Source organism: Spodoptera frugiperda, chromosome 20 (assembly GCF_023101765.2).
Source record: "Spodoptera frugiperda isolate SF20-4 chromosome 20, AGI-APGP_CSIRO_Sfru_2.0, whole genome shotgun sequence".
In the NCBI taxonomy this organism is placed as follows: Eukaryota; Metazoa; Arthropoda; class Insecta; order Lepidoptera; family Noctuidae; genus Spodoptera; species Spodoptera frugiperda.
Window position 1 is genome coordinate 14196335 of NC_064231.1, and position 72089 is coordinate 14268423.

Genomic DNA, 72089 nt, shown 5'->3' on the forward strand with positions numbered 1-72089 from the left:
TACACACACCACAATAACTGCTACAACACAGTTTTTAATAAAAAATACAGAACGAAATACGTGTAATCACCTCCCAATAACCTCACAACGCCTTTCATTGCATTATTGCTACAATGTATTTATCTATCGTTGACAATGGCTCGAGTCAAGTTCTGTTGACCCTATACTGCAAAGGACAAGTATCAAGAATGTAGGTACCTACGCATTGCTAATACTCGATAGCCTTGGAGAACAAACTAAGCGATAAACAATGAGATTTTACTCCAACAACCAATAAATTTCATTGCTAAGTTATGAGTACGGCTGACACTGAGTAGGCACTGAGTACAGTGAGCTCCGTGAGCCTGAATTTGACTGTGCAATATATTATAATGATAATGCTATATGACTCGGCCGTCTAACAATGAACAATATTTTAATAGCGGTCAATACAAAAAGCTGTATAATCCTCGTCTCACTAAATAGGTATACTTAATCAATGAGAGTCTAAGCATTAAGTCCCCCACGCCGTCGATACGTATCGAATCGGAATGACGTCTCATTCGTCCGATTTATTAACGCGTACAGACTACGAGTAGTGCGCGCAGCCGACCACCCGTAACCAAATAATATTTCGTACGAAGCCGCCACCAAAACTGCAGCGCGAACTGTATGTGCGGAGAACGTTCGTAGCATGTGGCGTTACGAAGTCTCGTAGTCGGCGTAGTCTGTACGTAGCGTGACGCAACATTTTGCATGGCGTTCGATTCCCGGGCGGCTATAAATCATGTCGTCCGACAAGCGAACAAAGCTGGGTAACGCGCCGTGTCTTTGTGGATTTTGAGCGATTTCGGTTTATAATCATTTTTCATCCCGTTACGCCGCCCGTCCCGAATTTAACGCTGATCACCGGAATATACGAGCTTTGTTACCACTGTACTCCGCTCACTTCGCTTCTGTCTGTCCTACTCCTTGTCGGGATCAAGTGATAATGTATCTTTATATATTTACTAAATATCTGGCATGTTTTATCAAATCATTGCTTTCTTGATAACAATACAATCAGACCTGCCGAGTAGGTAAATAAATATATATCTTCTAGTTTACAGCAGCGATCGGTCGGCGCAGCGCCCAGTTCCCATCGATGCTGGGACGTGGAGCATGTCTCCAATTAATCATAATAGCGGTTTTTATGTGAATGTAATGAGGCAATAAATTTTTGTCAATTGTTCTGAGCGCGGCCGGTGAGTACGCCGCGCGGCTAGCGTGCGCCGCGCCGCCTTGACCAGCCTCGCGGATCGCGTGTCACTAATTACTTAAATCCCAAGGTTCATATGAGAGATTCGACATCAATATGGGCGTGTTACTTAGTGTACGAGGCTTCTTCACTTTGTAGACGAATCTCAGAGGATGCTGCTACACCGCTACACCGCTACGAGCTCTACGTACCGGCTACGTACTAACATTTGGATGGTCCCAACTTTGTACTATTGTTGTTTTTATTTTATAATTAAGATGCTAAATAGGTGCAAATACATATAATTTAAATTGAATCAAAGTAAACAATATGACTTTCAGCAACTTCGAGTATCATCTGCCACCAACAGTGGATTACGGCACATAGTATTTATATTGTCACGAATAATACCTAATGCGACATCTGCTGTGGAACACAGACACTATCTAACGAACAATGAAAACCAACGTGCCAGGGAACGGTTGCAGACGCACAAATACCTGCGATGCGATGATTTTATAAAATTATTCAAATGTTTCACTTGCGTAATGTGCTCTATGAGAATTTATTCAAATTAGTGTACTTGTAGTAAACCTGTTCTCAACATGAAGGGTGCATCTGTGCTCCCCTCGCGCATTGTGTCGGTCAGCCTCCGGCCTGCTGCACCGTGCACCCCGCCTCGCTAGTCCCACGACTAGCGTGAATAGCTTTACGAAAACTTACCCAACCATACTGACCACACGGAGTGATATTTGAGTATTCGTTAGAAATCATAAAATGAAACAAATACCAAAGTTCGAGAAGTCAGTAACTCGACCGGCAGAACTCGTAGCCAGCGACCAATATCTACTCAATTAATTTACATAAACGGAAAGTTTATTTAAAACCCACCTCTGTTCTAATGTGGAGTTGTGTTGACAAAAAATGTATAAAACTTGGCACAAGCGGCGGCGATAACAATTTATGTGCCGTTACGATCATATGCAAAATTCGTCCTTGGACCGTTCGCCATCAGCGATGCGTAATTAATTTAAATATATTCACGGTGGCTTCACTTTCCGACTATTCATATGATTTTACAAACGTATAGAGCTGCCACGGCCTGCGCGCAGCAGCACGTGGCACCCGGCGCAGGTGTGCAGGTGCTGTACTGCTGCAGGTACCAGACTACTCGCAAAAACGTGCGATACCACACGTAGCTTCGCATTGATTTCAAGTGTTGCTAATTAATTCTTATAAAACAAAACTAAATACTTATTGGACGCTATTTTCTATTTCTATCAACGACAAATAATTTAAATTTTTAATTTCTGCACGTCAACGCCTCCAGTGTACGTACTTACCTATACATACCTGTACATGTCGCAGTCAAAATTAACAATCCAGATATTATCTATTCCGTCTCGTTGCTTCGTATTATCATACTATTATATCATTTACAAACAATGGACAATTATATTTTTATAAACTTGTTATAATTTGAGTATTAATTACCGCTTGCCACAATATACAGACACTGTACTACCGTAGTATGACGAGTAGTAAATACCTTAGAAGTTATGTGAAAACGTGAATTGTTTAGTTGATCCACAACACAACACATAGGTATCTAGTGTCACACACAGTATTGTTGTTGGGAACTTTCCCCCACAGAACGACTCGACACATCATCGGACTAGTAACGATGTGCAAAATTACCTACTAAATAAGAATACCTACTAAATACTCACTGATTGCTACTGATTACTTAATTTACGTCATATAACTGCTATACATAGAGAAATGTCCTATGTAACAAGAATAAAGTTTACATCTATTCATCGAGATACCGAATTGTAGAACCAGTTTCAGATACAAATAATAAAACTGCGTACATATTGTAGACCTTATACCTTACAGGTTTGGTAGAGATTATGTCACCTACACACACATACGAAAATAAACCTAATTTGTTAACTCGTGTAGCTAACTGTAGAATGCAGGCAACACTCGCACATTCTATGGTAATCCCGCATGACGACACCGAGTGCTGCACAGTGCACACCTAACACATGCAAATCATTGATTGATAAACAAATAATGGCATTAAATGTTTTATTGCGCATTGTCAGCGGCGCGGGAGTCGCTGACCGCTCGCTGCCTCAGATTTGAATGTATAATGTTTTTTATTGTTTCGCCTCCATTGTATAATATCGGTGCTAGTACTACCACAGTACTACAGTACTCCAGTACTGCGCCACCTCGTTGTCGTCTCATTTGCGGTGACCGCTTGACCAAACGTAAGTTTAGTGCCGATAATAGCGGTAGAGATGTCTTACGTATTTGCTCAAAAATTCAATTTTAGTTTTTGATTTCATTCATATTCATAATTGAACTTGACGAATATATTTTTACATTCCCTTTAAAGTTAAACAGAGATGCACATAGAAGGTGTAAGTCCTGATTTTCGTCATTATTATAATTTAAACAGAAAACTATTGTAGACATGAATCATTAACCGCAAGTAAAAAAATTAGGAACATAAGTTAGGCCTTATTAAGTTGGTCGCAAAAGACAGTCTCAAGTGTTGGACAAGTGGTATTCAATAGATTCAAATTAAACGCTTCGGTGATGATAAATGACTGACATTTGCACAACTGTTGGGTATTTTGTTGGAGCGGAGCGAGTACGGCGGCCATACTTGATGTACATCTTAATGATATAATGTGAACAATACATGTTTTGACAAGTGGACCTCATACGGTAGGCATTCGTGATTTGCCAATATTATATGATCGTCCTTGAAACGCGGAAACACTACATAGTTCTTAAAAATATAACTCGCTTTGTGTTGCAAATAAGATTTCATCACATTAGTTGAGAATGGAACACAAAGTACGACCAGTTACTAATATCTGTATTAATATCTCGTGGTTTGGGTGAATTTGAGGTGCTAATAATGTTTTGGCTTATCTTCCGGATCGGACACATAGCAGTAAAGTACAAAGTGTATCTAACGGCCTCGTCCTCCCACACCATCCACTAATGCCGCGCTGGGAAACAGGTTGCTGGTTACTGGGTACTGGTTACTGGTGCTGTTGCTCAACCGAACCACTCGATAGCTGAGGCTACAGCCTGTCTAATAGTGTCTGAGTCTATCGCAACAGCTACAAACAACTTCATGTTCAGTACAATTGTATTTGACGGCGATTGAAACTGGATTCTTCTGCCTCATGCGTGTTCTGATTTTGTTTTTGTTTCTTGGCCTTAAGTACTATAGGTATCAGCAGTAAATTTGAAAGTCTTGTAGATTATATGTATTACGAAAAACATGTAGCGAATATTGTAGAATTACAATTTAAATAACACTAATTGGGAATTGAACCCAACAGCTCAGTGAGTGCGGTTCCATTTACAAAGCCGCGGTGACAGTAATTTAGATTATGTTTGTTTTTTGGTTCGTTCTTAAAGAATAGTTCATCAGCTGTGGTTGGAGGGCAGCCGCGGTGCGTGGGGCGCTAATGAGATTACCAGCTAACTGGATTGTCAGCACCCCAGCACGGCAGCGAGGGTCGCTCCGACCCACCACACGCGCGAGCTACTTACCTTCCACACTGATTTGTTGCACGCTTGTCACTCATTATAAATTGTATTATTTTAATATTGACTTAACATTGCGGCTCTGTACAAACAGTGACATCATTTTGTACTACAATTAAAGTCTGAAGACTGCCGGTCAACTCTTGCTGCAGAAACAAATTAAAGAATATTTAGGAAATTACCTAAATTACTGATGATTTTACTTATTTTATTTTATTTTATTTTACACTTTCGGAAAACTTACAGCTAACAACTTAAGATAATTAAAAAACAATAACTTAATGATGGCCAATTATAAGCTTTCACAAATACTATTGATGATTGCAAGCGTCGTGTAGTCTTCACGACTGTCACAAAAGCGTGATCCCTTGTAACTGATACGTCACCTGACACCATCCATCAATCGTGGCCATCGTTCACGTAGGCCCGCATGTCGCCGGCAGCATACTCCACATTTCCAACAAGCTGCAATGCACCCGCCTCGCAACATAGCGCAGCGACTGCCGACTGCCGAGCTACATACGGGACACACTTTATTGCCGTACACATCTACTATGTACTTTTAAGATTTGACTTTTAATCCAAGGTAGAGTAATGATTTAGTGGGATTTTCAGTTTTCAGGAATTCTCGACAATACCAATACAAGACTTCATATCATTAGGTTGAAGGCATAATTTCTCTTACTACCATGACTTTCATGTAACATATTACATTTTACGTACAGCTAGATACATTACATTATTTTTTTATAAATCTCTAGTCAAAGTTTGTTTAATTGTGTGGTTTGAAGTTGACTATATAATGAATGTATGAAGTAAGGGTGCTCACTGCTTACTGTAACGAGTCACATAACTACGAGTAGGTATCCGAGTGCACATCGCGGGAGAGCTGCAAGTGATTCGATTACAAACGTCACTGCACTCGCCGCGAAATGTTCATCATTATATCATTTATCATAATACGGTTGTCTGTTTGTCCATGCGAACACATCGCACCAATATATTTTAATTATGTGTTGCTATGAATAAATAAACACATTAAACCATTTCATTGGTTATGTATTCAATATGCAGTAATCGATATAATTACCTACCTATTAGCTTTATGTAATGATATATTATACATTATAAATATCAATAGCAATATTATTTGTTGCGTTGACTGAAAAACCATTTTATTCATCATACTTCGAGTGAAAATCTGTAACTGAAATAAAACGAACATTTCAATTAGATTCACATAAAATTTTACTTGTGCATATATGTATAAAGCACGTATATTACACAAACATGTACGGACAGTTTTGTCAGGTCATAACATATTGATAAGTAATAAAAGTAATGTATGTAGTAATTAATAAAGCAAATTGTAATATTTTCATCTGGGCAATAAAGCACATCAACGAGATGCGATTTGTCATGAACAATAGTTTTGTTCCACGCGAGCACACACAAATACACGCAATAAACATGCAGCGCTAACTGTGTGTGCGTTACCGTGCGTTACCGTGCATTACTGTGCGTTACTGTGCATGGGCCATTGTGTGCGCGGCGCGGGGCTGATCAATCAGCCGGCAACTATGTGCTTAGCGACAAATGATGCATTTTGTTCACCACAATCATGTTGTGGTTCCAGCCATTAATGACTTCTAATGTCCACAATGTGCATTGTTAGCGCAGTCGACGTTATTTACTAGCTCCTGGTACATGCTACATCCAAACTGTCTAAGTATATTGTAATATTATAATTATGTTACCTATACCCTTTCTCAGTATATATTATTGTTAGATGATTTGCTCAAACTCCTGTAGTTTTTATGTTTGACTAAGTTGTATGGATTTAGTTTTAGTTTTATACAACTGCCCACATAACCACAGACATAAAACAATCCAAGAAGAAAACTAAATACACTCAGACATTGCAAATTTCAGCTCTCGACAGTGCCAATTGGGTTCAATTCACTTTATACCCGTTTCGTATTCGGCCGTATTAGACGTGTTTTTATATTTTGGAGTATGGTAACATCTGCTTTTATTTACGTTGTGGCTGGAAACAGCAGCACAATAGGTGCGGCGAATCGGACGACTCCACAATGGGCCCGCGGCCGCGAGGGGGCGCCACGCACACACAACACATTTTTTTATAGACGAATTGCAATTGACCTATTTGTAAGAGTTGTAATATTTTCTTCATAAAATCATACGTAACATCAATGGGTAAGCCTATTAGCAAATAATAACCTGAGAACGGTCACATTCTTGATTTTGACTAATCTTATTAACAGCTTTTACTTGACTGTAAAGAAACAAATTGACGTTTACCAGATATTGTTTGCAAGAATGATAATACCCAGCATGTTTAAGTAAATACAGATTCTACAACTTCAGTGCCGCCCTTTTGAATAACGTGCAATCACTTCTGTAAATACATGATTGTCTAATGACTCTAGTGTATCTAACTTGTTCATGTTATAACAAGAAGCTATAAATTTTTATTTGATCTGTGTTCGGGTTAATGACCAGCGATTGAACTTTAGAACACATTTAGCATAACTATGTAGGGCGAAATTATTCAACAGTAGGACGTTACATCGATACAAAGTCGAAGCAACATACCGCGTCATGTCGCCACCCCAAACAAGACTTAATAGAACAATTAAAATGCACGTGCTCACCGCAGTTACGATTTAACCGCACTCGACTCGACGAGTCAACCCGCGACCGCGACATATGGCAGCCGCCCGCTGCCGCGCCGCGACGCCCTCCGCGCGACAAATTACTGTTTAAGAGATTGCCATCAATGCGAGAAGTACAAACTGTCCAATCCATTAGCAACAAATGTCGTTATTTAGCGAGGTCCGCGAGTGCACCGCGCGCCCGCCGCCGACACCAGCGCGCGCCGCTGACTTACGGCGCGCGCTAATCGAAGATCATTATCAACCGCGATTCAATCAAAAACATGATTAAAAACGATTTAGTGCATCATATCTCATCCCATACATTCACTTTCGCGACGCACCTCGCTGTTTATTGGGCAGCTTCTTTAATACCAGTGTGTCAATCGTATTCTAAACTCGAAATTAGTAGCTCGTCTTCATTAGGCGCGTAGCGTTATATGTTCGCATGTAAACAGTATCGGCAAGCTAGCGATCCTCATCCAATATTCTCGAAAATTAAAAAAATCTGGTGGGTCTATCGTGTTCAGAGGAAACATAAATCATTGTATACCAATCCTTTACAAACTATGATGTCAAATTGATAATGAATAGCGTCTTTACTGTGACAGCGATTTGTCGTAAGATCATGGAGCAGATCAAATGAAACTAAATGAACATACCTCAAGGGAACACTCGGGTTTTTTATTATGTTGACTAAAAAACACAATACACGCATTGTAAAGCCAAATACGATAAGGGCCAACAATCGCACAATTCTTCGGCCGCGCTTCCAATGCATTAACATAATATGATATCGGCGCGGCGCAGATGCGACATTGACGCGTCTGCCGCAAGACTTTTACTTTTCTCGTCTCGTTCAACTTTCACCTCGAGAATAATGTGATTTACATGTTTTTCGTGTGTTCGTCTGCGCGGCACACGTGTCTACTAGAGATGCGATGCGATCGTCGCGTTGGATCGATCTTCCTGCGCGATTGTGTAGCGCGACAATGCGACACAAAGCGCGTGGGCGCAGCGCATTGTGGCGTCGCTAAATGCGCTCACGCACGCTCTTGAGGGCTCCTTTGTCCATTGTCTGCCCGCCTGAGGGTGGCACTGTGACACATTTATTTTAGGCCAGTTTTTTACGGCACCCATTGTATTGGAAATTAGACATCGGCGCAGAGTTCACGAAACACGATATTATCTCAGCCCTCTGTCTCGCGCATCCTCCGACGATTTCTCCCGCAGCCATTGTATCTCCAGTTTCAACGGATATCTCTAAACGTTCATAACCTGCGCATTATCAAACAAACGAGAAGAATCATGCGTTATTGAAATAAAAAAACTGGTTAGCTTTCCGTTTCTATGAGAGTGAATCGAAAATTCGTTAGACGCAGCGAGCGGTTGGGGAGGTAGGACTAGTCGATCGGATAATTGATCAAAGATGGACCGTTACTGTAGATGAACGGGTACTCGCCATCAGCTGATTATACGGATTCCTTTCATCTGGTCGTGATGAATGGGCCGCGAGTGTCGTTATGAAAGGGCCGCGGCCAGCGCTAGAGATCACATAAAGAAGTTTGGGGCTGGTTTTATAGTTTGTGACCGTTTTATCGATGGCCGGGAGACGCAGCATCCGGTTTTGTGCATTAATCTGGACAATGTAGTTCTATGTGATGTCCGTTTGGTCACAAACTAGTTTGGGTCGCGTTTCCCTAGGCGCGGTCTAACGCGCCCTCCGCGCGGTGCATAGTAATCGAATTCTTTTCATTATAAACATCTTTGCTATTGAAATGTCAAGTTTTACATGTAACGGCATCCAAATCAACTGTTTATTCTGTTATTTTCCCACGAATTATTAACCACCTCGGTACATAGCGACTGTACCAACTGTAAGTGTGCAGCTGATCGCCCACTGCCGCCCGCCCGGTGATCAGATCGCGATGGGTGCTAACATTGCTTTATTAATCAACTAACTTGTTGATCGAGGTAACGCTCGAGTAAACACAAGTACTACTGATTACCAAGAGCTTCGAAGTCCAAGAAGTTTTGGGTTTGTCGCTTTTAGAACTTGACTTCATACTTGCCAATCCTTTGATGATAACAAAACAACAATGCGCAACGTGCGTGAGTACATCCCTGTCAACAGTGTAGGCAGGTACCAGTAACTCTGCCGGTGCCTAGTTGTGAAGCTGCTAATGGCACGTTTACGACGCGCAATAAATTATACTTTCTATAATTTGGTTCCATATCTCACTTAATCGGTGTAAGTACGAGATCGATTTCTACGCGTCGAGGTGTATTTTTAAAGCATTCGAATATAAACTAGGAGGCACGCCATAAACTAAATAATTTACATAAAACGACTAACGGATCTCACGAGAACCGGTCGCGAGCATATTAATGTTTGTGATATATTAGAAAATCGGCAACACTACTACATCGATACTCGTATTTTTTTAACTTCTCTTTTTCTAATTTATAATTTTTAAAATATATTTAAGTAAACCACAACTTTCGATAACTGGAAATGTAATAACCAGCTATAATTTAAGAAACGTACTCCGGATTCTAGATAAACTCGAGGTATTTATTTGACACTTTGAGTGAATAAAAAGCGATGTCTTCAAACTGTTATTAATATTCTGCATTTACATTTTATACCTTACCATACATAATTAACATCGTTGTACCATATTATTTCTGTATTGATTATCAGTTATGTTAAAGTTTTAGTAGTTACTGCTGAGATGTCATGAGATGGATAATTATTAGACATGCATTTACATGGATATTGTGATGTCGTATTGTCCGTAACAATATGATAGTGCAGCAGCATGCAGCGCGGTGTCTGCGCGAGAGTTCTCAGGATTCCGTTAGCGGTTCACATGGCGAGCATCCCTTTCGCGGGAGTCAAGTGATGCGCCCCACAATGGACCAGCTGCCGACCCCTGCCGACCAGGTGACACTACGCACCGCCTGCCAAACAAAACACAATCCTATGCTTTCTACACAAGTCACATTATTACACCATCAACATACGGAATTGAAGACACACAAGATAGTTGTAAAATGTTGTAATTTAAACTTTATACCGTTTGCCTCAGTGTTGCTTTTGGAAGAAAACAAAATTGATGTTGAGATGATTGCAATAGATAACAAAGTGTTCAGTGATCTGTGACTAGTTCGACAAATAAAAATAATAACTTGAACTATAAACATTCGGTGAAATAATGAGTCGACGGATAACACAAATATTTCTCCAGAAGTATTTTATAAATATTGCGTACATAAGATAATTAGACAATATCAAGAATAAATGAATGGTAAAGCAGGCAGGCGGTCACTCGTCAGTGACAATATCAGGGCTGGAGACGCTGCACTATACAATTGCAAAAATGTTAATTTATGCAAAGGGGAAGTGGAAGCAAAAACTACAAATAAAGCTTATGCACCTGTGTGCGCATGCGCCGGCTCGCAGTGGAGCAGGTATCTCGTCACTCTTACACATTAATTATACAAAGTTTACAAAGCGGCACGCGCTTGCGCACAAGGGACGGTTAGCGCACATCTCTCACACGTTCGCCAACATTTGCATAGACCTTAGCCCACACTACAACACAGGCAGTACCGGCAGTACCGGCGGCCGGGCGAGTTGCCGGGGCTGAGGCAGGACTCCCAATTAGCCGACGTGACTGGATTGTTCCACGGGATGACAAATTCACAAAAAGTGTTCTGTTCCCTAATAACTGTTCATCGACACGTAAACACGGGCTTCCCTATTTGCAAGTGAATGGGGAGCGCGATCGAGGATTTTACTCAAAAAATAATACACCTGAACAAAAGCTAATTATACTTTGATAAAAGCTGGGCCCACAATGGGTGGCGTCGGAACAATCGCGGCCGGGAGGGCGGCACCTAGCGACGTGTTAATTAGCGGATTTTCTCACCTTTTGACAATGATTATTTTTTATAGTAACGTGAGTGTTGATTTTTTGTTGTTTTTTTCTTACTTCGAACAACGAACTTTTAAACGGCAGTTGGGTATTGAAACCTCAACATAAAAATATAATTGGGATTATTATACAGTATTTCAGTTCAAAACCATTAACGCAGCTTTTAAACTAGAAAAAAAACCTGCTTCTATTCTGAAGTCAGTTAAAAATCACTTTCATCTTAATTTATGAGGTAAGTAGCGATACAACAACAAGTCCAATGTGCCCACCATGTACACATGCTAGTAGTACCATAATATATACTATATAAAACTTCAGTAAATTACATCAAGAGTCTGCTGGTCAACAGTTCGCCGGCAACAGTGTAGGGAGGCGGTGGGAGGGAGTGTCCAGCGATACTGCTCGCAAACAACAAACAATCAGGGTCGAGGGTCGCTGTCGCAAGCACTGCTCCGACCTCCACCTCTGCACCTCATTGTTCCCTCAGTTCCCTCACACTACGCACGGCAAACTCACGTTACAAACGGACCCATCGTACTGATCAACCATCACCTTCGCGCATACTAGCAACAGCTAGGAAAAGGCATCAAACAGATGCAAAGAAAACAGTAATGTGTTGTTGTACAATGTGGTGCGAGTTCGAGCGCGTGCTGAGGCAGCAGTCGCCGGGTGACACCGTCACCTCTGCCCTCCGACCCGACCCTGCGAACTGTACCGACTACTACGGGGACTGCAAAAATACTTTTAAAAGCAAAAAATTGTATACAATTCGTACTAAATCGCAACGGTCTGTTGATGCTATTGTGTTATTTGTTTAATCAAATCTTGAGTTTATATTTCCCAGACATCGCGGCTGCTGAATTTTAAAAGACGGGATCTCGAACATTTTTTAAAATTATCATCACCAATTAAAGCAAAAAGACTTTTCCCACAACAATAAATGATTTCAATAAACGAATGACATGAACACATCACAATCAAAATGCATTCGTACAAACATTTAGCCGGAGGAGTATTCGTTTATCAACAAAGCACACATTGATTGGACAACTATTGGTGAAATAGTTTTAAAGCTGTGCCCTTATTCGATTGGTATTACCTTGGCCCGAACTAGTGACATGTCGACAATAACGCCACCGAGGTACAGCAGACAAAACTAAACAAAAATTAAAACCGGATTTCCAAAATCCCGTTCTGTCGCTTCGGCAAGAGGTTCTGTTTTCGATTTCTATTCTGATTGTTTGTTTTTTGGATCCATTGTTGGGTCGGCTGGGGCTGCGACACGCGTACCCATTTTTGCAGTCTATTCCATTGTGTTAGCGAGAGGAATGACGTTTGATGGACACACAAGAGTGATGCGCCCTGACACCGCCGGTCAGCGCCAGTCGCGCGACACACTGAGGAGGAGGTCGCATGTTGACAAAAAGGAAGAATGGAGGATATGATCTCCAGTGTTGGAAGGTCTCCTTCAGACAGCTCGGTGTGAGCAGACGAGCTCTCCGCCGAGCCCCGCCAGGCGAGCCCCGCCAGGCGAGCACCCCGGGCTACGCAACGGGATTCCTGTTATCGCATTGGATCCCGTCATCATGATCTAAATTACTTTTTGTGTGGTGTAAAAGGAATGAAACATTTCGTCGGTCAACCATCGCTCCGAGCAACATTCGACCAATTTTATATCCAAAGGTCTCGTGCACCCTTTCTTACCTGAATCTCAGGATGTCGTTCGTAGTCATGTTCGTACATAAGAAACATACTAACATTCTGTCGTAGCTGGGTACTGAAGTACTAAACTAATTACTTAAAACATTGACATTATAAATGTCTATTAGATTTCAATTGAAATTTAAAAAAATCGTGCTTAGTTTTGTTGAATTTTTTGCACATTTCCATCATGTCGTCTCTACTCATCTCTACTGTTTCATCTGTAGATCTCTCTGTTATAAATAACTTGACTAGTCAGTAACGGATGTCGCAGGTTTGATATAAGCTGTCGACTTAGTTCCGTTAGTATCCAATGACTCGATGTGTTTCGCAAAAAGCGTTCGCTCCTGCGCGTCCGGCGCGCCAATTATGCCCTGCGCACGCGCCTCCAAAAAAACATCCGCCGACCATCTCAACCATTTTTTAAAAGGCCCAACTTAAATAATAATGCAGTAACACGCGAGAGTATTCGCAAAATGCGATCCGGGATTTTCGTTTCCAAATTCCACCGGCTCCGGGGTTGTCGTCGTTTTTTACCGCTACTATTGTCTGTTTATCTTTAGATTTGTGTTCTGCTGTTCTCCGAGCTTTGTCGGTCCGGCTCCGACTCTGTCTGACGCTTTCAGGTTTCCGTCCACTGGTTACACTGCTGTTTAGATGTACCTTTTAATCTGGTCGGTTAATTGGTTACTATCCTATATCATCCGCAGCCCTGTCAGAGTGGTCCGTGTTCGCTCCAGTCACCGTAAAGGAATGCAAAATCAACTGTCTGCGTTGCACGGCCGTCGTCGTCTCGAGAGGGCCTTTAATGCCTGCGTATAGCTATAATGAAGTGCCCAAAGTTTTTGTGTGCGCGCACGATTAGTCCCTCCCGGCGATGTGGTCGCGTACACCGACCCTATCATTACCAAAAACGGTTCTAATAATATAATAGTCTGTCACATCCCTTGAAAGGGTCGACTTTTAAAGGACAATTTACTTAATAGGCAATCGAATGAATAATCTAGTTGTTACGAAAATTTAAAGCTTTTTTCCTAACAGATATCATTTTATTAGTTCCGATCCGAGCCACCAATTTAATTTGAACTCACTTTGTGGCTAAAAACGACAATGTTACGTATACGTCTTACGTGTACCTATCATTTTTAAAAACTCTACTTTTATAATCTAAAATAGTGAATATGAGACCGGTTCAGAGATACCTGCCACCAGGATTCAACAAATCGTCAACAGTTTTATTATCCGCAATCCTGAGATGGATACGACAGATTGCCTGCACTTAAACGTTTATTTATTGCGCTAGAGTTAAATTATGAGTTTATAGATTCAGTAGCGAATACAAGACTGTAAATCATGGTTAGTATCTAGCATTAGCCATAGGTATGACGCGAGAGTGCGTTATAGATACCTGTGCGTGGAGTGGTGCGGAGGGTGTCGAGGCCGGCGCGGCGGGGCCCGGCCGGCCGGCAAATAGCACATTTATATTGTTCATTACGGGGCCCCGAGGTGAGAGATGTTGCCGCTGTCGCCGCGCCGGGGGGCCGCGCCAGGGCTGGCCCGCCACCACCGCCACTCGCATCTGGGAATATGTGATGGAATTCAATAGAAAACAGAATATTTTGTCTTATGTCCAAAGATACTCTACATACAACATTTTCAAAATTTAATGCTAAAATGCAGCTCTGCAGTGACAATCACTTTAATGAAAATAACCTGTATGACCGAAGAATTTGGGTGTTAGGTAAATCTTGCATATTGGCATGTTCCAGCGCACCATCGGGCAGCCCTGGTGGTGCTCATGCCAGGGGGGGTCCAGTGCGCGCACGTCCGATCGCGTTGATTTGTGCGCGGACTCCCGCCGACAGTATTTGTACAGGGCACGCGTGGGACTCGCCGCGCCGCACCGCGCCGCGCCGCGACACGCGACACCGCGCGACATGCGGCGACCACAACACAGCCATCACGTCCAGCCTCAATACAACCGAGTATTGCTCTATAATGTTAGTCATACATGTCTGCATCAACACTACGGCAACTTGTCACATTCTCCCACGGGAGGAGAGCTCTACGAATTAAAACCAAAACCGAGCTTAAAAAATCCCTTAAATAGTGGAATACTTTGCAGCACGATTATTGAATGTTTTAAATTCCAGCAATCGATCGTGTAGGTTACACTTACAGCATTACGATTATCGATTTCGAAATTCCTAGTAATGACCTCCGCTTGGTATACATATATTAGGTACCTACGATGTTTAACAATATGTTTCATTCCTGTTACAATCCCAATGAGCAAGATCTAGAAAGTGAGAATTAATAGTACTTTGGGAGATTAAAAGATTAATGATTGTAAGTAATAATGTTAAGTTTACATATTTTATGCAACTTAGTTGTGTCTTATGGCACGAAGCACAGGAGATGAACCTAATGATGCTTCAACGAGTTCAGCGAAATTAGGATTTCTAGAAATAACTAGATGTGTTTGTGCGAAAGTGAGAAACAACTTTGAATGTTAGGAGGTGTTACATTAATGAGTGGCCAGCAGCTCAGTAGCAGACAATGATCGGTAGGAATTTGAATGCGGGTGACGGCGGCGCGGGCGGCGACCAGCGCGATACGTGAGTGAAAACATGGGCCCTGATCTCACCTGAGTTTCATTTGGTATATCTTTGTCGACGTATTTTCCAATCTAAACGAGCCGAAATTAGAAGGCTAAGACAACTTTGAAACCGGTCAACATAAAATTGGAAACCAACTGTAGTCTCCGAGTTGCGCAAGAGTCGATCGACCAGTTTGGCGCGGGCTCGCCGGCGCGTGGGATCTATGGGTCTGCACGGCGCGGCCGCGGCTCCAAATGTCGCGCGCGCGCACCTAGCGCGGCTACTTACGACGTTTCGCACCGGCGCCGACGCAGGCGACACCCAAATTATTTAGTCTGCCACTTTATTGCCTCGGATTAAGAATCTCGCTGACATGAACAGTTACACGAGACGCATTTATTGAGCCGATACTAAAACAAAACTGCGCGCTCATGTTTCCACGAATTACTTTAATTTACTGCATCCGAGGGCTTTCAAAAGTGCAAATGGTATCTGTCACTAGTATCAATATTTTGTCTATTTGTCTCGGGTTCGATTTCCAGGCCAAGCGAAACAAGTTTCGAATTGTGCAAACAAATCTAACGTCCTCGATTATCGACACACCGCGCGCTGTGATTACGCCAGCTTTTATAAATTTCGTCAATCCTACAACGACAGGTCCGCCGGTGCTGTTAGATTACCTGATGATACAAATGGAATTTTACGTTTCAAAAAATAGTTGAGTACTGGCTAGACAATCTGTCCGCGCTGGAGTCGACATCGCTCGTGTTATCTCGGGATATCTTCATGTGGACGAGTGCTGAGTCCCGGCCGCTGCGTGACGACTGGTGACGACTGGTGACGCACAGCGTTATGTGACAATCAATCACCTATCGCTCGCCGCAACATCACATTTCTAAAGCCAATTAAGGACTGATATTGAAACATGCTCCAATACAACTTGTAACGAATAGGGACTGAGTATCGAATCAATGTGCGGTGTATCACTGTTTAAAACTCTAAAGGTAGGTAATTCCTTAATAATCATCCCGAATCAAATTCGCATCTATACATATAATCATTGAAAATCTATCACATAGAAGCATCAGTACAAAAAAGGCCATAAATAAAATTTACTTTATTTAGTTGTAATAAAATTTGAAAATTAATATAAATTAGTAATTTCACCCTTGGTATAATCGCCGAGTGAATACAGTAAGGGTACGCTGGCTCGGTGGACATGTGGAGCGGCAGTCAGCTCGTGTGTACCTGGCCGGCTATAAGTGTTCCGGATAAACGGCGTGACCACAATTACGGTTTTATATTCCGGCCATGAAAGGGTGGCCGTCGCCGTCGCCGCGATATTGATGGCGCGTATTTCGTGGGTTAAGAACTAGAGTAGCGTAAGGGCAAAATGACAACTTCTCAGGAGAGCCGAAAAACAACTCAAATTTACCTACCGTCAACTTGTAGGTCTTTTGTGGCAAAATCTATAGTATCTGTATATCTGGTTTTTACTTAAAATAAAGCTTTATTTATTGGCTACAGATTACTGTAAATTTATGGTAAAAAATTAAATTAAAAAAATATATATACATATATTTTTCTAAAACTGGTTGACATACGTCATAATAACGGACTGCATTACTTTAATTATTTAGTGCCATAGTAGCGTAACCCACCCTTACGTTTTTTGGCACGGAGAAAAATTACAGAAGCGTACAAAACAAGGACCCATAAGCAGTAACGGCTCCTTACGTTTATTTGGCACGAAAAAATTAAGGCTACAAAATCATAATTCGGTGTCCTATTCGCTCATAAGTCGAGTTACAATCGTTGTGCTCATAACTTTATTGACAAAATAATGTCAAGATTATTGTAAGTAGAAATACTTCCTTTTAGCAATAAACAAACTTGTTTAATTTTTATGCGTTATTATTGTACTAAGCAATCTACACACTACATCGTTCCAGTTTTTCGGCACATACAAATATGGGGATTGAAAAAGCGAATGGTGAAAAAAAAAAATTTTTGAGTTTTTGCCCTTACGCTACTCTAGTTCTTAACCCACGATTTATCATAGACAATTTAGGAACACCTGCTGTTACCTCGGATGAGCGGTATATGTCAAATTAATATGGATCCGAGCCGAGGGTTTATAGTTTGTTAGCTTTTGACTCGGCTAATGTTTTATTTGTTCTACTCGGGACCGACTGATGCCTCCAAATAGGTTCCTGGCCCTTTTTGTTTTCATTCGTATTTTTTATTTTTTATGGTTGGGAAAAGTAATCGATTCCCATTGTTTGCTAATTGTTGGGTTCGAAATAATGCTTTGTCGATGATTACCTCAGCTTTCAGTAGTCAGTAGACAGACAATGTTTGCAACACTAAAACGTTTAAGCACAATATAAGAATTTCAAGCAAATTCTAGATGACGTATCGCTTAAAATGAAATTATGGAAACATATTCTTGTTGAGTTTGTGGCTGCAGTTGATGACTTCCGAAGATGTAACTCTACTTAAATAACTATGTTAAGGTAAACAATATGAAATCATTACCTACATGTCCAGCAGTATCGGGTCCAGTGATTGTGTGACGATGATGCCCTTGTGAGCTGGTGTAGTTGGTGGAAAAATGTAAAAGCCGGTCACAGGTAGAGCAGCCTTACCCCGCGCCCTCGACCCTGCGCCTTACACTAGTCCAGTCCACACCCTGCGCTGCTCCTGTGCATCATTGTAAAATAGACATGGACTATCAGTCACTAGGACTGTGATTAATATAACCTCGTCGTTAAGCAGTGCCCTGGCAGCGCTGACACTGGCAGCTGCGCGGGCGCAGGTGACCGCGCACCTTACTGCTACCAGCCAGTGGACTTTGTTGCAGTACCGTATTGCACCAGCCTTAATATTGTAACTCCATTAATATTAGAACACCGTTAATACGTAAATAACGAGCACGGTTCGAAGAAATATTAAGTAGTAGTGAATTGATTTTTACGAATTTCTCAGCGAAAGTCCAGAATTTGGGATTACACTACACCTGTGCACGGCAACAAACTCGCTTCATTATTACATGAGACTGGCAACTGACAGAACACATAAACATAAATTAGTAAGCACAATAAAACTACATTCATAATGATAGAGACGGTGTGAAAAAATTGAACATCAGTGAATATAGAATTTATGTCTTACAGTTGCATTTGATAGTAAGCAGTAATGCATTGCAAGCAGCTTGGAAGGCTGCACGGCCATACGTTGAGCGAGACCGGAACAATAATTTAGATGTCAACAGCAACAAATTACCGGCGCGTAAGCTGCACCCGCCACGCGGGGGCGCCACTGTCGCGCCGTGGACAGGAAGTATCACACTCCACTTCCGGCTCCATTACTTATTATTGGCGACTGCTTCCGAAGGTCCAGTGCGCAGTAAGCTCTTCCTCTACGACAACGTATGTGCGCACGATTCGTCTCACACGGCCTTACACATATTTTCCTATAGAGACATGTTACTACGCACTGCAGTGCGCACTGAAAGCCTAACTGTAGCACGGAACTGAAACATCGCTGTATCGGTGCGCTGGTCGTGTACCAGTGCGTTATCTAGCCGCGTGAGCCAGTGACATGTTCAGTGTTTAACGTTATCGGCTGAAGTACCACATCCTGGTTGTAACTAAACGGCTATAAACAAAGTGTGGCGCGAAGGACATGTCGCATGTCGTCAAATTTAAGGGCCATGACTGTTACGCATTATCGCGATCGCACGCGCATGCGCAGGCGGCCCCGCACCTGCCGACTGTCGCCACAATGATGTAATGCCTTTATTCAATTTTATGCCTTTTTGTTATTGATATCGTCATCCCTTTGTATTTGTGTACAGGGAACTCGTTACGGCATTGTTGAGGAGCAGGTCATGAATACACAGCGCACGTCCTAATTATGGTCGAAAAGTAACTAGTTGTTAATTAGCTGGCGTGCAGTACAGCAGCGCCAGTGTCGGCGCAATCAAGTTGTGTGTAAACTATATCTGCTACATTATATTTCAGAATAAAATAAAGCCAAAGTTCACAATAAAATTAGGAACAAGAACAACCCTTTCATACGGAAAGTGATTGTAGGTCGAATATCAACATAATAATGTTTCACAAAACACAAAGAAGTTAATACAAAGTTCTGTGAAGCGGCTGTAATGGCGGAGGTGGCATTATGTCCGTAATGTGGCACGAACATGAAACAAAGCGGCGGAGGACTGACCTCCATACATCACACCTTCCACTACCGCCACCTACCATCATAACTCGAACTTATCCTTCGAAACACATTAGTTACTTACTTTTTTACTCTGTAAACAATCAGTTATCAAGAACAACTTGTAGAAGTTATTACTGGTCAGATTATCTAGTAGATACTTACCTAATTCCAAACTAACAAGTCGTCAGCAGAACGGAGACAGCGAGGCTGGCAGGTGCAGCATCACAGCACCATACTGCAGGCTGCTTGTCTGATAAGGATTGAACCTGCCTGCTTTTGGTGGTATATGAAGATGGCTAATAGGTTTTTAACGTCAAATAACTACTCGTCGACTCTAATAAGAACGTCAATGTTCCGGAAAATATTATAACTATGTACATAACCGTAGGAATGTTACAATGACTCTTTCAAGTATACCTGACGTTTTCATTCTTACAATGACATAGTGTGGGCCTCATGCGACTAGTGCTAGTAGGTAGGGGCCCAGGTTCAGTAGACGCCGGCTCGCAATTAGTAGCGGTCAGTGTAACGCCGCGATATGGCGACAAGTAATTAACGTTCGTGTGCAACACGCATTACTTCCACCAATATTTCTACACAGGTACATTATGTACTAGTGCTACAGCCACATGCTGCTGCAATGGTGGACAATCAAACCTTGCAACGACTACACAGATGGTAATCAAAACTACACATCATGTGAATAATCAACTACAGCCAAACAGTAACATAGCTGCAGACTAACTGGCGGAAAAAATGTGTTTAAAGTGGTGTACGAGATGAAAAGTTATGTTCAACGATTTCATTATCTCATTTCCATTTACGTACGGAGATAGAATTTATTATGATTTATAGAAAAGTACCGGCGCAGTGACGGTAATTCAGAGTCGAGGAAATTGTTTGAAAGCTGTTGTCGAAGGAAGTGTAAGAGGAAGCTCGACCAGCTGCGACCGGCGGTACCTCGGAACACAATATTTCTTACAGACATAACTACTACACAGTGAAACTCTACTGCGGAGGAAATTGAATACCGAGCCACTCGAGTCAATGTGCCCGCTTGTCTGTAGTTAGTGCTGTATCTATCACTGTAATGTGAGTGATAACCACTTACACTGCGAATATTGATCACGGAATTAATCGATTGTGTGTGTGATTGATATACCACAAGTGTTGAATTTATTAATTACTTTAATACCCGACTGCAACCACATCGGTGTCAGCAAGCACACCAACCAGCCGTGACCGTCCTCACGCATCCACATCATTCATTACACACATATTTAAAACTAAATGCTAATTTGAATGCATTTCATTCAAATAGCAATACATAATCGAACGGGTAAAGAGCTACCACTCAAGTTGATATAGGTAATTTATATCATAAGACTACGGACAATTTGATGCATCGCAATCGATTTGCGACTGCAGCTAATCCAATTACCGTCAGTGAGGTACAGCAGACGTAGCAGCTACTACAAGAGGCGCCCCGTGCTGCGGCCGCGGCCCGTGGCGGCGCGGCGCGAGGAAGTCGGGCGACGCAACTAGTTTATTTGCATCCACTAACAATGTCATTATGTTAATCATACCGCGACCGACTCAATCGATACCGAGAGTGAATCGAGAGCGACGTATGATCGGTTATTGCCTATCAGATTTTGTACCGCGGCGGCACTCGCCGGTAATAGCTCGTGTAGTATTAAAGTAATGGTTTATATTAATTGGCGCCCGCGCCGCCCGGTAGCCGCTATGCTAATACTTGATCGTCATTATTGTGTAGTTTGTGGCCTGTGCTGTGCTGTATTTGTTTAGAATGCCGGACTAATGGAATTTGCTTTATTGTACTAGATAAACATGTAGGTGACACTTATATTATATGTACTTAGTCCATTCAACATCATATGAGACGGATAGGCAAATCACTTGCTTAAATAAAATACTCAAGTTGAAGAATCTAATAAGAAGCGAGTCCCGGAGTCGGAAGTTTGAATAGACATTGCATTGGTGATTGAGTAACGAGTGGAGTGACTGAGGCTGTCAGCGGAGGAGGGCGGGAGTGCGCAGTGCAGCGCGACACAGCGTCTAGACGGACAATTGCAGGATGCGGCTGCTGGCTGCCGGCCACCACACATCAATCACAATAACACCAACTCGCGGTAATTGGGAGCCCGACTGCACTGGCCACTGTAACTACTGCGAGTATTATAACGTCATACTCCTAGCCCTCCTAGGACAAACGTGTGCTGAGTAAATTATTATTTAATTTAATTCCGTCTATTTAAAGTAGTATAGAACTTTTTAAGTGTTTATATTTCCAACTTAGGTGTCGTAGTGTGTGTGACACTGTGACTGCGACCTCCAGCCGCTGTACTGCCGGCCGCTGATTGACCAGCTCTTGGTACATTACTTAACACTCCACTACAGGTGGGCAGTCAGTATCTATGTACATTTTATTTACAATGACATACAGCCCAAAATATACCACTAAAAGAGAGGAAAGTTTAGAAAAAGTTTCAAGTCTTTATAGGTATAGGTATTAGTATGGGACGGACTTAACCGGAGTCTGTGTCATAATCTAAAACTAACTAGCGTACTATGAGACTCATTATGATGAAATGTGTAATAAATATTATCTATATTCTTACTCGTATAGTGAAGTATAATCATAATATACCAAAACTGAACACGCGCTGAAGTACGAACTAAATGTTTTGATTATAATAAGTACTACGATTACATTACATAATATATAAATACAAAATAATTATAATGACGCACCAAACTATTCTAATCACAATCTAATTATTACCCATCTGTAAGAGTTAATATTTACAGAAGCTGCATATTCATGACTCTGTTTATTTATTTATAAAGTGAGTAACTCTTAAGAATAATTTTCAGATTTTTCAGTACATAAATAAACACAAACAGTCTTGTTTCAATTTTCAAAAATATGTGCTTTAAAACACAGTAGGTATGACGTCACTATCAGCCGACTATTGACATGAGCCCGCAGTCGCCGCAGATATAGTGTAAACAGTTTGGGAATGTCCAGTGCACTGTAAGAAACTGCAACTCGCTGCAAGTGAGTGTAACGTTCAGTGTATGACGTACGTGTGTGGAGGCAGCGATGTTGTGTGAGATATGTATTTCAGCGGTGATTGGTCGGGGGCGGGCGCGCGGCGGCGGCGGGGTGGCGGCTCCATCTAGCGACGCCCGCGGGAACCACGGCCATCTGTTGTAATGGCTCCCGAGCTATGATACGTCGCCGGCCGCGGCGCGCCGGGTTTGTCCCAACTTGTTGTTTGTACACAGTAACTGCACACCACGGCCAATCTGTTACACCTCAATTATCACAGCCAATGTCTTTTCGACGATAATTTCGCCTATTGCGGTAAAGTCATAATCTGAAAACGTTAGGAACTCTATATCTTTAACTCTACCCTCTCTCAATATTTTTGAATGAAATTGATGTTATTACAGAATATGAGCGACAGGCTGTTAAAGTTTCTGATAAATATCACACAGCTACAAATACTCAACGTGTCTACGACTTAAGTATTTAGGATTCATAGTTTAATAGAGAATTGGAGATGCTGCAAATATCTTACTTGCTGAGAAATTATTTTCAGATAAAATTACGAACTAAATAAAAGTTGTTTACTCAACCAATGATGGTATCAACCGAGTTACTTCACGACCATCGAAAACAGTATTTCGATAAAGAGGTCGTATGCCTGTGATATTATGATAATGTGAAACTGTGCTTAGAATTTCCTAATAAGTTACATGACTAATAATTATAGATTTAACTTGATGTTATAAAATAACAAGAGACATCACAAACACAGTCGTTACAGCATTCTTCATCAATACTTATCATGCTAAATAAACAATAGAAACTCGAGTAGCAACTAATAGCCCTACATCATGGCAGCTATTCTATGAAAGTAGTAACAACGTACATCACACGCTATTACTTATCAGAACTGAGTGAAATGGTCGAAGGAGAAGAAGGCTCGCGCGATACCAACTAATGTGGACGTAACCGCGGACGGATCGTAAGCGTTATTGATGGCCAGGCGGCGACACGCGGTCAAGGATGCTGGTGGCTGCCGATGGTGACCACCACCTAAACACGCCATTACAATAGTCACTGCGATCATTTACCATGACTCGACGAATAGTAACAAAACACTATAAAACAACGTTTTGCCATCAATTACTTATCTAACGAAATTTATTATTTTCTTCTACGGAATCTTATACATGTGCTTATATTTTTCTTCTATAGGATAGCCTGGTATTAATAAATGTATTGTCCAACACGTGGCCGTGAAATTTTCCTCTTGTATCAAAATATTTGGGTGCTACGCCAAGTATTAAAATTCTATTAGTCATTTTGCATTTATATCTTAACAAAATCAGATTATTGTTATATCAAGCTTGATTCACTCAGTAGTTTATACAATAAAATATATGTTAAATCTCCTAGTTTTAAAATAACTTATATTTTTAGGAAACTAGTGACGTTGGTGTGCGCAGTACTGCTCGTAGCACGTGACGCCAACATTCGTAGCGGGCTCTACGGAAATTTTGTGATTGTGTTTCCTTTAGTTTTTCTTACTTTTTTATAAACATTATACATTTTGAAATATTTTCCTATGAAAACAATTACTTATCTACTACCATTGGACATTTTTTGACTTGTTAAGTCAATTACTGAAATACACATATTTATAACTGACTTCAAATTCCTATGTAGGTAAATAACTGCACCAACTGTTATTACATTTCATGATGATCACGCCAATTATTTTATTCTTCATTTATATTGGTTTTTCTGTAAATGGAGAATAAATTCGTTGTTTATGGGTACAAGTAAATAGGTAATACACGAAGCGCTAGTTCGTGACGATTATTTTATGGTTTATAGTGTTTAATTATTATCTCCGATACTCGTGTGTTTCTGGACTGTTTAATGGTCAGTCATTTTTATGTCTTTTTCAGATTGTGGCAGAATAATAAAGCGTAATTAGATACGGACGGCCAGTGCCAGAAGTGGAGATCTCAATAGTTACCACTTAGTAAAAGTAAAGGCAACATCTTCATGGTTTCGAAAGATGGTATGAAACGAAAGGACATAGGTATATGTAATGTACCCACAAATAACATCTAGTATAGTAGAGTGCGGTCAGCCCGTGGGAGCGCGGGTACTGCGGGTACTGCGGGTGCTGCGTCAGTGCTCAGTTGGAGTAAACAAGTTAGTGATGGAACTCGTTTGGCAGCGAGTGTCCTCCAGCAACAATGGTTCCCACAGTAGCGGCGTGTCTGGGGAGTACTGTCTCGTAATTACTCACCTAATACAAATAAGTTGTAGGCAACATAATGACGATCGCGTGTCGCCGCCGCCACGCCGCGCCGCCGTCACGCCGCCGTCACGGTGCTGCGTCGTGCACGCTGTACTGCTCATTGTTTAATTGTCAGGTAGGTATAGTACTATCAACAGCCATACCTGACATTGTAAACCCAATCACACTTTTATTCAATTCGGTTCCAGATATTTATCTCTAAACCGTAATTGTCAAAAAAGAAAAAATATTTTCGTGAAGTTTATAAATGTAAACTTATAGTTTTGTGATCCCTATCATATCTTTGTTGAATTGAACTGAATTAGTTATTTACTTTGTCATCTTTTACACAACACAGGGAGTAAATTTTTTTATCATATTTTGGTTTGACTCTTCGACCTATTTGTGTTGATCATACAGTGACAAATAAGACGTGCACACACACACACACACACACACAATTGTGGTATGTTTACGGAACAAAAGTCGGAGATAATATTAATATATTCAAGCTATTATACCTACTCATATATACTGTATAACGATATTGCATAAAAGTAATACAATACAGACATGTATGCACATAGTTAATGATACTACGCTAATTTCAGTTACAGTAGTAACAATGTCATTTTTAGGAGTTATGAGTATTAATTGTATGCTAAAGTTAATATCATACTTAGTTTCAAAGGTACATATGTAGCAAAATATCTGCCACGCGCTAGTTTTAGGCCTATTTCATCCTATAGGTATATCATCAAATAAGTGCTAACGAACGTAAAGGTATTCGAGGAGTTACTGACTACTCCAGTGTCTACTGTCACAGGTAACTTGGAAGATACAAGTTGCAGCTCACTTCATAACATTCATACTTCACTTATAATTCATATGGAAAACGAAAGACAATAGATAGGACGTAACACAACAAGCGTTAGTCACTAACTATGCCAATATACTATCAGTGAAATAGACATTAAGATATGAATGATAGCACTAGCAATAAAAATGGTGTCCTGCAAATTATCTTACATAGTAACAATGCAAGACAAGAAGTGCAAGGAGGTAGCAATATCGGCTGGCTGACTTATGGCATTAGCAGCCAACTCAGTATTCAACAACTGAAATGTTTTCTATTTACCTGCTTACTTGTTGCCAATCGTCAATTACTAATCGATTTTACTGGTTTTCTCTTCTATTTTAATGTCATTTGTAACAAAAACGACCAGCAAAGTAGTAATTGTCAGTAACTTCAATGGATTTAAATAATTAGAGAAGGGAAGAATTACAAGCGAAGTATGGCTCTAATATTTTTTTCTATTTTCCACCAATTACAAGATACTACCAGTATTTTGGCAAGTGCTGCCAGTACTAGTATTTGCATACAAGACTAGCGATACCTGACTCTCTCAAATGACTATTATCTTATCATTTATTGAATGACAAGGCATCTCTGTGTGGTGTTGGAGTGTCCCAGTGGCCGCGGGTCAGCGGCGGGTGTCAGCTGCCCGCTAATTGCCGGCCAATTGACCGCGCGCTGCACTTGACCGACACAATCACCGCCGGCTCACAATTACACAATGCTCTCAATTCTCTTTCACACATTCTAATCATATTCATTATAGGATCCATTACAATACCCATCAGGTTATAATTAATGAAATGAATGTATGCAACTGATAAAGTTAGCGAAATATCAACAAGATTCATTCTGCAGACATTTTACGCTTTATTAACAAATATTTAATTGTGTGTTAATTTGCGGTGCTTTATATAAGTTGTAAGCTATGTAGCTAAAGATATATTACATAAACAAAATAATCAAGATCGGTAAAGTAATTTTGTAAGTCAGTCAGTAGCAGCTGGGTGGCTGAAGGTTTCAGTACTGAGTACGTGTAGGCTGACAATATTGTTATCAGTGGCCAGATACCCTGTGGCAGCACCGCACTGCGCATGCGGGCACTACACAGTGTACAGTATACACAACGCGCACGGAAATCATACGCACTTGTTGCTTGGCACCAAGTCACATCATTACTTATAATACAAACATGTTCTTATCTGGATTTATTCAAATCGCACCGGAATTTCTTGAGATTAGCGCGTTCAAACAAACAAACAATCAAACAAACACTTCAGCTTTATAATATTATAAGTATAGATTGATAACTCAATATGATTACTAAAGTGTTCACATTGCTCGCTAATCTCTGCACCACTTCAATTGACTATAATATTGTAATAAACTAGATGGAGGATCAGGTAGTTGTGACAGCATCAAGTATTCCAACAAAAGTATATCCATATCATAACACAATACAACAAAAACATAAGATTAGCATAATCATCGCGCTTGTTGTTATTAAAGGGGTAATTTTGGATATAAGTCCTTTTGTAACTTGTTATAGAAACAAGTCCACTACTTCACCACTTTTAACTAATAATCCGAACCCGGGAAATAAATTAGAGAGAGACTAAATACTCCGTAATCATATTATACATACATACATACATGTTTGTATAATATCGGTAATCATATTATCATTAATATAAAAAGATGTAGTTTGTAACAAAACATAATTTTATAAATGCGTTGTGATTTCGTGAATGATGTGAATTGGCTGATATTTAGCATAATGATATAGATACCTAGAGTATACATTAATTAGTTGCTCAACGTAAACATAATGCAGTCAATCAAACAGCAGTAAATCATCTCCGATTATTATAAATAATTGGACTGTTCACAAACATAAACTCACGGTTAGTGTAAACTTGTGTCCAACCGTCGGACAATTGACAAGGAGCCTGACTTGTAGCCTGCTCCATTTATTCTGCTAATTTCTAACAATCCTCTCGTGTTTCTAATCAGTAAATCAATGTATTTTGTATAGATTTAGGTATTATATCACCGTATCTATGTCTAGGTCTTATGTTCATCAACCTACAGCCTTTATGGGGTTATTTGATGTATAATATATGATATCCTAGGCTATTTGTAAATAGTGTTACAATAAAATTGCGTTATTCATTGATATAAGAAAAGTTAAATTTAAGAAAGAAGTTTGTATGTCTGGTGTAGAAAACAAAACAAGGCATTTTAACGAATATAGTTTTGTAATTTCAGTAGTCCTCTATTGGAGCGCCTGTTTTGAACAATATTCAGAAGGTGTAGGCTTATTTACCGAGTTCCCGAATCCTCACTATTAACGAGTGACTAGCAGTCCTTCGTCTCTAGACTCACTTCAAGTTATATTTTACATTACAATAGATCGCTACTTTATAGGAAACTACATAGTTTGCCCTAGCGTTGAGCATGCACCGTGAAGGAGAAAATTAATAATTTGAGATCATTTAATATTTAAATTCTGCATAACATATTACGCACGCATATAAAGTTACATTACGTTTTTCAACTTTTCAGAAAATGTTAAATAAATTGCTGCAGTAATTGAAAATATTTGTCTGGCGTCTTCTATATCTAAAAACAACAGTGGATTTACTTTGTATATGTAACACATTGTTTTTTATTAAAGTAATAAGTAAAAAGGGGATCTCATAAAATCATACGTGCCGTGCTACGAGACGCTGTGGCTACAGGTCGGGTGCTTTGTTAAACTCCATATTAAGATAATCTGTATGTTATTGGTGCGAGTGTCACGCGTTGTATACACTAATTAGACGTCGGGTGTGAGGCACACAGCGGACGGTGGCGCGCCGCGACACGTCGACCGTCGGTCGCGTTGCGCCTACACTACGCGGAAAAAATACCCGAAGGGCGAGATAGTGGCGGCGCGCGGGACCGCTCGCGGCGCTACCAAAACCGAGGAGACTATAAATTGAGTAGAACATGGCCGCTGATAAAGGTGGCCTCGCCGCCGCCGCACCTGCCACGGACCCGCCGTTTTTTAAATACATATTTTACGACAAAACGCAGAAAAACTGACAGGTAAGTTGGTACGAGCGCTCGTTTGCGCGACACTGTCGCCGCACCGTTTTTGTCGCCAGACATTCTGACACAATTGAAATACAGATGTGAACTCACATATTAATAGCCACCTTATACGTGTTGTATTTACCCGTCCTTTGTTTTAGATTCGCGGTAACATCAACATAATGCCAACTTATCCTGCATTCTGCAGGATGCCACCGGCCACTGATACCCGCGTCTTCGTGTTCAGTAACAACCTGGCGCTGAACAATAACAATGACTTCTTCCCCTCTTGAGTAACTAGTACACGGAGACATGCGAATCTCGTGGTTTAAAAATACAATTGGGGTCCCGGAAAGGGTCAATACCACCAAAATAGACTGGCGTTTTATTGAATACTATTTGAATAGGCGCAAACTGTATAAGTTAAATTATATAATTCTATCAACACCTATGTAGTCACTGTTCAGCGAGTCAGCGACGTCATTATTCACAAACTAATGTTTCCACAACAAAAGTGTGCTTCATCATTCGGATCTCTATATTTTTATTTATCACAAAAAATATCTACCAAAGGTAAAGCAGAAGCTTGACATTCCATGTAAAAGTGACATTAAGTGTTTACGTTGTGCAGTTAGTTAAAATATCTACGTAAATTATTTAAAATGGAAAGTAGGTGTCTCGGGGAAACACTGACATGTTACAAAGAGGATTGCTGTTACACAAGCACATTTTGAAACGTCGCGTCGATGGAACATAGAAATAAGTACGTGCAGTATTTAGCAGGCAATAGCATTCTGGTGTTAATGTACCGTCGCGGGCGACAGACAAGTGAACAGCTCCAAGTGGGTTAATGTAGGAGGTGGACGCTAGGCGAGTGTTTCAGTCGCAGCATTAGTGCCGCTCGTGTAGGATTATGAGCGAAGGCCGAACCACGCTCAATGCTGTCTATGTATGTCGCAGTAACATGCCTCGAGCCTTGAGGCCGGATACTACTTAGAGGAACATTTTCCATCGTACTGTAAATACCTTATTGGCAAATATTAGACAATTATAAAGTTTTGGTAGTTAAAAAAAACATTGTCAGTGCGTTTATATTTAAGTAATTTACAAAACAAACTATTTTCGACATTCAGTCTTAAAACCCATTTTAAAACGCACTTACAATGTTGACAACGCTGTCTATATCGAAACTAAACCCTCAAAGAAAAGATTATTGTTGGCCTTACAGGATTAGTGTATATTTAAGCAAGTAATAAGAGCATTAATTGTGCCTGTAGCAGTAAACCAATGAGCTCTATACATTCCGCGCGCGACGCTCCGCGGCCGCCGCGCAGCGCCGTCGGCTAGTGCCGAGCTATTCTTAATAATTTTCGACAATGGTTACGTATACATACTTTTTGTCTAAAATTCTTATTCGACAATGTGCAAAAAAGTTTGTGGTTAACAGGCGGAAACAAACGAGCGATTGTCGTTTTAATTCGGAAAATAAAACAAAAACTGTCACTGTGTGCCGTGCGTGTGTGTGCGTCAAACTGGCTAGACCACCGACAGAAAGATAAATAATATCAAACAAGTTAATTATTGAGTAAATACCTATTGTGTTTGGCATCTCCTATATACATGTGTCAAGAGTATCTGTTACATAATTAGATTAATTAGTAAAATAGAATATATGGCGTCCACTTATTTCATTTATTTAACTAATAAGTATTAATAGTAGCAGTTTACATAATTGTATATTAATAAATTATGATTATAGGATTCTCGTCAGAACCGTTTTCCTGAATATGTAACTCGGAGAGAATAATTTGCTCAAAGTCGCATAAAAACTGAATGTCAATAGAGAATGGATGATGTTTCCTGAAACAATTGTTTGTGTTGGTATTCGAAGTAATATTTTTTCAGGTGAGAAGGTTTCACTGCGGCTACTACGCTTCATTAGACAGACGGAATGTCATTTGGTCTGCTGTGGATGGCGAGTGTGGCGCGACACCGGCCACTGGATGCACACACAGCACACACAGCACACACAGCACACACAGCGCACACAGCACACAGACTGTGCTCGCTATGTGTACACACACGTAATGTTTTTGCGCCGATGGCCGTGGTGTCCGTGCCGCTAACATCCACTCCTTATTTTTTGTGTGACTGTCGCTATTGACAGGAGAAAGCTATCAAACACACTTGCTAAACCGATTTTTTTATTTGCTTTCGGCCACAGAAACTATTTCAGTTTTAATTGCTCTACAAAGTTTGGTTGTTACAAAGCAGATATACCAGTTTGAGAAATAACTTGTCCAACACTGTCATTTATATCTGTTAACTTTAAGATTTGGGTTAAAATAAAATACTCCTATACTTCTAAAAGCAAACACTTCAGTTTGGTACAAACAACATGTTACAGTTGTAATGTAGGTATTTATATAATGTCCTGAGGAATTATATCGATCGTTGGTATCACCATTAGTTATAAATATGTTGTATGTGTGCAAGTTTATCAAAAACAACTGAATATTTTTGTCACAAATAAAAAAAGAACAGGTAAACAACATAACTTGTTGAAGATTAAGACTAATAACAGACAAATTCATTTTCTAATAAGCATTTTGTTGTCAAGTAGCATATTTGGCGTCCAATATTTTCTTCAAATAAACATTAATGTCAAGAAACTCAAAACAAGATTTCTTGTAAAATATTTTGATACATAAACGCGAGAAAGCCTATTTAAAAATATTTATATAGAGATGAATATTATTCAAAACGACAACACTTGGACAACAATAAAACAAGAAGTGGCGATGTAACAGTAAGTGTCACTCACTTTAATTCTCGTAACTTTGTAACAAATAAATATGGACCGCCATGCGATCACACTGACTGTAGTTCATATGGTAACAGAACAACACATATAAAGGCATTATTCACGAAATGTAAAAAATGTGTGCGATGTGTTTAATAACTACGAGATGGGATCAGTGTGTAGTTTATCAATTCTTTGTGATTTTTTGTGTGACGGCGTGCGTCGTGCGGCGGGTGTGTGACGGGCCTGCGCTACCTGTCCCGCACCCTCATAAATATCATAAACAACACTAAGTCGAGTCGACTTCTTTCACACCATAATCATGACCTACTGACCGGGAATTTCCAATAATACTCTTTAGTAAAATATTTACTCTGTTTTATTAAATACTTAGACGATAATATAAAATATCATATCACTAAGTAATATTTACTCGCTATGTAGACTTGCATTCCGAATCCATCGAGATGCGATTATTTATTTACATTGTTCATCTAATTCAAGTTTAGCAAACACATTCACAAGTGTCACTGAGCTTTGTTCATTAACAGTAATTCTATGCAAATAATCCTTCCTAAAACTAAACATTCGTTGATGTCTGACACCGGCACGACACGCGCTACACTTGTGTCTGAGACCCGTGCCACTATATACACTAGCATTACGTAAACAAACACAATGTCTGTCAGGCAGAGAGATAATCAGGACATGTTCAATAAAAGTCATTTCCATATTTCAATTTCTATAAAGAACTTTTTTAATATATATCATCATATACGTCGTAGGTACATTATTTTATATAGAAAAAATACCTATTTTTACAAGTATTAAGTACCAAGGTTGGCCACAAATACATACAAACGAAAAAAAACAACAAAACAAGTAAAAAACAGGAATAAAACCATTTTGGCATCGTGTCTGCATCCTTTTAATAATCATTTTTAATAAATTATGTAGTGGGAGCTAGGTGTGCGTCGAGTGCGTGTCGGCGCAATGTCGCGCGGCCGGGCGCGGCGCGGCGCTACTGCCCGCTCACTAACACCAACAGAGCGCGCGCCGCGCCGCGCCGCGCCCGGCCGCGCGACTCGTCTCTACTACAATCATGATTGCTCTCACATCCGGATCGTTTCATTAAACACTTAAAATAAAAATTGCACCTATTGACTCACTCGTATTCCCTTACAAAACGAAGCTTCGACCCGATTCATATTTTTTACTCTCGTCTTCGTCACTAATCATAAATTTACAGTAATAGCAACAATTTAAATTTATTCCACACCACAATGACTCCCTACTGGTAGGTAGGCATGTATGAACATCGTTAATTTGTAATATCTATAAATAAATTCGATGAAATCGTCCTTTACAAAACTGAATGGTGCTACGCACTCCTCGCCGGAGCGGCCGAGCGGCTCGCGCGCGACTCGCAGGTCGCGGCTACGTGTGCGTTAAGTACGCGGGATCGCGCGTCTATTAGCGCTCGGTACAGTGCTACTCGTGTGTGTAATGTCGCCGTACTTACCGCACGACGTCTGATGCGGCCGCGGCCGCCGGCGAGGGCGAGCGACGCCGGGATCCACCTCCGATTTAAGCTCTTATTTATCAATTAGACTATCTAGCTAAACGTATCGGCGATCACTCCGAACCTCGGCGTTTCGATAAAGTATAAACGATTACTGGCTTCGATCTTAACATTACTCACATAATTAATCAATGACTTCACTGAAATTATAAAGAACAACTTAAACGTAGCGTTCGGTCCGTGAGGGGGCCCGCTCAGAGGTATGTACAGAGGCGCGGGCCCCGCGGTCACTGTGCGCCGCGGGCACGTCCAGGCGCGCGGCGCGTATGTACACGGTCAGGTATCCCGCGGGCGCGGCGTCTAGTCGGCGCTAGTGAGGCTCCGAGTAGTAGGGCCGCGGCGGCGCCCACGGGGCGAACTGTTAGTGGGCCGCCAGCGTGTGCGCGCCCGCCGGCAGCCCGTGCTGCGGGGACAGGCCGGGCGGCGAGTGCGAGTGCTGCAGCGGGGACCCGTGCACCTCGCCGTGCCCGTAGTGTCCGTGGCCCATGCCCTCCATCATCTCGTTGCCCAGCGTGTTGGGCGGCGTCATACGCTTCTCCTTCTGCCTCCGGTTACAGAACCACACGCGCACCACCTCCTTCTCCAGCTGCAGGCTGTCGGCTAGCGACGTGATCTCCTGCGCCGATGGTTTCGGTTGTTTGTGGAAGTGCTGCTCTAATGCACCTTTCACTGATACTTCTATTGAAGTGCGCTTCTTTCTTTTCCTTCCTTGTGCAGCTATTTTATCGATACTCGTCGGACTACCTGTAGTCGAGTCAGCCTCCTCGAGCCACTTCTGGAGCAGAGGTTTCAACTTGCACATATTCTTAAAACTGAGCTGTAGTGCTTCGAACCTGCAGATTGTGGTCTGCGAGAACACATTGCCGTAGAGAGTACCGAGCGCGAGGCCGACGTCGGCCTGCGTAAAGCCGAGCTTAATGCGGCGCTGCTTGAACTGTTTGGCGAAGGCCTCCAAGTCGTCGCTGGTAGGCGTATCCTCCTCGGGAGGATCCCGCTCCATGGCATGGTGGTGCAACGGATGCGGCGAAGGCTGGATATCTCGGAGCATGTGGTGCTGGTGCATTGGCATGGGATATCCGCCATGTAGTGCCACGGGGGAGCCGGCACCATAGTGCGGGGACACCACGGGAGCGTGCCAGCCACTGTGCTGCAGGTGGCGGTGCTCGTGCGGCGCCGGCGGCGGCTTGACGTCGGGCTGGTGCGCGTGTGCGTGGTGCTGGTGCATGGCCCACGGGTCGGCCGGCGGCAGGGACGTCCACGGGTTGAGCACGGGCGCGCCCGGGGACGGCGAGCCGCCCGCGTGCAGCCCGTGCTGGTACTTCATGTCTGCGGGCTCTGCGCTGCGCGGCGACGCTGCATGGTACCCGCCGATGTTGCCCAGGTCCATGTCGGCGGGCATGTATGTGGTCGCCGCCATGGCGCCGTACCTCAAATCCACGGTGGACGGCGTCTTGCCGGCTCGAAGGCTCTCGAGCCTTCAACTGGCTTACTCGGTCGCGAAAAAAGCGCGTTAGTCGCGCGGCGCTGCGGCAGCGGCGGGGGCCACCTCACATCACCGGGTAACACAGCGAGCGACATGCGCGTGCGTGCGCGACGGCAGCACGGAGCGGACTGGAGCGCTCGCCGGCGCTGCGCGCGCCCGCGGCCGGAGAGGGGCGGCCCCGCCCAGGCGCCGCCCGCTAATGACGATGTAATTACTGCGCCCCGCCCCCCGCGCGCTCGCACCCCGCGCGCCCCACCCCGCGCCCCACGACCCGCGACCCGCTCGCCCCTCGCACACGAAAATTGTGCGTCGCGTCGCTGTACTCTCCGCAACCGCTCTACCGACGCCGACGGACGACTGCACGACACGACTTAGCGCTACGTGTTGTACAGCTAGCGATCTATTTGGCAGACTTCAACTTGCATTCAATTAGTTGCACATTATGAATATAATGCATACATATTGATTTAATAATCTCAGTACAAACTTTACAAAGTTATACACAACTAAACAGTAATCAAGAAGCTTTATTTTGTTTGTCAGAAGTTACGTATCAGTTTGATATTTGAGTTTTAGTACACAATTATTTTTATTCCAGTTAGACAACTGAAAAAAATAATATTATTTTGACTTTTATCAATCTCACGTCTGTGATAATAATAATTTACACATAGATTCTTCTTGAAATGAAATGAATTTATTTTGTAATGATTCTACGCAGAGATAAATTAGTAATTGGCACTAGGTACATTATTACTTATATAATTTATCAAACCAATGCTATGATACCACTGGAAGGTGCTGTCACCCTTCTGTCACCACTCTGTCTAATAGTACCTACTTAGGTACTTAAATGTTTAGCTCTATGTAGAATATAACGAACAGAATGAACCTGTAGTATCGGTTAATTTCATTTTGAGTAATTAGGTGCAGTATGAAATTAATTACAGGATAGGATCAGATATGTTATATTGAGATTTTGTTACATTTTTGTTAAGTTTTAATATTGTGTCTCCTAAACCAGATAGAGTTAAAGAACTCTACGCTCACTCGTAAATGTTGTAAAATGAAGTGAAACATAAATAAAATAAATAAATGAGTGTGTAACGGTAACGTACAAACAATAAGTATCTCATAATTGGGTAGTTTTCTCAGTCAAAAATAAATTAACTTATTCTGCTCTTCAATATAGTAGAATATTCATTAAAATAAAATTTTCGTTTATTGGTTTGACGATATTCATTTTCGAATTATTTTGGTTAACATACTTATAAGTCATCACATACAGTATTTGGCCATTTGAAATTAATAAGTAGCTATTCCATTTGACTAGTTGAAAATTAGGTACCCAGTTGACAATAACATGAGTGTCTTGCGTTTAATAAATAAATGTAAGGTGCAGGATAAATGTAGCAAACAATTTAAACAGTGACATATTACCTAACAATATTTTTTTATCATTTTTATCATTATGAAAATATAATTAGATATGCTTAATGACGTCACGTAAATATACCTAATGACTAATACTTTGCCTGTACTTACACAACACATAGACTAACCGAATGTAGGTATTTAATAATTACATTTTTTAATAAAATTACAAAATAATATTTTAAATTACCCGTGGCTACCTATTTACCTAAAGATATTTACCAACACACATCTGAAACTAACTCAATCATTCACTCTTATTTATTTAATATTAACTGCTAAGCAAGGTACTTATGTTCTAAGAAAAAAAATATTTTATGGTTTAATAAATTAAAATCATACAAATATACTGAATTTATTACATAGTTTATTCACATTTATATACTCGAAAACTAATAAATATAAAAAACCATAAACAGGTAATTTTCCGCTACGCACAGTTTTGCCAAACTTATGAAACTTTAAAATATTTCAAACTCATGCAGATAAATCTAAATATTATTTGTTAAAATAATATCAAAACGTGTCGAGAACTAGCAGCACGCCGCGCGCCACACATCTACAAACACAGCAAACGATTCTAATGTTACTCCTAGCGCCATCTGTTATCGAATAGTCACACTAATGAAATATTTTTGGATTTTTTTGTTTTTTCTATTGGTTTAACAATAGTTATACATTTACAAGCGTAATATTTGATCACGTATTTTTGTCATAAATTCCACATATATCGTTGTTTTACGTAACGAAAACCTTTTTTTAAAACAAAGTAGTAACAAAACTTAAGTTAGCATGCTTAAGTTAATATTAATCATTAACTTTAAATATAATCACAGATTAATATGAATTCACAAGTAAAATTCACACTGAATGCATCTAATTGAAATTACTTTTAAAATGTCATGTTTATTTTTATAAAAAATATAAAATAAAATTGACGACACCCCGTGTAGCGGTATCTAGCGGCGGGTAGCGGAACTATCACCTACCCTCTGCTACAGGGGTAACTTGGAAGGGCGCATTGATAGATACACGAGGTAATGTTTTGTACTGCGGCCACCGAACTGTGGCGCTGCACATTACCTGCGCGGTATTATTATAATACAGGTAATTGTAGTACTCTGCGAGAAGAAACGTTATTCTTGTTAATTTTTCGTAGATATCTATTAAAAGTAGACAATATTAACTATAGGTACATAATGTTTAATGCATATAGGTATTAAACAATTGTCTTCGTAATAAAAAACTTACCTAATTCTATCTAATATTTGTTTATAACATTTACAAAATTAATTGTTTTATATTTTAATATATTATGTATATTTTTACATAATTTATAACACCCATTGTGACGCACCACAATTTTGCTAATTAGTAGATATTATGCTTTACGTACTTTTTGAACTTTTAATATTTCTAAATGAATGCTCATTCCTTCTCCGTGTGAGACTTTGTCCCGTAGTGGAACGATTACAGACTGATGTGGTTGAGAAAAGTTTCGATGTATTTGAATCACTAGTGTTAATGACAACTAGCAATTTATAAAAAACAATTTATTAATCGTGAAATATTTTTTTTTTAATAATCTCAATAAAGTATAAGCTTTAGCCAGGGAAAGTTTAAATAATTGTCTTCTATAAGTGACGTTACTTGGTTATAATGTTATTTTATTTTGGTGTGCATAATATAAAAAAATAATAGTTATTATAAATAATATATAATATTATTACGTTACAAGTAGCACACAAGTTGCAATAAAATCCTTTACTCACATACTTGTTATACTTGTCGTCGTCTAAAAATATTTTGTTAAAGGGAAAAATGACAGTTTATTTTGTAAATACGTCAAAATACGTTGTGGAAGCCCTTACTTGCTCGTATACTTCATTATATTTTTTGTTAATAATTATTAAGTATATACCTTCATTATGTAAATACGGATTGTGTGGTATTGTGAATGTGTTATGGTGTGCACAGAAACAATTAAGCTTCCGCCATCTAGACTCTACTGACTGTTTTCACCCACGAGGCACGAGGGAGCATCTAAACTAACTCCTTACTGTACTATTAGATGACAATTACAGATTGGTGAAAACTAAAACTTCATTAAGCTAAAATAGGTTAATTTTAAGGCTCAAAATTTTAAGAGTGTTCAAAACGAACTTCCTTGTTGTTTTATTAGGTAAAATATAGGATTTGAAAGTAAATAATACCTGTAAGTACATTTCTTATTCTTTCAAAATCCATAAATAGAAAAAGATTGAGTTGGTCGCAGTCTCAATCAGTTGCTAGTAATATTAGCATGTTCAAGTAGAAGGGTAGGCGAGTGACTACACAAACAGGGGTCCCCGGCAAACATATTAGATGTTGCTCACCGAGTCACCGGGCGCAAACACGGGGGCCGCGGGACTCGCCGGGCCCCTGCACTGTTGACTCAACACTTGACGGACTCTTATTGATACTTGTTGTGTTCCGAGTGACTGCTGCCTCGTACAACGCGACAGACCATCTCTTCTTATAAGAAAGCTTACAGTCAAGTTGCCATGATGTAACTTCTATGTATAAGGGATTTCAGCCACGTGTAGCTAAGCCTTGACATCTTATTCATGGCTTGTTAATTTAAAACTTAAATATTAATAGACGATTTGTACAATAAACAACTACTGATTGCATCGCACGTATATATAGGAACTAAATCCGTCAGACCTGTGCAACTCTTCATACACCGAGCACCAACTACGTAATATATATAGTTAACTATTGAATTGTTATTAAAGTTAAAATTAACAGAAACTTAACTCTATGATAATGTTTCCCTCCGGAGTGGAGGAGCATCGAATAACGGAAGGTCGCAATTTGTTGGAAGATCACTTAAATACGTAGCTTACATGTGATCTGTTAGCCTTCGGAATACTCATACTATTCTTCAATAGAAATAATAATTAAACGCACTAACTTATACTTCAATATCAATAAATCTGCGTGTAGACAATCCTACTGCAGGACAAAAGCTTTCTCGACAAAGGACAGCATAATATTTACTCACGAAAATTAAATGATCTGACTGATAAAATACTTTTTACAAAAAAATAAACGGACTTCACTAAAAAAGTTAAAAATAAGTTTATTTTCGAAAGTCGATGTTTCTCGGTATTATTTGTTTGTTACACCGACTTCCGAAATTAAAGTTATTTTTTAGTGAAGTCGGTTTATTTTTTTGTAAAAAGTGTAAAAAAGTCGATTAAAATTATATATCTCAATAACTACTTTATTTATTTGTATTGTCACAGTCACTTAATTAACTTTATTGTGATTTCTATGTGGGTATGAAGTTCCATTGGCCATTTCTGGTCTTCTTCATCAGTTCCACCTCTTCAAAGGTTACTTTTTGACTGTAAATGCTTCAATTCTAGATGAATATACCAAAATCACTGTATAGTTCCCTATAATATTTGAGGAGTTCCCTCGATTTCTCTAAGATCCCATCATCAGATCCTAACTTGGTGACAATGGGACCACCTCAGAACTATCTACTTTCGAACAAAAAAAGAATTTTGAAAATCCGTCGACAATTGACGGAGTATTCGATGAACAAACATACAAAAAAAAACATACAAACAGCCGAACATAGTACCTCCTCCTTTTTGTGAAGTCGGTAAAAATGTCAAGACATTTGTTCTGTGACCAGGAAGCTGAACCTAATCAGCTGCTACACTGCAGCACTCCGTGCAGCACCTACTGGTTGGATGGTGAGTGTGTTGGCTCGGCGGAAGTTTGGCATTTTGGTTGTAATGATGAACATCCAGGACGATCGCTCGAGGCGTCTACATGAAGGTACTGATTTACTGCCAGCACTCGCGGGTGGGAATGTTGTGCAAGATATTTTCAATTTAGCTGCGCGGGCGCTGTGTGCCCGTGTCGGATCGATCCGTTCCGTCGGCGACGCGCGCCCGCGTGCGCCGCCGATAACATCGGGTATCATGTGTCCAATCTCATCGATATTTTCGTGAAATTAACCTCCTTGCCTCCTATACACGTTTTATGAGAATTTAAGTAAAATTAAAACTGACGAACCTAAAATTAAATTCCTGTACTTCATATTTCCTTTCTCAAGTGGGTTCTCTATATTGTTCTGTACTACTTTATAATAAAAAACGTTGCCCCACACTAGTATCGTCTCCTGTGTCGTGGGTGCGTGTACAAACATACAAGTTATTGTACACGTCACACCCGGACCCAGAACAATCATTCGTGGATCACACAAAGAAATATTCCATGTAGAAATTGAACCTGCTACATCATGCAGTCTAAAATAGGTTTAGGTTCTAGTCCTGTTTCATAACAATTAACATTGGACTTACCTAAGAGTAACTATATTTAAAACCACAGTGGTAAGAAATCTAGAGGGGAACACTGCTCTTCCATAATTGTTCCCAAGTAATTGTGACTTAATTTCTGTACCTGTATCGGTAGACTCGCCAGTCATTCTAAACTACTTTAGAATGACTGGCGAGTCCCTCTACAGTGTAAAACATTCGATGCACAGCACAACAGTTGCATAGATAGAAGTTCGGCTGCGTCCCTGATGAAAAATTTGGGAAACGATTTTATCATGGCAATATTGTCTTTGGTATACATTAAGTCCTGTACAATAATTTATACAATATCATTACAATAATTTATACTTACCTTATTTTTTGAGTTACCTACTTAGTTATATACGACAAAGTCACATCTAACACTTTGTCCGACAAAGGAATCGAACCCAGACCTAGGCAATCGCCTAAGACATAAGTCTCTCCGTGGTGAGTGTGTGAACGAACACAGCGCGAGTAGTTACTGCACATGCACAATGCGTGTCCGTTGATGTGCAGTGTGTGTCCGGCCGGAGCCTGAGGTCCGAGGTCCGAGGTCGCGCCTCAACTCGCGAGGAGTGCAGAGAGCGCTCGCGGCGACACCTCACCTCTCTCACCACTTGACCACACACGAAGTCTCAGGTAACACCTAGTCGCCTAGGTACTGCAGGACACTGTAAACCTACATCTAATGCCTATAGGTTTGAGTAGTCAGGTTAGCTCAATGATTGATTACTTGGAAATGAACTACTTGTAACAATATAATGGAGTTATAAGCATCAAAAAAGTCGTGTTACCATTTTTAAAATGCACCATCTAAACCTCTGAGGACTACAAGGCGTGACGTTTTAATGACAATAATGTTAGTCTAACGTCTCCAATATAAACATAGAACTGCTGCTACTGCTCGGAGAACTTATTATAAGGACTAGCATATAATTAGGCAGACGTTGATGAGAGACGCGTGCGCAGGCGGGGCCGGCGCCGCCTACGCTACGTCTAACTTCCATCTTGCACTGTGTGTCACCTACAGGATGCTGCCCCGCCAAAATACCTGCCGGTGCGTGGTGTGCATCGTCATCAATATTTTTATACCAGAACCTTAAACACCTAATATATCGTAATATGGCAATAAGCTCACTCCACATAGGACTCAATCTTAACATATCTAGTAAAATTGCAGCGCACCTCTGCCTAACTCTTCAGAATGCAAAAAGCGAGCGTACCTATTGCAGTCAATTAATAGCACTAGTTATATATAAAGGTAAGTTTTGCTACCTTTCTAAAATAAATACATCGAAAATCCGAAACAGTTCAATCGTACTTTTGTGGCCTGGGCATTGGCACCCCAAAAGCAGTCACCACTCTACTAGTGAGGCAGCTTATGATGATAGGTATTCTCAACTGCTAATGTATGGAAGCTATACATGTAGTACATGTTCCTACACTACCTATCTATGACAGACACAGCATACAGGTGATAGGTTTTTGCGCGACTTCGTTGGCCAATAATGAGCACACCAAAGTACAAGCGATACCTGGCGGACCATGACGGAACATCGATGCCTACTCGCTGACATACATCACTGGGCCGACTTGTAATTATAATTCTTTGTATTTGCATTGCACGAACGCATGCGAAGCTCGCTTGTTTTTACTGCAATATCATAAATTGTCGACACGTTACGTTTTGTGGCAGTACCTCGCACACAAGTACGGGTGGGTTGCGAGATCGACGGCAGCGCCGACAGCTGTCGCGTGACTTTTTAAATTCCAAGTGAAGTCAGGTCTCACCCAAGCCTCGCTACGATATAGTACTAACCATTCCTCACATATTTCTGCGGCAGTATTTAACGAAGTTATCCACCGACTTGATCTGCTCTAATAGGTATTTCCTTCTCGTAAGCCTGTCGTTGGCGAGAATGTTTCGTAAACGTGTAAGTTACAGATTTTAGAAGAAGCAAAAATATATATTTTGTTTAATGACTTACCTGTATATATAAAATTATTTTTTGCAAGCTTTAATTTTTGTTTAATAATATTCCAACCATTTGTAGAATAAGAAACTTATTATAATTATTGTAATCATTGTTGAGGACTCTACTTTTTATTTGAAAGTCATTTACTAGACTTTAGGTTCTATTATAGATTCTATCGAGGGTCTACGCCGAGCGTAAATTCGTAGCAAATTGTCTACAAAATACTCGAAATACGAAGCACTTCTAAATTCACCAAAACTGTTTTTTTCTTTTTTTGTTTCAAATACAATTTTTTTATGATCTGTCTGTCATAAAATGCGCCTACATATTTTCAAAGCTCACTTAATTTATTTTGTTCAGTAATGAAAGAGTATTATGGTGTATATAATATAGGTAATTAGGTGTATGGTACCAACATGGCAATTATTCTGATTAATACGTATATAATCTTGGAATTATTTAGTGATTCCTGATTTACATACAATAATCTTACAACTATTTATAGATGGAAGTACCTACTTACCAACAGGGCCAGTCAATTTAAGTGCGAACTGCAACTAACCCCTCACTGTCCCAAGGGTTGTTCCGTTCCTGAGGACACAGTGGAACATACGGTGGCGCTGTGCCCTGCATGGGCTGAGCACCGCCGTGTCCTCAGGGATGTAGTCGGCGACGGCGACCTCTCGCGTCCGGCATTGGTACAAGCCATGGTGCGGAGCGAGGGGGACTGGGATGCCGTCTCCTCCTTCTGCGAAGCAGTCATGCTAGCTAAGGAGGAGGCGAGGAGAAACGAACCTCCTCACGCCCCAGCCGTCGCGAGAGACACTCCGGACGTCGGGGATCGCGTGACGATCTCCGGCCACCGTAAGTGCGGGCCTGCGGACGGCGAGCAAGGGTAGTTCGCCGCCCGACCAGAACCAGACCCGTGCGTGCGGCGCGTCGCGTTCCGCGCGCGCCTCAAAGAGCCATCAGACCACCACAGATGGGGCCCAATAGGGCTGATGCCTAATCCGGAGCTGCGGACAACCTAGCGGGTTTACCGGGGCTCCGGCTCGAAAGGCAGGAGAAGGAACGGGGTGGTTTTTAGTCAGTAAGAGTCTGACACTCCCTCTCGCCTCGCCCAAGGCGAGAAAAGTCAACCTCCTCACGCCCCAGCCGTCGCGAGGGACAGTCCGGGCGTCGGGGATCGCGAGACGATCTCCGGCCACCGTAAGTGCGGGCCTGCGGACGGCGAGCAAGGGTAGCTCACCGCCCGAACAGAACCAGACCCGTGCGTGCGGCGCGTCGCGTTCCGCGCGCGCCTCAAAGAGCCATCAGACCACCACAGATGGGGCCCAGCAGGGCTGATGCCTGATCCGGAGCTGCGGACTACCTAGCGGGTTTACCGGGGCTCCGGCTCGAAAAGCAGGAGAAGGAACGGGGTGGTTTTTAGTCAGTAAGAGTCTGACACTCCCTCTCGCCTCGCCCAAGGCGAGAAAAGTCATTGGATGATTTTCCCCCCTCAAAAAAAAAAAAAAGGGTTGTTCCGTTACGACTCCTTAACGAGAACACATTCTTGTCCATGTGCATGTAGAACGGCCGCGCGGCTACATCCAGGATGCGGCCAATTAATTGTGTGCCCGGCACTATTACTTCACGTGTCGCTCCTGATGACAGTCGCCATCACAGGGGCGGGGCCGCGCCCGTGACTGAGCGCACTTCCACCACATTCCATCTACAAACTCCGTGTCCTGCAAGTATAAGCTTACTCCATACAGTGCGTGCACTCCCCGACACAGTGCCGCCGTGTGCCGGGCCGTGGGTGCGAGATCTCGTATCAGATGGAACGGCTAATGCAATACATATTGAGCATTAATATCCCGCACCGACGCGTCATGATTTAACACTACCATTTTGCAGTGTCAAGTGGTGTACAACGTACGAGCCGAGGACAGCTGATGTATTTCATACAATCGATATCTGTTTTTTTCCTTAAATACATTCATTTTCAGCCTGTCTGCTTTTAATAGGACTATATATTATATTAAGATGTAGTGTGGTCAGAATTTTGGAAATCATCGTAACGTTCACAACATATTGCAGGATTGTTCTATTTAGGTGTAATGTAGTATCTTACAATAGCACTCACACGCATAATAGAGTCTCAGGACGTTCGCAACATCCTCGCGACTCGCGACACAGACTTCACTTGCAAAACTAGGAGCAGTGGTTTACTACGTGTGTGATAAACACACTTTGCGGCACCTTGTACTTGTAGAATTTCTTTAACTTAACTAGGTACTGAACGTAATTAATAACCAAGTTGTGGCATAGTTTACGACTGTTCAAGCATCAATCAGCGACGAAACTAAACCATCCTCCTTAATACAATATACTTAGTTTAAGAGCCAATGATGACATTTTATCGCTGGGAGCAGTTATGATTTAGACTCGGTGCGTGTTCGAGTTAAAATACAGAGTTTATTTCATAAGAACATAATTAGTGGGAGGAGTTCAATCAAATAGTTGTTGTACCGGCTGCCGACCGCTAAATAAATCGGCTCCAGCGCCGCCGGCCACCGCCGCACGTCGGCAGACATCGGCAGTGCTCGTGCCGCGCTGCCATATCCAGCTACAAGCTGCTCACACTTCCCACAGCATTTAACTAAATAATAGGTATACATAACTTCTGTAATTAATACTTATGAATGTATAAATGAATCGTGTCACTGTGTTTTTGTGATAGATACCTACATTACATTACCTAGCTTCAATAACAGCATTTAAGTGCAGCTACTGTGTACATATGAAACTCGCTTGATTCAATTACGTACTTTTTGAAAACTTAAAAGGGAAATACACACACTGTGAAACTGAAACAACTAGGAGAAAATAACTACTAATAATTACAATCAAACAAATAACATAATTATGAGCAAGACAGTACTTGATATCAGTGATCAATTAGAATAGGTCCACTGATGTTATTAGAAACAAGACAGAGGGCGAGCCTGAGGACGCAGGAGCCGGGGAGGGCCGCGGCGGAGGGATACGACAGGACGTAATCGGTTGTTCATTATGGGCGCTGGTCGCGACCATGTTGCACTAAATTGGCTCGCTACCCGTCTTACCCGCACTATGATTTAGGAATATTAAGGCTCATCCCACGCACTGCGTAATTGCGACGCGACACGACACCGGCACGACGCCGACCAATGTCTACTACGACAGGCTGCAGACGTTACGCGTTTATGTTGCGAATCATTATGTACTTCAATCACATGTAATGACACCGAATGAACAATGGAATGAACAGCTCATTACTGCGACTCGCATCCGGCGCTTGCTTTTTGTTAAACTTCTAAACGTAATGTTGCAGAAGGTCGCGCACCTCGCTGTCTGGCTACACCGCGAGATTATATTTGTTATCATGATTGCTGCTAAATACTCATACTCTTTGGTACATGCGTGTACTTCGGGAGGAATTGCAACCGACTTATATAGTTACTACGCGCACTTATACAACTTACTAGCCGCTGGAATTCTACGCGGACAAGTATTGCCACATGCGCTAGATGTACTGAGTAAACATGTCCAGCCACTGCGATACAACTACACAGCTGTGAGATTATCGGAATGATTTGATTACACATATTCACGACTAGCCATACTCAATTATTAAGACAAGAACAATGTGTTAGTTTTTGTTTCTATTGTTGATGAAGGAGGTCAGTTTATAAGTAACCAGTGGTCTACATTGTGTTCAAACTAACCGATGTTCCTTCGGGAGCACAATTACAATATAATGACATGATTACGTGGCACAATTTAGCCGAGCACGGTGTCCGCTCCCAGTCCAGCCTATTACGAGCGCGCTTCGGAAATTGATAGGAATTATAAAATGGTGGAAAGGAATGCAGCGGCGATTAGCGAAACTTTGCGAAGGAAATTTATCAGATGGCCTGTTACCAACATGTACATACCGCAACAGGTGTACCTCACTCATTGTATACAGGTAAATACAACTTCAATCATTCAATAATTCGTACCTGTGCCGATACCAGCACACAGAGACATCCAGGACACAATCCGCACAATGTATGCACCAGCAAATAATAATTAACGAACCTTCACAGTTTCGCATCATTAGCTGTGCTGTGGATAGTGATACTTCATACTGCCGCAATGTATGATAGTGGCCATTATTATTTAATGTGTTCTTGATTATATCACACGACGTATTTAACACTTCGCTTATGTCGCTCCGCTCATAACAACTCGTAACGCTTACCTAAAACCTTATAGTACGTGGCAAGCTGGGCCGTTTGCTGGCTGTTGACGTTGTTGATGTTTAGCTTAGTGCGATCTTTAGTGTGCATACTGGATTTATGCACTACTACATTCAAAGTATGTAATGCTTACGTTGTGTGTGCCGAGTGTGTGATGTTGTGGTTGTTATTATTCCTTTTGGCAACAAACTGTTTTTATGATAGCAGACAGAGATAATATAATGTATCGTAACGATGTATGTATGTAGCAGTACCTAGATAGAGTGCACGATGTGCTGGGAGCGCGGACGTCACGTCGCACATCCATCAGTGATGTGGTGGCGCCGCGGCGGGCTGCGGCCGACGTCATCGACCAAAACGGCAGACACAACCTCCGTGGGCTCACACAAAATATTATGCAAATACTAGAAAAATAAATAAAATGAAGAAGTTAGTCACACTTACAAATGCGTACCAAAAACCGCCTACTTTTACAACCAAAAACAAGAACAACTTACAAAACATACATTTTTAACTACCTAAGACAAAACAGAGTATTTTCGCTTTTGTCAAAAAAAATCTGACTAGTTATCATGAGAGCAGCAGTATAGCTGCAGCTACTGCCGGAGCAATGCAATGCGTGCCACTGGTGCAGTAGTGCATCGTCCATACTGCATGGCAGCAGCAAGTGCAGTGCGGGCTGAATTAGCGCCGCCCTCGGCTGTACTGGATTGCCCCGCGGCTGCACCCGCACCGCTCGACACAGTAATTACGTTATTAAAAATAAAGCATTATTTTGGTCTTTGTTTTGCAGCCAACCTGCTGCGCACCACACATTGTTTAATTTATGACCTTAATTATCGGTGCGCCATATCTACGTGCACAGCGGCACAGACGGTAGCCTATTGGCAATGTTGTAGCAAATCTGTGCTGTTTAATGTTCCCATGTATCACCACATTAGACCGGTTCACTTACTCTTTGTAATCGAAAGTGTTGTACAGTACAGTAGTGTTATCATTTGAAACAACATTGTATAACTTGGAGCCTATTCTCAAATAAGTAAACCAAGAACAATCAAATTAACGAGCTCGTAATCTCATCAGATGCAATTGGAGCAGGAACCGCGGCATTAACTGAACATTAAACAGCGGCGAGCATTCGCGAGCAAAACGAGCCGAGCAATATTATACCGCGCGATACATATCGAGCGCGCGCTACCGGCGGCGGCGGCGTCACCTCGCCACCACGAAACGTCGCTCGGCGCAGCTGCCCACTACTGGGACTTACGACCTTCTGGCCCACAGCCACAGAAATAATTTAATTCGAGCACAGCCCGTTAATCTGGCGGATCACGGAGAGAAATGCGCCGGCGCACCGCACGCGAATTTATTGTTTATGAAATTGTTTTTGCATGTTCCAGATTAGCCCAGTTCAATGTAAAGTTGTGAGGCACCGCGGACGTACATTCGAAGTACCCGCGCACCAGGCAGCGTGTGTTCCATAGCTGTGAGTACTTCATATCTATGGTTAATCATCGGTGGAAGCTCTGCTTCTTACTTTTTGTCAATTGAATCCAAGTCATACGTAAAGGCAGTGTTCTCGATATAACTTTGGACTTATGAACTTGCAGGTATAGAAAACGGGACATATGTCCAGTACATAAATAACAATAATTCATTGCTGACGCGGTAGATCGGTTGATAGCGCTCTACGATGTAGATATGTGAACAGAAAGCAAAAACAAATGAGAAGTAAACGAGACACGGAAAGGCTAAACAAGCGTCGCGAGTCGCGGCCGTCTCAAAGAGAAGACGCGAATATACGAGCACGTACGGTTCAATTACGTGAAGCGCTATAAAAATATACAATTTGCATGATGGAGCGCGGCGCGGCGCGGGGCGGCAGCGTGGCGCCGCCGCGAGATGTGCAGCGATAACCCGCCGCCCGCCGCCGCCGCCGGCCGACGTGCCGCGCCAGCAGCGCCCGCCGCCTGCTGCTGCAGCGGCCGCCGAGCGCCGGCAACTTGCTGTACCTCCTCGGGGAGTACTGCTGTTATAATCCGCAACACTACTTAGTCTCTCGGATTTGACACATTTTCGAAGTACCAACGTCCAATTTGCCGCCTACGCGTATTACTGAGCCACAAGGAACCCTACACCTTATTGTAGCTTGTCATAGTTCGTCTTGACACTAGAATGAGATTGTCGTTAACATACTCACTGGTCTCTTCTATCACAATGCCAACAGCAGCAGAAAAGACACAAACCAATTGATTGCCACGTCCAATGGCAATGTTTACACTTTGGGAGAAGCTTACGTCAGGGATAGTATCAACAAATGTTATAGACGTTATCTCGGAGACGGAGACTGTAATTCTGCTTCAAACATAATGTTTGTACATTCTCCGTTGTTTGAGTAACAACCTAATGTAGATACTACCTAAGGTAAGCTAACCAAATAAGGCCTACCTTATTTTTATTACCACCTAGCTTATAGGTTTAAAATGACAATGGGCTGATAATTTCAAAATCTTATATTTATTTATTAAACTTTGTAATAATGGAATCAAAATGGCTTTAGAAACAAAAATTACAATTTTATAAACACAAATAACTAAAGTGTCACTTTGGCCTTATTGGGAACCCTATGTCTTAATAAGGCCTCAATAAAAACTAGTATTCAACTTCTTAATTATAACAAAACTTTGTCAATGCTTATAATAAATGTAATGAGATCTTATTAATGAATTTTGGTCATTATACATCAGGCTAAACGAGTTTCTCATCATGTAATACCCAAGTAACATCTTTGAAGTCATCGGTAACCCAGCATCAGTCAAACGAATGAGAATAACTTCTTGTTCTGTAGCCAATTTAGCGACCGACCTAGCTTTCGTGTAGTGGAAACCACTCTTTAGATGATGCGTACTTCTTTGGAAGTTATATCTGGCTGCAGCAGCCTACCGGGTAAAATAGGGTGCATAAAATTCGAAGGGTGAATAGATACTATGAAGAATTTCCCGATATCCATTCACCCTTTTTCTGTATCTATTCACCCCGTTTACCCCTTTCTACCATTTTAACATTGTTTTCCATCTTTTGCAAAATCCATTGGCTTTCTTTTTGACAGAAGCTGGTGATCCGTTTTCTATGAAATTACTGAAAAACAACTATGCCGTAATAAGGCCTACACGTTTTTTTTGTAGGCTTTATTAGGACATGGCACATAGGTAAACAAAACAACGATTATATGAAATACACCGATATTATAGCTATTTCACTTATGTGAGGAGATGGCTAAATGTATAATAATTGTCATACAGACAAAACACGGCACGTCGTATACTGATAAATATAAAAATACTAACAGTTTACGCTACTCGAATTTTATAAAAACTAAAGTGCGCTCCACGTCGTGATTGTTTTCGTCTGTAGGTTCCAACATAATCGCGGCACGGGTTGCTTGCTGTGCTCAAATTAGTTAAGTAATGTGCATGCACACTTCTACAAACTTTGGCGACCATTTGACATCGGGAAGAGAGAAAATTTCAAAATAGGCTTTATTGGGGCATAGGCCTTATTTGGTTAGGTTACTATACATAAGTATGTATTTATGTATACATTCTGAAAGATGGAAAAGTTCAGAAAACCAATTTTGAAATTGAAATTAGTATTCAGCTTGATAATGTAGTCATCTATAGCTATTGTGTGTTGTGAGTGAGAGCTAGATGTCGTCGCCGCGAGGCGGTGGTGCGGTGGTGCGGTGGTGCGGCGGTACATACGCGCACGTATGTACGGGAGCGAGGCACGTACGGACAGAGTTTTCTAACATTGTGAAGCCTCACGGAGGCACTAAAGCGTCCAGCTGCTATGTATGCGGTGCGCGCGCGCATGCCCGCGGAATCACAATTGACGCTCGCGGTAATAACTCGTCGAATGGAGTCGCGCCGGAATCAACAAGCAGCCGCTGCGCATGCGCTCACACCAACCACCATTGCCCCAACACTCCACCATCACCGCCTTACTCAAGGCATAGACTGCACGGTTGGCGCGCTGACTGGCCAACTGGCTACCTTGCAACGTGCTGCGAGTTCGATTCCCGCACGGAGCAACTCTTATTGTCCGGTCCTCAAATTGTTGTTCCGGGTCTGGGATTCATGTGCATTAGAACTTGTATGAGAGAAAATACTAGCGTGAGGCAACGTCTAAAAAAATATTCAAGATGAACATTTTCGTACTGAACCTCAGTATACCTACATATTTACAAAGTCATATGTATGTAGATTCTCTTCAATGACTGACTTACTGCAAATACTGTGCTAAGACTAAACCACCATCAATTAACTTTTATTGATTGATCGAACACAAACAATTGAGTTCGTTTCAAATGACATACACATTTTATTTTCTAATACCGGCACCTTCTTCGAATTACAACTGTGGTAAAGCTTCAGTCGAACGCTTCTGTCCTAAAATCGAAGCAATAAGTCACGTCGTAAAGTTGACACGCGGCTAATGACAATTGTTTATATAATGGCGTTTCTTGCAAATGAGGCAAAAAACGTTGAAGAAAAAATAAGAAGAACAAACATCGTTTGATATTCATGCGATTCATGGAAATGTTCGGGAGGCGACGCGCATTATTCAGATCCGATCGAACGCGTCAATCATTGCTCACCTCGGCCCGGAGATCCATCACCCGGCCGGAGCCAACCACGCCGATACCGACCTTAATTACATGTCCTAAGATACATATTTATAAAACTAACATAATTCGGATGTAAAGTCTAAAGGTAATATTTAATAGGTCCATAGTAATGAGGCAGTCGTTGACGAGGGAAACTCCGAATGTATTTATTTAAATTTATGAGAATTGGTATAAAAATGTAAGCAGTGTCCACACTGAACGGCTTTGACTACAAACACTTAGCTATAAACATTACTATTTTCAGGGGTTTCTTACCACATTTCACCCATGACATGATGCATGAAACTCCAGAAAAAGAAATTATACACTTGACCCAAATAATAAGTATACTACACATATTTCAAATATTTAATAACTAGCTTTCGACCCGCGACATCGCATACACTTTAATGAGGGGTTGGAAAGATTTCCAAAAAAATATGTCCGATTATTTTGTTACTGACATATAGTCCACATACCAAACTTTAGCTTTCCCATTTGAAAATTGCGAAATGTTCACTCTGTTGCAGCGCGAAGAAAGGAAAAACAAACAAACAAACTTTATTTATTAAAAAAACGATAATAATTCTGATTATTAAAATAAAGCCTGCTAACATCCGCAAATCTTGCACAATGTCCACCACATTACCGGGCAAGCCCTATTGTGGCTTAAGTTGCTGCTTGAAATAAGAAATGAATCGGATTTACAGCGTCTTCAAGAAGATATACAAAGAGTTGCAGATTTTAAGTTTTGAGGTTAATATATCTAGGTAATAAGTATTAAAATATCTTGTAAGACATATGTATATACCCCAATACAATAGTGATAGCTGCACTATTATTGCGTAGCATAGCGCGCGCTCGGGCGGTTGGTCGGTAGCAATGAAACATCATCCTAATGTTGACAACTTTGCTAAAACGATAAATGAAGCAAACACAGCAGTAGCCAGTGTGTACGTGGGTTTGATAATTCCCGCGCAGTACCTACCGATGTTATCATGCGCGTGCGCATTCGCTACATAATTCATTAATTTGCGTCGTTATCGTTGGAATATGTGTTGTATTGTTGTCGTCGAACGGTCACGGGAGTGACAGGAGTGACCCCCTCCTGCATCACCTTACCATGCTAATGTGCCGGAGTGACGTACGGCACTCCGGATTATAATATCACCCGTATTTCATACGACATCTATTTTAAGGCACTTATTCATATTTATTTACTTAATTGTTGTAAATAATCTTTATTTTGTGTGTTGTTCAAATGCTTCTCTTCTGCTGGTCGATGGTTCATCTAAATATGGAATTGCAATTATCTTAGTGACAACTGGTTCATCAACACTATTGCGGAAACGAATATATTTTACACTTAATCTTTCCACCGTTTAACATTGGTCTGGTCTCCAGGTTTCACTCAGTCACAACAGGTAATCTGGATCTCTTAGGACCTGGCGCAGTACCGGTGCAACCTGGATGTTTATAAGGAAGCAACGCGGGCGTGATGTTGTATCTTGATAAACAGTTCGTGAGTCTTAATTGTAAGTTGAGAAGTATTTCCTGCGGCGGGCGGTGCGTCTGGGAACAATATCCCATTTATATGCGCCACGGATTCTGTATTTCCGACTGTACCGGCCCGTGGGAGCAGCGCTTTGTTACAAAAACTCCTGTTTATGTTTCCTTCCCTTACATTAACTGCAGACGAAGCTGAATCTTCACGTACAGTTGGCATCGTGACCGCTAGTTGCGTTGGCCGACCTGATATCGATGACAACCAATATTATAGCTTATTTGACAAATAACACTAACAAACATTTCTTGAGGAACGAGTGAGTAAAGTATTTGTTTACATAAACGACAGCGTCATTACAACTAATCCATAGTGACAAAAGATCAAAGAATAATATCGCGGTAAATGAAATAGTACCTGAGGGAAATAATCCAAGGAAATATGGTTAGAGAAATAAAGTTAAATGTGTCCCGTAATGGTGTGTGTGCAGCTGAGCCGCAGTGGTTGGTGCGGCGGAAGCCACGTCGCGTGCAGTACGTGCCCTGTCCCGGCAGACGTGCAGGAAGGAACCGGCCAACGTCAGCCACTACCTGCTCACTCCAGCGCTACACTATTGTTTCCTTCCCTCATCTCAACTCAATGACCCTGAGATACTGCTTCACTCGATATTTTACGCAACTGTGTGCTCTCCGTGACTGACTCTTTCGCAAGTCGGAGTGCGAACTAATGATAGCAGATTTATTTTCAGCAAAACCGAGTGATACAAATTAGAAAAGAAAAGAGTAGGTAATTTCGATTGCCGGAAATAGCATAGATTTAAAAAGTAACCAAGATTTAAAAGTGTAAAATGTTGTATTTGATAGCAGGCCATAATACGAAGAGTTGCGTGTCCCCGTCCCGGCGACGAACACGTAAAAATGTGATTTCCGGTGACGTGACACGGCGAGGGTTGTGTGGCAGGACTCTCCGCGCACGTACCGCGCGCCACCATCCGCAGGCTCTGCTGTACAATACTTACTTCCATTTCTTTCATTCTATTAAAAACGTGGCTCACACTAGGATTCCCTCTATATCTGTCGGTATATGGACAAACACTCAGTACGCCCAGACTCAGAACAATTGGTTGACCAAACGTAGTACGCCGTACACTGCATGTGCACTAGGAATGCATTGCTCTAGCACCGCTGAACTTTGATTGGTTTCAATCGCACTCCATTTGTTCAGTGCTCGCATTAGTAATGCCTCGATCACGTGTTTACTTTACGAGATCATATATAATTTAGTTTATAATTTTTGTACAGAATTTGGGTGCAAACAAGTCGATGTCTCGACAGTGTGCATTCAGGGTCCCTAATGTTGATCCACAACATTAGAAGAATCACAAGTACTGGCAATAGGCATGGGCCTATTGCCAGCAACACTTGTGGCCCAGGCCTATGGCCCTTGGAGCTATACTACTCTAAAAGTGTGCTGTATGTTTATGCGCACGTAGTATTAAAATAATATACGCGTCATCTACAGAAGCTCCTCCATTTACTTCGTCAGGTAAACAGAAAGCAGGATCTGTTTTTGTTTAAATTGTATCTGTCTCCTTGTTCGAGGATACTCGTGTTTATGGTAAATACTTATGTAATTACTTGACGGCTCTAATCTCTAACCATGCCTTGACCAAAGAACCATAGACCATACTTAGAATGAAATTTGTTACTCGACCAGTTACTGTGTTACTGTTTGGCTTAACTAGGTAATGACTTGTACTGTACAATATTATCTGTTTAAGTTGCTTTAATAATATTTAAACATTGCGCATGTGTATTGGCCAACAGCGTAGCCATTGACGAACAGATCACTTTTAGAAGATTAGACATTGTCTGCGTCTGCGCAGTACTGTCCCAGGTAACTAGATTATGAATTAATTAAAATCGACAGTCTGAAATTCAGACTGAGTCTTCAAGTATACGTCATACTAGCTGCTGCCGCGACTTTTCCGCGTAGAATAATGAATTTTCTTTCTCAATTTTTATTTTCTAAAATAAAAGTAGTGTTAGATACTCCTTAGTACATCAGCTAATTGCCAATAAACTTCCCATTAAAATCGGTCCAAAAACAGACAGGACTGACAAACATAAATTATTATATTCATATGCATGTAGTTATTTCAATATTACAAATAGACACTCTAATTTTATTTATTATTCTAGATAAATGAAAAAGTATTAAAGTCTCGATGTGTGATGACATCTAGTGACACGAGGCGGTGGCAGCCAGTAGTGCGTCACTTGCCAACACAACATTACGCTCGGATCAAATAAATAATGACTCTAATGTTTGACTGCCAACGTCTTGGAATGGTGGTAATGATATTCTAAGATCGTTTTCAAGCTAATAAAAATAGCACCTGCGAAATATAACACAAAAAATGTATGTCGCCGCTCGTAAACGCTATAAAACAGGCTTCCATCGATCAAGAGGACGGACGAGACATACATATGGGCACATAACGTGACGCCGGCCGGCGTGCACCGCCGCCATTACCATCGCATTCTTATTTAAAGCCCAGTGCGCGCCCTGACCGACACGTTAATTAGACAATTTGCGTATCCACTGCGAGATACTCGCCTTATACGACGACCTAAGCACCGCGCGCCGTGCTGCCCCGAACCGGCATCAATCGCGACCGTCTTAGAGCAGATAATCGCGAGGATCTCGTACGTACTTGACAATGGCATCCAAGACGGTGGTGGAATAGCTGATTCCTATTGTAATGTATGCTAAAGTGGTGTGACCGCGACAATTAGGCTAGGATGTGCGGGCCACGGCCGCGGTCGTGTCTCCGCCGCGTCACGCTGAATTGCGATCAGCAATTAGTGGCTCATCGCTGCATCGGCGACGTGTTTATTTAATCACGAGCGCATACATAATTTGCGCTCGCAGACGATGCGACGCAACGCTACGAATGCTAAGCACTCGAAAATCGGAATGGGACGTGGGACTCGCAACCCTCCAGTGGGCACTAGAGTTTATGAGTAGAGTGAGTGGACGGAGTGGCAGCTCTTGATCATCGGCCGAAGCGCAAACTTTACTGAATCTCCAATTCAAACCACGTTATTAATAAGGAGAGAGGTCGGGGCTCGTGATCGGCTCCTACGCCGCCGGCCGCCGCGGACACGAACAAAATAGTCGAAAAAGGTAAGCGCGCGGTCGTGACGGGAATGTCGCTGATGTTATGTATTTCAGGTCGCACTCATTGTATTTTAAACCACTATTGTTTCGTATTTCGCGCCTGCGCACAGAATGCTGCGCCCGCGCTGCGCCTGGCGTCGTTTTTCACGGCGCGATGTCAGTCAGCCGTGGTGGTGCTGTAAATAGTCGACACTTACAGCGCCCCCTGCGCCTGCGCCTGCGCCCTGCTAGCAGTAGAGGATCGCACGTGGCGCGCTGCTCCCACGCTCGGCGATTGATTAACGGTGCGGTTCGCGCTAACTGCCACCGACGTGAGAACACTCGCAGTAATGCGCGCACGCAACATTCGGGCCGTGTCGTCGCCGCGTGACAGAATTGCAAGCGACGCGCGACGATACCACACGACGCAGCGCGCGACGCTACGAATACTGCGCCGACATCTAACTCTAGGTAACACTACCTATCTAACTACCCATATGTTATACCTGCTTCGGTACTAGTTGTACGTGTGTGCAATGTACTACAAGACAGTATTACCCACAAGTTCAAAATCGTGACAAAAGTCTTCAGTCGTCACAAAATTAACTTCCTGAGTAATTGGAAATATTCCAATCATGTGGAATCGTACGTCATAAACATGTCTTGCTGGTACACTAACACCATCGCTGGTATAAATATGACTAAAATTTTCAAAGTAAGAAACGTAAACTATTGGTCCACTAGTTACTGATATCTAGTGCTACAGAGGGCGCTACGCAAGCTGGGAGCGAGGTCTCGCCGACTCCAAGTCATACCAGTGCAGTGTGTACTAGCGGGGCACAGCTTGGTGTTGATTACGTCTCTTTACAGATACATAAATACTTATCATCTACCCTGCCTCCCCATTGGGATAGGTCGAGATAATGGAAAGTTCAACATTACATAATACTGAAATTAATACGTGGGAAGTAGCGAGCAGTGAAAAAGATTTGTCAATTAAAACCTTATGGGCAACTAGCTTACATATCACGTAAAGTTATCGTTAATATGCGATTCCAATATGTTTTATTGACAGTATTGAAGTATCGTGTGGTGTTGAGTGGTGTGGCGTCACAGCGGGAGCACGCCAACTCTCGATGATTTGGGAAAGCCTCGTCTAGTCTCCCCTGCATAATGATGCGTCGCTTTCAAATCACTTTCCTCGCACTACTCGAGGAGAAAAGTAAGTACTTGTATGTTGCACGAACTAGAAAGTCAAAGAAGTTACAATACTAACTACTTTGTGCTACCTACTGCTACTTAGTTATCTACTTGGCTGCTAAACACGCTGACGGTGCTAACCGGCCAGCACTATAATAACTTTAGTAATACTGTGACTGTGACCTGCCTATGGAACGCGTAGCCAGTTCGAATGTTATCGAGCGTTATCCCTAACGTATTGTCCTACCAGTATGTAATGTGTAGTATTTAAGAATGGGTGTGGCTGTTCTCGCACCCACAGGAGAGAATCTTAGTGTAGAGTACAGTCTTATACAAAAATACAATACTTTGTGAAACATGATTATTAACAGATCAAGAAATGAAGTTGTTCTCAACAGCAGATAACTAAGGAGATGAGACGCAAGGATTGTGGTTGGTAGCCAGTGTACATAGCGAGCCAAAATTTCGGCAGTGGCCATAAAAGTAACGGTTCGGGGCGCCGACCCGGCCGTGTGCCGGCAGCTCACGAGCTCCACACACGAGCGCCGGCCGCACTGCTGCTGTACGACAGAAGGCTCACTGTCTCGCAGCAAGCAGCGCACCCAGCATCCAGTCGCAGCAGTACAGCTATTGCAGGACACTATATTTTCATTTATTTTCATTACAGATCAAAATGGACCCAAGTCTGTGCAGCAGTCATCAATAGCTTTTTCCGTGACCTACCATCCCAAGCTAGGATAAACTCCGCCTTCTCCTCTAAACGTTTGTCCACTATGAGATGTCTACCGGTGAATAAAAATATTTGCAAAGTTCAGTCAGCCAGGATCCCATAACAACAGTGTACATTTACCTGTTTCGTACAATATGATGCGGGGGCAACTGGACCTTCTGTCTCTGTGACTACAGATTACAATCAGTGACAGACTCATCATAATATCTACACGAGACGTGTTGTTGGGACCTGTAGCCAAAGCATTCATTGTATGTGACAAACTAGCAGGGTTGTAGGACCAAGCAGACATTGTTGCAGTCGTTGGTCGCACTGTCCCAGCTACAACCAGTGATATAGTTATAATCAGTATAATGCGTATTTTATAAATACACACAATGGCATGTAAAATATCGACATTTGCAAGTAATTGTAAAACAGTGTGGTGTAACAGTTGGATGCTACCAGGAGTTAGTGTGTGGGTGTGGAGTGTAGAGTGGCGGCGGCGACGTGTACAGAGCCCCGCGCTGTTGACTGGCGGCGGCGGCGGCGGCGAGTGCTTTGACGACAGCAAACATGCACAAACAGAGCTCCTCATATTAGAACAAGCAGCGAGCAAACACGCGGTTCCTGGTAGCGGCACCCGCCCGCCACTGCACGCCGCGCGCTGCTCTACACACTGCGTGCGTTACTGCTAGTACACCTTCCTGTAGCACGTCTGTTAAATAACAATGTTCCGACGAATAGTGTCCATCTATCTGTGTGTACATCAAGTTTATGCTATTTATCTGCAGTTCATACAAACATTTGTCAAAATCCGTTCACCAGTATACTTTCGGTATAAAAGTAACGAACACGGAGTCAAATTAACAATAATCAGGTATAAACTCATACACTAATGTAGTGTCCTCGTATGCTTGAGTAAGCATTATGTTAGATGTTGGTGGAAGCATAAAGCTTCCTCATTGACCACGTCATTGGAAGTCGGATGTCGTTTATATCTTTAGCGGTTCATGTTCATCGAGTTAACATCAGTTTGCATGAAGCCGAGCTCGATTTCTTCGAAGTTGGTTGGACTTGTTGACGTAACAAAAATTTAGAAATGAAAGCAGAAGATTCAATACAATTATTTTACAAACCATTGTTTTCATTCGTTTTCCACAGAAATAGTCCATCGATGTTGGTAATATTGGTTTATACTTACTTTAGTTTATTATCTAGTCACATTAGACGTACTAGATAATACTAGATTAATGTATTTCATAATATTAAAATACAGTTTCGTGGCGATTCAAAAAAATTGCGCGACATCAGAAACGATGAATCGTTCAAAAACAAAGGCGTCCAGGCTCATCATTTAAAGACAGGACAGACGAATCGTATCAATACGCTGATGGAACTTTTAGGGACGTATAAAATACGAAGTCATTGTCTTTTTTGCGCGTTTGGTTTGCGCGCGCGCTGCGGCCGCGGAATACCAACAAGGTGCGCCGGCGCAGTGGAATGCGCTGCCGCCATTCGCGGGACGCCTGTCACACGTCGCTCGCATCGCGACGCCAGCACGCACACCACCACAGCCTCGCGACCGCTGACTTAGCACACACTTTCCGAAACTAATGCGAAATCAAGAAAAAACCCTCATTCTAAATCACGTCACACGGTGTTACTTCAACTCAGCACCTTAACGTCAGAAACATAAAGTTCAGTTTGGAGAGACAGCCATATCCTCGGACATGAGTCTGCCGACGGTTTTCGTATAAGTTTCAAGCATGGATTAGTTTAGATAACAATCGCGAGTCGAATGAATCCAAATGATGAGTTCTTTATCAATTTCTTCAGGTTAGACTTTGTCAATTTAAACGACTAACGGTGGTCGTTAAATGTTTAAATCTCCTTCTACACCAACGATAACAAGTACATACATATTAATGCGAGAATCATCACTATTCACTGTTTTTGTGATATGTATACTTTGTTAGTAGGAGCGCAGTATCCTATAACCTAAGATTAAGAACATTATGAACAGTATAGAAACTACAATTGAAATACTCACTCTACTATTATCCTACTACTAAGATACACAGAACAGTTAAAAGATGATCAATACAACTTTTGCTTGATTTGCTTGATTACCGCTGGATGCAGGTCGCTCCCAACTAGCCTTACTAGTAGTCATTGGACGTTTTGTTGCTGATATGATGAATACAACTTTGTGGATACAATCACCTTTATCACATCATGAGATATTGTAAGAATATTGTTCCCACTAGCCGTATCGTTGGATGACGCCGGAGGACAACACATCAGTCACCAGTCTCCTACTCTTCTACACACCTTCTCTTCCTGCGGGAGTCGTCGAGTTCGATTAAAGGACTTGTAATTATGTTTTATTAGAGCTCTTTTAAACAACGATCTCCAATCCGCCTGTCAGGCGTGGCATTATGGCAAACCAATCTTTTGTAGAGGAAGCCCAAACTCAAGCAGTTCAAGCAGTGAACTGTCACGGGATGTTAATGTGTGTTTACTGTATGACATGTGAGTAGATACGCCGCTGCTACAATATTTGCTTGGCTCCGACAAATTGTGTTACTTTACACCACCGACACCGCGGTCTCCGTGGACCCCCCTCCCACCACGACTGGCGGCCATGGCGCGGTGTAAGTAACACATCGTCTACAAGTACATGGATAGTTAGATAATTACAGTATGGCTACTTATACCAACATGATGTAGTTCACGAGACACGTAAACACAGTGAGTGAGGCTCGAGGCTCCAGTCGCAAGAAATGCACGGCCTCATTAGTCATTCTCCGCTCGTCTATACAATATTTATGTCAGTCAGGCGTGTTTTTAGAGCTTCGTCGCAGTGACACACGCTCGCCTCGGTTCACTCGGGTTCAGTACTCGGTTGCTACCCGTGGACACCTCCACTACACATGTACCACACTACAAGTAGGTTGGTAGGTACTGTAACTACGCACACATATCTTCACTCCAACCAGTTAGCAGGATCTAGTTGTGATACTGCAAACAAATCGCAATCAATAAGACGTGGAACCACTGTATGGTCTGCACAGCGACGCCAGGTGGCGGTAGTCTCGACCAGCACCAGGTCCAGTTCTCCGACTCCACTCCACCACGGCCGCTCCAACGTCCGTTGTTTGCTTTCATCTCCACTCCGGAGTATTGCTAATGATATTACTTATACTGTAAGAAATAACAAAATTCGCTCAATTGACGACAATCTTAAACAATCTCACATTCAGAGAATCTGCAAATGAAATCAACAAACCAGTGGCGTAGCGTGAGTGTCGGCCGCCCGGGGCGGAAGACAATTTTGCCGCCCCCTTATTTAGGTATTTTAATTTAATATATACTACACATTACATACATTCATAATAGAGAACTTTTCGGCGAGAACAGTCATGAATCAGAGCACTCCCCGTGGTATAGGCGATATAATGTACAACGAAGCTACATCTCTACGCATTGCCAAAGTGTCAAGTCGGTTTTAAATTTCCTGCCACTCAACAATCCGATTCGCATGCCGCTGAACGCGGTCCAGAGGAAGAACCTGGTACTGGGGTGCGCCCACAGATGAGAGTAGTATTCCATATGGGGCTGAACCTGCGCCTTATATAGAAGCAGGCGATGGGCTGGAGTGAAATAATGCCTTGATCTATTGAGCACACCAAGCTTTTTCGAGGCTAATTTAGCCTTATCCTCTAGATGGCCACGGATATGGACGTCGCTCGAAATGTTGATGCCAAGTATCCCAATTCTAATACCGGGCTAAATACGTCGACCTGTGTCTTAGTAGGGTTAAACTGGAACAAATTAAGTTCACCCCAATCTGAGATTCTCCGCAAAGAAGTCTCGATTTTATACACAAGTCTCTTTCAGTTCTCGATGATGTTTTCCCGAGAAATGTTAGCGCAGCCGGTATAATAGGCATCACCTGTACTGTCATCCGCATAACAATGAATGCTGCTGATTTGCAACATATCATTGATATGGAGGAGGAACAAGGTAGGTGATAGCACGCAGCCTTGAGGGACACCTGCGTTTACAGACAGAGAGTCGGAGCATTCCCCGTCGACAACGACCTTAATGCTTCTGTCTGCAAGGAAGCAGTAGACCACTTCACACAATTTCTCGGGAAGACCATAGGAAGAAAGCTTCGAAAGAAGCGCTTTATGCCAAACCCGGTCGAAGGCTTTCGCCACGTCCAAGCTAACTACCAACGCTTCCCCCTTAGATTCGATCGCCTGTGCCCAACGGTGTGTCAGGTAAACCAGAAGATCCCCAGCCCATCGACCTTTACGAAAACCGTATTGCTGGTCACTGAGTAGCTGGTGATCCTCTAGGTACCGCAAGAGCGGGCAGTTAATAATGGATTCCATTATTTTCGAGAAGAGGGAAGTTATGGCTATCGGTCTGTAGTTGGACGGATTTGTTCTATCGCCTTTTTAGGGTTCCGTAGCCAAATGGCAAAAAACGGAACCCTTATAGATTCGTCATGTCTGTCTGTCACAGCCATTTATTTCCGAAACTGTTGGGCCTACATAGTTGAAACTTTAAAGGTTGATGTATTTCGGTAACCGCTATTCGAATTGAATAAAAATGAATAAATTTTAAAAATTAAAGGGGGCACTCCATACATGGAACTGATTAAAAAAATATATTTTTTCAGCTAACATATCCATAATGGGTGTCTATGGATAGGTCTTTAAAAAATACATTAAGGTTCTTAAAACCATTTTTCGTCAAAATTAACCGTTTGAAAGTTAGACGCTTCTAAAGTGGAAAAATGAGTGTCCCCCCCTCTAACTTTTAAAATAAGAGCAGGAGAAAACAAATATATAAATAAATATATGCTGTAGATTTCAATAGAAACTAACAACGAAAATTGGTTTGAACCAGATATCATTATTAGTTTTTAAGAAATAAAACATTTTCAAAAAACGCAAATATAACTTTGTCGTTCATACAAACACTATGTAAAACCAAGTTATTTTACAACTTTTATATTATGTCATCTACTTGCTGTTACGGAATCCTTCATGGGCGAGTCCGACTCGCACTTGGCCGGTTTTTGTTTAGGGATCGGATGGACCAAGGCCGTCTTCCATGATTTCGGGACTACGCCTAAAGAAGAAGCTCGTTTTATTCGGTCCAAATTTGTACAGTCGACTCTATCTAAAGGTTCCCTCTCGGGGCAGGACCACTCGTTAAAGGTTCCATCCCCACTATCACTACTTTCTCCGATCTCTAGTTGCGAAAAAAAAAATAAAATGGTTGAAATATTTACAAAATATTTTTATTATTTATTGTTTAAAATTTGCCGCCCCCTAAAAAGTGCCGCCCGGGGCGGGCCGCCCCTGCCGCCCCCACTACGCTACGCCACTGCAATAAACAATGATTATGAATTGTAAACAAGTAGTCAGTAAAAGTATGTGAAAATAATAAAGTAGGTATATTGTTGGGTGTGCATTAGTTACGTGCACTTGTACAGCAGTGGACAATACATGGCCATGTTCCAATTAATATAAGGGTAACATAAGATGTAATAAAAGGAAGTTATAAACCTAAAACACGACCACAGGATAGTTAATTATATTTACTTCAAAGCCTTATCGTAATGAACAAACTGTCTTGCAATTATAACTCTGTGGTCATTTGATACAAGGAATAATAAATTTTTCATTACAACCTTTTGGTAATTTGTCTATTAAGAAAAATATGAACGTTTTCAATAAGAGTACCTATCTTATCTAACAATATAAAAAATGGATAAACTTTTATCAGTGTTTTAATTGAACTCAAAATAAAATTTAATGGTGAAAGTAAAAAATGACCTATGAACTAGTTCTCAACTTATTTTCAAACTAAAGTGACATGAAATAATCAACATGGTGTTATTATTATATTTCTATGCTCGGAAGTCGGAACAGTCCGGCCAAAGTACCTAGACATTTGAAATAATAAAAAGTTTGCTAGAGACCTTGGGTTCACTATAAAGTGAATAAAGTGTCAAAAGTCCCCTTTGATCCCTTCTTTGATTTAACTTGTTTTAGGTCAAAGCTCAAAATATTTTTTTTTTATTTATTCTCAAAATTGGCATCATAAAGCAAAGCAAAGATGTAGCTCTTAAAACGTCTACAAAAATAATCTTTCTCTTCTATTTTTTTATCTAGGAATCGCAATTTCTGAGATATTGCAATTCACATTAATTTAATTAAAAAAATATATATATTTTCAGAGTGTACCCGTAGTGGCACCATTTTAATTTGTTTTCTTCAGTGGGCCTTTTTAGGAGTATACTTTGTAATTACGTGTTATAGGTACCTACTGTTGGTTATTAAGGTTCTTTAAAATATTGAAAAAGAATCTGATTCTTCCGACTTTCCATTTTTGAGAAAAATCTAGAACTCACGAATTATTGGACCTTCGACTACAAATAACTTTCGACAGATGAATGCAATGGAGACTTCTGACACTTTATTCCTAATGATGAACCTCTCTCTCGTCTCTAACCAGACTAGAAGTACCTAGGTGTCACCAATTACGAAATATATGCAGAGACTCGGGCGTCCAGAAGCTGTCAAAATAAAGTCTTGGAAAAAAATGTCCAAATTCTAAGTCAATACCGTACTTATTTTTGTCTAAAAAATTACATTCGTAACATCACTACTATAGAAAGGTCACGTTGTAAAATATATGAAATAAGAAAACATTATCTTTTGGCAGATTTTTAATTTTCTTTATTAAAATTATTTTGGCGTTATCTTCGGTATGCCGAGTAAATATCAAACAAGATGTCATAAAATACCGTATGTATGTACTATGGACATTTATTTCTAATTAGGTACATAATACTTACAATTAATTCATTAATAATCTGAAAATAATTTTCGTCCACATTTTAAAGAGGGAACAATTTAGACAGTTTCAATGGCACTTCGTTTGCCAATTCATATCTTTGGTAAAGTTATGTGAATGGAATAGATGAACACCCGTCAGCGTACTTCCATCCACCGCAACAGGTCCATTGTCCATTTATCTAAATTACATGGAGCTAATAATTTTTCTGTAGATAGACCTATTGCACTGTTGCCAAAAACCGATCTCCATCCAAAATGTTTAGATTGAGGGAGCAGCAGTGCCAGGCCGCGCTGGACCTGCCACCTGTTGAGAATATAACGCAACATTACGCACACAGGCGCACGCGCATCAATCCGTCCGCCCCACACTAGTATGTCACTCTGGGACATCAGTTTAACTTTCAATGTATACGTAAGTACAGTAAACAGATTGTGTGCAGGCGGCCAGCGGCGGCGGGCCCGTCCCGCGTCCCGCCGCGCGCCGCGGGCCGGGCGCGGCCGGGCGCGGGGCTCGGCGCGCCGGGCTCAGCTTACACTGGCCGCGGCACAATGAGCAGGCCGAGTGCTGCCCGTGCAAGTGACTACCATTGTTTTTCATATGGCGCGTTTTTTCCTCTCGTTTCGGCGGCAAACGTCGTCCAATGGCAGCAGTGCGGCGCGCTCATTGGAGGGCCGCGCGTGGGCGGGACGCGCTCGCTGATTCTTCGCGCCTTTCCGCAACACGCTCGCGATTCCTTTATTTGTTTTTAGGAAACGAAACATTTTCAAGAATTACATGAAACTGAAATTCTACTTATATTCCAGTCTAAAATAGGTTGCGTATACCCTATATAAAGAAGTTAAGGTAATGACACCTAGTTACTTTATAGAGCTTTTTATGATATACCAGATATTTCATGACCACAACGTAATTCTAATACCGATACGGCAGTTAAACTAACGGCTATTATGCATACAATAAAATGTTTTGATATCATGAAGTTATTTATTAAAATATAATATTATAAGATACACGTTTCGAATCTCAACTCAAACTTCTAATAAAACTTTGGCTCATCCATCATGACCAAAAAGCCCCAGTGGCAACATGAAACTAGAATAAGCTACAGCCGGAGTAGTTTATGTTTTGTGAGCCGTGATTATATATAGAACTTTAGAAAGCAGACTTATCATCATTACACTAGTGTACCGGGAAAACATACGTACCTATGTACCTGTACCTACATATTCAGATCCGAGTAGTGCTCACAAACACTCGAAACCTTGAGAAGACAGCTCCGTTTTACGTACTCACAGATCTGGAACTAGTCAGTATGAGGTATGTTACACTAAGAACGCGGACCGTATTTGATCCCAAACGTGCCCAAACTCCAGTTCTGGCGACAGCTCTTCTAACTTTTCTAACCCGTCCTGTAACAAATGTCTAAATATTCATAAACTTCAATCGAAACAGAAGACAGCATTGCTCCATACTCCTCAACAATGCTAATGTAGCATCAGGGCCACTAGAACATATTGATACCTGACCAGAACTCCACATACTCCACACGTTCTCCTCTCGCGTCATAATACTTTCTGATTACTGACAAGTAAAGCTTCGTGCGTTACTCACTCAGTGCTTCTCTTAAACATTTTGTTTTAATTCCGCTTATCGATGTGTTTTTATAATGCGGCTTGCAGCAAGCCAGCAATTAAATGCTCATGCAGCAGAGGTGCAACATAAAAACACATATACCACTCGACATATTATGTTTCGCTCCTCCACGGAGCATCCTCAGGAGGTGTTGACTCGGCGACTCCCGCAGCTCGAAATTAGAGAATGACTCCCGAGACGATCAGTGTCGACGTTTGCGAGACAAAACAAACTTAATATCTGACGAGTGTTGTTAACGCAGGCTCTCGAGCAATCGTTCCTCTCTCAGTGAAGCAGCACTCGCTCGGCAGGAGTGCCAGGGAGGCACTCGACGCCTACACCCCGTACCCTCTGCCTCCTCACAATAACCAGCAAAACCTGAACACAGCCTTCTGTGAATTTGTCACTACCGAGTGTCGAACATAGATACGACAGTCTTGTGTCGTTTTAATTTGTAACAATTTTATGATGAACCCTCTTACGTTATTTTAGGTAGGCAGATACACAGCAAGCTACAGAGCTTGTTCAATTGGCAATTAATGTAATTAGGTATAACAAAGACGTGGCGCATTTGTGATGCAAATGTCGTGTCTGTGGCGAGCGCCCCTCGCGCGCGACCCGTCACACTTTTAACGCGCGGCAACACTTGAACCACTCCTCAGCACCGTGCTCTAACATTGTAATGGACGAATTAATTGGAAGCACACAGATCCACTTTACATTATATTTTATACTTACCTCATATGCACCCTTGGCACCAAAGGAGATGGCTAAATGACTGACCCAGGCACAATAACAAGAATACGAATTTCACGCTAACCCGTATCATTTAAATATTCACTTATGAATTATTTTGTGTTTAACTAATTCTTATAACTTGGTGAACAAAAATTAACAAAAAATAAGTTTCATATTTGATTTTTTTCTGTTGTGGTTTGACATGACAACACGGAAGTAGGTACTGCAAGCTATTATTAGGACATTAGTTTCCCCGAAAATCAAATCGAAATAATTAAACGAACATCAATTTTTAATAACGGTAATATAATGACTTTTTTCTGAAACCAAATAATTGTAAATGTTTTGATCGACACAAAATATATATTTTGTATAAGATTGCACAATCTTACTATATATTTTGTGTCTGTCCTTGGTTACTTTGTGTTCATTATCTAGTATAAGCAGAATTGTTTACCTATCTACCTCATATATAAATAACTTTCGGCTCAGGTACATCAAACGCCTTGGTAAAAGTTCAGAGCAAGTTGTAGTTTGAAGTTTTTGTAACGTTGTTTGACGTAGGAACGCTACTTTATTTTCAGGATTGCGCAGATATGCCAAGTTTCTGGACCTTCTTAATTACAAAATATCAATTTTTAATTATGCGGCTTTATTTATTGCTAGGTACCATATTTATACAATATTTATTTGTACGGGTTACGACGTCCATACTTTGGTTTAGCCATGTCCGCGTTGTTAATTGTGCGAACCAGTACCATTCCTAATACTTACCTGCCTGCTTAAATCTATATATATAAAACTCTTCCGTTACTGAGTGACTGACTGACTGACAGACAACGCACAGTCGAAACTACTGGTCGTAGACAGCTGAAATTTGGAATGTAGGTTCCTTGGGATATGTAGGGGAGCACTAAGAAAGGATTTTTGGAAATTCAACCCCCAAGGGGGGGAAAGGGGGTAAAAACGTTTCTATGAAAAATCTTATTCCTTGGGTTTATAAACTTGAAACTTGGCATGAACACGTACATAGGCAAGTAAATATGTTTGACATTATAAGTTTTTTCAAACTACCCTCCAATCGTGATTTAGGGGTGCGATTGGGTGACTGATTTATTAACGCACAGCCGAAACCGCTCGGTATAGGAGTCTGAGATTTTGAACAGAGGTTCCTTTAGTAAGATAAGTGAGCACTAAGAAGGGATTTTTGAAATGTCAACCCCCAAGGGGGGAAACGGGATAAACTGAGCCGGGGCTGCGGGAAAGTTCTAACGAGATACCGTGGCCCCGGAACGCAAAGGGCAACTGAAGGAACGAGGTGGGTTTTAGTCAGTAAAAGTCTGACACTCCCTTCCGTTCCACCCAGAGCGGGAGAGGTCATTTTATGATTTCCCATCCTTAAAAAAAAAGACTTTGTATGACAACTTTCAGTCGTCTCTTTAACATACATAATAACATATAAGTCTCAAGGGCAAACTTTTAAAGTCGCTGGTGTTGATTTAAGAGAAGATTGTTTCTCTCATGGACAACTGTATGTTGCTTGCTCGCGTGTCAGCTCTCCCTCTAACCTGTTCATACTGGTAAATAATAAAAAAACTAAAAATATTGTTTACAAGGAAATCCTGTAAGGCCTCTTCGTCCTATAAATCCTGTTTTTTTTTCTTTTGAGACGATGATTTTGTCTCGCTTTACTTTTTCTATATAGATTTGTATGTATACTAACATTATAAAGAGGAACAATCTATTTTTTTATATGTTTGTTTGTTTACACATGTAATCGATAAACTCCGAAACTACTGAATCGATTTCAAATATTCACCATTAGAAAGCTACATCATCCCTGAGTAACACAGGCTATATTTAATTCCAGTTGTAACAAGATTTCAGCCTGTGGAAGAAAAAGCCCTGTCGAGATCATTAAAAAACGCTATATATAACCGAATTACACGTGGGCGAAGCCGCGGGCGGAAAGCTAGTAACATATATAACACAGCGATAAGTATAGGTAGTTCAATAATTTATTACATAAACATAAATAAAATTATAGGTACATCACAAACAGGTGAAATTAATAACCCATCACAATCCAAAATCTCTGGATCGATGTTGGTTTCTGACAGACACGAAAAACGAGGTATTCCTCGAAGCGCAACTGTTTTGAAGCGCACCTCTCCAAGCGCACCTATTTTATTCCTCGAAGCGCACCCGTTAGTTGCGCTTCAAGGAACTATTAAAAATATTAATTTTTATTTCCTCGAAGCGCACCTATGTTTTATTTTCGACTAGAGAGGGGATGCTAACTGACACTATCGATAATAAGATATCGATAATCTGATACACGTAGCGCTATCTATGAGCAAATAAGGTGAAACTTTTAAAAATAGTTTCTTGTCGATGTATGATATCGCAAAATTAAATGTTTCGCTTGAAACCGCCAATCAACGACTTTTATTAGTTATTTTATACAATATTCAATTTAAAAATCAACGTTTCGACTTCAACGTTTGTTTGGGAAATGTCCAACAGATGTTTAAGTAAGTAACTAATAATAATTATACGTATTATACTAATACTTTCGGTTGAGGTCTTTGTTCACTCATTAGGATCATTACTAAATGAAAAAACTAAAAAACCCGACTGCGTTTCTTTATAATATAAAAATGAAAAAACCCTAATCTATATCTGAAAACTTAGTGAGGGCACATACTGCTGGCTTTCTAGAATGGGTCCCGACTGCTTCAGTTTTACGATGACTTTCTTGTTTTAGGGTTTTTTCATTTTCATATTATAAAGAAACGCAGTCGGGTTTTTTAGTTTTTTAAATTACCTTTTTTATTTTATTATTTTTATATTTTGATATATCTAGTGTCACTCTCACAGTAATACAAATCAAACGACTCCTATCAAGCTGAAATCCATCGAGTCGTTCAGGCTATAAAGTGAACAATATTCGAATTTGGCGCCAAAAATCCGCTACTTTGTATTTTTTTTTATATTTTGATATATCTAGTGTCACTCTCACAGTAAATACGAATCAAACGACTCCTATCAAGCTGAAATCCATCGAGTCGTTCAGGCTAGAGAGTGAGCAATATTCGAATTTGGCGCTAAAAATCCACCATTTTGTTTTTTTTTTATTATTTTGAAATATCCAGTGTCACTCTCACAGTAAATACGAATCTAACGAGACCTCTTAAGCCAAAATCCATCAAGCCGTTTAGGCTGCAGAGCGTGCCAAACAATTATACATATGTACATACTCTCAAAAAACAAAACCCTCCTTCTGGCGCTGTCGGGTAAAAAAATAACAATCTATGGTCGACGAATACAGAGTTCTTGAATATTGTATAAAATAACAAATAAAAGTCGTTGATTGGCGGTTTCAAGCGGAACATTTAATTTTGCGATGTCATACATCGACAAGAAACTATTTTTAAAGGTTTAACCTTATTTGCTCATAGATAGCGCTACGTGTATTAGATTATCGATATCTTATTATCGATAGTTTCAGTTACCATGCCCTCTCTAGTCGAAAATAAAACATAGGTGCGCTTCGAGGAAATAAAAATTAATATTTTTAATAGTTCCTTGAAGCGCAACTAACGGGTGCGCTTCGAGGAATAAAATAGGTGCGCTTGGAGAGGTGCGCTTCAAAACAGTTGCGCTTCGAGGAATACCTCCGAAAAACAAGTGGTCCTAGCCTGTATATCAATGTAAACTGTATTCTAAGCCTAGTCATTAATTTCTACCCATCTTTAGAAGGACGATAAAAAAAATATGTTGTCGCCACATCACCATACGGCGTCGTTTACGACTCCATCGAGCAACATGGAAGCAGACATCACTGTTATGCGCCAAAATCCATGCGCGTGTCTACAGAGAAAGAACAAAAACCTTAATATTATTGTGCGGGATTGTCGTAAATGGTATAATTTATTATGTAGAAACATTAAATAGGGTAGATGACTAACGTAAACGTATTTTTTACGGAAACAAATACTTTCAACGGCATACTGATTTCAAATATCGCGTGACATCGCTTCTAGGTAAGTTTTATACGTAGAAATGACGTATTTGCTCGCACTCCTAAACTTTGATTCGTTTGATGTTATATCACAAAATTTATAAATTACCGGACTGTACCCCGTCATCATCCCTATTATCTATTCTCTCTGTAGACAAGCACTAAAAGGGCATTTGGTCATCATGGTACTGATAAGAACTGTTGTAGTAGTCTCTGTAAAGAACAACAGTGAAGCGAGTTACTGCTGCTATGGCTATACTGGCAAAAACATTGCATGGATTCAGATTCAGATTTAGGGTTAAGATCGGTTATTCAATTCGGCTAGAAATACACACTTTGGCACTGTTTCCCACCTCTAGCTAGGTTGTCAGTCAGTCAAGTGTGAGAGAGTCATGCTTCGGCATGCATGGGCCGGCTCGACCGGAGTGAAACCACGGCCTCACC

General features: G+C 41.3%; 1 protein-coding gene and 1 pseudogene across 1 annotated transcript; both read right to left on the reverse strand.

Moving 5' to 3' along the window:
* Positions 1–10080: 10080 nt before the first annotated feature.
* Positions 10081–15296, reverse strand: LOC118282440 (uncharacterized; annotated as a pseudogene).
* A 17453-nt stretch (positions 15297–32749) lies between these two features.
* Positions 32750–35261, reverse strand: LOC118280989 (silk gland factor 3). The gene has a single exon (XM_035601413.2). It carries the CDS (start codon positions 35021–35023, stop codon positions 33968–33970), a length of 1056 nt encoding a protein of 351 aa, XP_035457306.1. The 5' UTR covers positions 35024–35261; the 3' UTR covers positions 32750–33967.
* Between the last annotated feature and the right edge of the window lie 36828 nt (positions 35262–72089).

Coding starts and splice junctions, on each gene's coding strand:
- LOC118280989 (XM_035601413.2), bottom strand. CDS start 35,023: ATGGCGGCGACCACATACATGCCCGCCGACATGGACCTGGGCAACATC.